This window comes from Puntigrus tetrazona, chromosome 3 (genome assembly GCF_018831695.1).
Source record: "Puntigrus tetrazona isolate hp1 chromosome 3, ASM1883169v1, whole genome shotgun sequence".
NCBI classification, from domain to species: Eukaryota; Metazoa; Chordata; class Actinopteri; order Cypriniformes; family Cyprinidae; genus Puntigrus; species Puntigrus tetrazona.
Window position 1 is genome coordinate 1,711,104 of NC_056701.1, and position 72,089 is coordinate 1,783,192.

At 40.7% G+C, this 72,089-nt stretch overlaps 2 protein-coding genes, 1 long non-coding RNA gene and 3 pseudogenes across 3 annotated transcripts; 2 read left to right on the plus strand and 4 right to left on the minus strand.

Moving 5' to 3' along the window:
* The first annotated feature begins 191 nt into the window (after positions 1–191).
* LOC122329718 lies at positions 192–16,590 on the plus strand. The gene is given in 19 exon segments (XM_043226184.1): positions 192–336; positions 428–507; positions 2,148–2,528; positions 2,531–2,551; positions 3,663–4,049; positions 4,148–4,219; positions 4,381–4,758; positions 11,226–11,612; positions 11,694–11,765; positions 11,914–12,291; positions 12,511–12,897; positions 12,985–13,062; positions 13,789–13,908; positions 13,992–14,176; positions 14,921–15,078; positions 15,211–15,456; positions 15,661–15,823; positions 16,052–16,154; positions 16,233–16,590. Coding segments are annotated over 18 exon segments (3,663 nt in total). The 5' UTR covers positions 192–336; positions 428–464; the 3' UTR covers positions 16,337–16,590.
* Positions 16,591–17,266: 676 nt separating this feature from the next.
* On the plus strand, positions 17,267–18,894 carry LOC122332958. The gene is made up of 5 exons (XM_043230436.1): positions 17,267–17,350; positions 17,500–17,535; positions 17,664–17,726; positions 18,256–18,579; positions 18,638–18,894. Exons 1-5 carry the CDS (start codon positions 17,317–17,319, stop codon positions 18,892–18,894), a joined length of 714 nt encoding a protein of 237 aa, XP_043086371.1. The 5' UTR covers positions 17,267–17,316.
* A 5,442-nt stretch (positions 18,895–24,336) lies between these two features.
* On the minus strand, positions 24,337–28,861 carry LOC122329665 (annotated as a pseudogene).
* Positions 28,862–41,436: 12,575 nt separating this feature from the next.
* On the minus strand, positions 41,437–50,616 carry LOC122330045 (annotated as a pseudogene).
* Positions 50,617–65,787: 15,171 nt separating this feature from the next.
* Positions 65,788–67,199, minus strand: LOC122330697. Its single transcript, XR_006248055.1, has 2 exons — positions 67,135–67,199; positions 65,788–67,052 (listed from the first exon to the last, which is right to left on the minus strand). It is a non-coding gene; the product is annotated as an uncharacterized LOC122330697 (long non-coding RNA).
* Positions 67,200–67,260: 61 nt separating this feature from the next.
* Positions 67,261–72,089, minus strand: part of LOC122332988 — a 6,396-nt pseudogene continuing 1,567 nt past the window's right edge.

Consider the following 72,089-nt stretch of genomic DNA (forward strand, 5'->3'; position numbering starts at 1 on the left):
TATTATGCCAAAATTAAATTTAAAAATTAAATTTAAATTAAATTTAGAGAGCCAGATCAGAAAGAAAATGCACTTTTGTAGTTATGCCCTTGACTGAAGCGCTTTCATTTTGAGTAGAAGCCGCTTGGAAACAGTCTGTATTGTTCCAAAGCATTCATTGTATAAAACTTTCGTTTCATTTATCTTGTTCACAAACTGGTTTAAGATGTTTAGAGACTGCTCCCAGTTCAAATGTCAGTCCACCCACTTCTAATAAAGCTGATGAGAAGTTTCAGTTCAGCATCACTGCATTCAGCTGCTGAAGAGAGAGACCGAATCTGCAGCATCTCAGCTCAGGTACATCTCTTCATTTCATTAATATCACTACATTCATTTTCATATAAATACATGTAAATGTCCTAACTTGTGTTGCTCCTGCAATAAACAGCGTAATACAGCGAGAGACTGAAGAGACTGTGTGCAGGATGAGGTTTCTGATCTCTGTGTCGCTGCTGCTGTTGATTCGTGGTGAGTGTTTCAGATTCGGTCGTTTTCGTCAGAAAGGATCTGCAGGTCATTGAAGCGATGGACAGTATTGCATTATTATTCTTCTGAATTAAAGCCTCTCGGAGAGCAGGCTGATATACATTAAGGGTGCAGACCGAGTTAAAGCAGAAATTCATTTACACTGTAAAGACCGAAACTAAAGTTTGAGCAGATTTTTGTAGGAGGTTTTCGGGTTTTCTTATTTTTTTCGTGTTGCATAAAAGTTGGGAAAAAGTCAAAAATCTCAAACTTTTCAATATGATTTTTTCAGTGCTGTAAAATATCAAAAGTTGATAGAACTGAAATGTTTAAGGCAACCAGCTACAGATTTTTGTTGTTGCTTTTAGTACAAACTTTTCATCATAGTAAGATGAATATATATAAATATATATAAAATGAACTCCTTATATATATATATATATATATATATATATATATATATATATATATATATATATATATATATATATAGTTTTGTATTTTATTTCTCAATCGACAGTTGCTCTTATACATTCTTATTCAGAATTGACAGTGAATACTATTTTTATTACTGTTATTAATTATCATTATTATGTTTGTCATTTATTTCACTTTTACTATCCGGCATACAATTACATGAGATGATAACGATAAACATGACATATGTGGAGTTAAGTCCTGACTGAAACTTGTCTAGAGGTGTGTTTGACTTGAAGCGGTGTGTGACAGCAAAGTCTCGCGAGAGCGTTCGACAGCCGATGCTTTAAATGCTCGTTTTGATCGCTCTCGCGATACTTCGATGATAGCTCGCCGCAGCACCGAACGCACTTGAGGTCTCTGCAGGAGAGTAATGGGAGTTACCAGATGGTTAGGTCAGGGCGATTATTGCGATTGCATGATTTAGAAACACCCAGCAGTATGAAAACACCCCCGAATTCAGAAACGCCCACCTCAGTCTCAGCTAACAGAAGAACAGGAGACCTATCTTCTCCTGGTGGACAGAGGAGGAACAGCAGGCTAACTAGAATGACATCTACAGCAATACTTTTAAAGATAAATATGTAATGCTTTCGAAAGGATTTTATATTCAGTTTATTGTATTAAGCATTTACGTTTTAGGCATTATGCAGATTATTTTATTCAAAGCTGCTTTAGTGCTTTGAGAAACGATCAGATCGACACTTTGTTTTAGTGTAAGCACTATCTAGAAAGGTGTCTGATCAATGCACTTCTTGTCACAAGCTTTTGAATTTATAACACTTTGCTGAAGTTTTTATACCAACAGTATTTCTATCGATATGCGACTTTGTGCAATAAATCTTTTCTGCGCTGGAGAAAACTTCTCAGGTGTGCTTCTCAGAAAACGCTCACTAATTAGGGAGAGAGGAGTGCAGATGATACGTTTGCAGTCAGTTTATCCAGCTTTTCAATATCGATGAACCAATGACCGACTTTCTCACATTTTTCTCCACCTCTTTCCTCCAAGTTAAGCATCCGGCTCAGTTTTAAATGGTAAAATGTTAGGTGGATGTTCATAAATAACACACGATGAGAGACGAACCAATATCGATTCGCCGAGACATGTACAAATGCCAATGTTACAAGAACCTTCTTTCGACAATGTTGTTATCTTTTGGCCTCAGGTCCTACAGCCTCCAGCTCTGATCCCTGCAGTAACTACACCACTCTGGATGAATACTGGAGAGACATGCAGACGAACTACTACATGCCTTCGAGTAACGACGCTCTTGTTGAATGGAGGGGCTGGTATCGGCTGTATCTGAGAGGACTCAGCGCTCAGGTGTCCGAGTGGGTGTGTGAGTAACACTCAGTGCACCGTGAAACCGGACTGTTTCTCAATGGTTCTCATCCCGGACCGGCCGATGGAGTGGTGACCCGTGAAGTGCTGGGAACCTGGCAGGGCTCGTCTTCCTCTTGTGGCAGCTACAAATCCAACTCCATTCGAGTCAAAGCTTGTCCCGGAGATTACTACGTCTATGAACTTGTCAAACCCAGCGCGCCGATCCTAGGCCTGTGTACTGCGCAGGTGAACTAAAGTCAATACGAAAAATCAATGCTCTATCAATTAGATCGTTTTATATCTTTAAACAGTCAAGAGCTCACATTTATAACAACTTTATAACAACCTGTGAACAACCTTCTTGGCATTATATTTTTAACAAGGCTACACTGCATAACATCACTGAACTAAATTATACACACAGGCTTATTAATGTTTATTAATATACATCTATTACCAAAAAAAGATACAAAGATGCGTGTCACAAATACTTGAGAAACTGGAGTCGTGCAGCAGTAATAATGTAACAGCAAAATGATCACATTCATTTATCATATTTATATCATATTTACATCACTAATGTTATTGTAACATTTTTAAGTTTAAAACAATAGAACCCCGCCCAAAACACAATACAAATGTAATTGATTTAATAGATATAATGGTAATTTTATTGGAATACTATAATTAAACTAGAAAAAAAATAAAGGTTAAGTCCTATTGGAAAAACGCCCAAAATACGCTACAAAAAGTGGTTTTAATGGAAAAAGCTAAAATTGTTCGTAGCAGTATTTTAATGAGAACTATTAGAATTTCTGCAAAGGTTTATATTGGGATTCTATTCTATTGAGCTGCATAAATTGAACAAGGCCCTTGTCTACAGGGCAGTAAAGTATGGTTGATACTGTGTAAAACTCCCCATGAGTAGTGCTATACTGCCACCTACTGGTGCAGCTGTGTAACTGAGAGAACAACTCATTTGTTAAACTCAGATTAAAAAAAAAGGTTAAAACAAATACATGGCCGCTTAGAATTTCCTTTTGATAGAGAGCATAACCTGCCTGAAGATCTTTACTGTTCGCACTGACTGAGATACATAAGCAAACAAACAGCGGAGAGTACCCTGACAGCACCCTGACTGCACTTCCTTTTCAAAATAGTTAGGAATATTCTTCCATTAACAGACACAGATGACACATAGCAGCATGTGACCAGGGCGCATCCTCAATATATACTCGAGTCGTTTTGGTCAGACCACACACTGCTAAATTACCTTGATTATTTTGTGTTTTTACAATACTCTAAATTTTCTTCATTGTAATTGTATTTAACATTACTTTTGCAAACTCCATGACAGTTGCTTTCCAAACCATCAGCAGTGATCCCTGCTACAACTACAAGTCTCTAGATCGTCCCTGGAGAGCCAACAATGAAAGTGGAGATTACATTTGTGATCTTTATTTCTCCTGGAACGGCTGGTACCGGCTTTTCTACCATGGAATGGACATCCAGCTGTCAGAGACCTGTGTTAGCTCATACAGATGTAACTCTCAGATTACTCTGTGGCTCAACGGTTCTCATCCTCGTATTCAGGATGGAGTGGTGGTCAGACAGGTCTGTGGGACTTCTGGAAGTCAATGCTGTGATTACAAAACAGGACCAATCAGAGTTAAAGCATGTCCAGGAAATTACTATGTCTATGAACTTGTGAGGCCAAACAGTTGGTGTGCGGGATACTGTACAAGTACGTTTTTATTTATTTTTTTATTTTTTTACCGTTTTTGAAGTCATTGCAACTACTTAAAGTGATGTCAGTCAAATCATGAATTATCCTTTTTTCAGATATTAGCACCATTTCTCAGCCAATTTCCACTGTAAGTCCAGCTATAACCACTAGAATTGACAACTCTCTGAGTAAGTTTGTCATTTAACATGTAGCATTTCTAATACACAGTCAAGTATGAATGGTCTAGGAATCTCATGATATTTATGTTTGAGCTGTTCAGGTTTGCACTCAAGAACGTTCTCGTTAAAAATGTCTTGTTTGTTTTGATCTTGTCATCTCTCACTTTTAGATTTTGACCCATGCATGAATTACAGCAGGCTCAATGACTACTGGAGAAACGTCAGGGATGGATATGGATACAATTACGATGACACAGATGTAAACTGGGATGGCTGGTATCGACTCTTTATTAATGGACTCAGTGCGCAGATGAATGAATGGTGTGTGTCTTATGCGACATGTGGAGGTTATAGTGCTCTGTGGCTTGCTGGATCTCATCCTCGAGTAGAAGATGGAGTTGTTACTCGTGACGTTTATGGCTCTCGTAATGAGAAGTGCAGTTATTACAGATCCAGCCCAATCCAAGTCAAAGCTTGTCCTGGGAACTATTTTGTATACAAACTTACCAGACCTTCTCTTTCAATCCCAGCTCCTACATATTGTGCAGGTACAATCATTTTTCCATATTCTATAACTTGTATTTATATGCTTATTGTGCATTCACACCAAGGATGATAACGATAAATTTAAAAATTGTTCTCAGTATTGAACAATAGCAGAGTCCACACTGCAACTGTGCTGATGAAGGCACAGGGAAACGTCTTGGTTATTTATGTCACCCTCGTTCCCTGATGGAGGGGACGGAGACGTTATGTTGTGACGACAGACTGGGGTCTTGTTTGGAGCCCTTATTAGCTCTGATAAGAGAAAACGCAAGTGGTTAACTAATCCTCAAATTCAAATTCAAAATTCAAATTTTATTTGTCACATACACATACATACATGGTACGACATGCAGTGAAATGTTGTTTACAACCGTCCAGCATCAAAAAAGAAAACAGAATTTAAATATATATAAATATAAAATATAAAAGAATATGTATAAAAATATGTATAAAAAGAAGTGTGCAAAGTATAAAGAATAAAGTGTAAATAAAGTGTAGAATATAAAATATAAAGTGTAAAATGTAAAAGTGGCTGTGCAATGTCCAGTGCAAAGTGGCTAGTGCAATTGTCCAAAGTAAGTGGCGAGTATCTGGGAAAGAGGGGTGAACATGGGAATCCCGGTAATTAGGTGCTGGGTGTTCTCTGGTTCAGACTCGAATGGCCGGCGGGAAGAAGCTCCTCCTCATTCTCTCTGTGTTTGCCTTCAGGGAACGAAAGCGCTTTCCTGAACGCAGCAGAGAAAAGAGTCCATTGTTGGGATGGCTGAGGTCTTCCACGATCTTCCTGGCCCTGGTACAGCACCGCTTGTTGTAGATGTGCTGCAGCACAGGGAGCTCAGCTGACCGCACCACCTTCTGAAGGGCTCGCCTGTCCTGCATGGTGCTGTTTCCAAACCAGGAGGTGATGTTTCCTGTCAGGACACTCTTGATGGTGCAGGTGTAAAAGTTCCTGAGCACCTGAGATGGGAGTCTGAAGTCCCTTAAAGCGCCTCAGATGGTATAGACGCTGCCGGGCCTTCTTCACCAGGGTGTTGATGTGACAGGACCAAGACAGGTCCTGCGTGATGTGAACACCCAGGTACCGGTAACTGTCCACTCTCTCCACTGGGGTCCCGTCGATCTTGATGGGATGGTAAGAGCGCACCTGCTTCATGCTGAAGTCCACTATTAACTCCTTTGTTTTGCTGACGTTCAGGAGCAGATTGTTCTCCTGACACCATCTCTCCAGGTTGTTGATCTCCTGAAGGTAGGCCATCTCATCGTTGTTGGAGATCAGGCCCACCACGACAGTGTCGTCAGCAAATTTAATGATGGTGGTGGAGTTTGTAGTGGCCACACAGTCATGTGTGTACAGCGAGTACAGCAGGGGGCTCAGAACACAACCCTGAGGGGCTCCAGTGCTGAGAGTGAGGGAGGATGAGGTGTGTTTTCCCATCCGTGCGGCTTGTGGTCTGTCGGTCAGGAAGTTGGTGATCCAGTGACGCAGGGATGGGCTGAGTCCCAGGACCTCCAACCGAGGTGAGCGTGGAGGGAACTATGGTGTTAAACGCTGAACTATAGTCCACGAACAGCATTTTCACATAGTTCCCTTTCCTAAAATCCAGGTGGCTTGTGGTTGTGTGGAGGAGGTGTGTGATGGCATCCTCCGTAGACCGGTTTTGGCGGTAAGCAAACTGTAGTGGGTCCAGTGTGTCCGGTAGTGATGAGGTGATGAAGTCTCTGACGAGTCTCTCAAGCACTTCATCACTACAGACGTCAGAGCTACAGGGCGGTAATCATTTAGGCAAGATGGTTGAGGTTTCTTCGGCACAGGAACAATGATGGACTCTTTGAAACACGAGGGGACTACAGACTGTTTCAGGGAGAGCTTAAATATCTCAGTGAACACCGGTGCTAGCTGGTCAGCACAGGCTCTCAGAACCCGACCTGTGATGCCGTCAGGTCCTGCGGCCTTCCTGGTGTTCACTCTCCTGAATGCCCTCCTTACGTCGTGCTCTGAAATGGTGAACGCGATTTCCTCTCCGGCTCTCTCGGCGTGCATGCTGTTCATCATGCCGCTAGCGGGATTAGCTGCAGCCTCGAAACGAGCATAAAAGGTGTTTAGCTCGTCTGCCAGAGAAGCATCCGCGCTCTCCACTCTGGAGGTTGGCGTTTTATAGTCCGTGATGTTTCTCAGTCCCTGCCAAAGGCTCCTAGAGTCAGTGTGTTGAAACTGTGACTCAAGTTTCCTCCCGTAGCGCCCCTTTGCCTCCTTTACCGCTCTGCGCACGCTGTACGACGCAGCCTTGTATTCAGACATATCCCCGGTGACAATCCCCGTATTATAGGCTGCGGAGCGGGATCTCAGAGAGTCGCGGATAGTTTTGTCTACCCACGGCTTCTGGTTGGGAAACGTCCTGATGACGGTTTTCTCTACCGTGTCATCCGCTAGTTTCCCGATGAATCCCACCACCGTTTCCGTGAACACGTTGACGTCCTCGGAGCTACACATGAACATGGCCCAGTCTGCGTCATCCAAAGCGTCCTGCAGAGCGGCCACCGAATGGTCAGTCCAGCGTGACACCTCCCTCTGTACCGGGGCTTCCTGTTTCAGCCTCTGTTTGTAAACAGGTACGAGGAAAATGGCGGCATGGTCCGATTTACCAAACGGCGGGCATGATTTTGCCTTGTAGCTGTCTCTGAAGGGTGTGTAGCAGTGATCCAGTGTCCTTTTGCCCCTGGTGGGGCAGGTGATGTGCTGGTGAAAGTTCGGCAGAGCGCGCTTGAGGTTTGCACTGTTAAAATCCCCCAGCACAATGAGTGCGGCGTCCCGGTGCTGTGACTGGTGTGTTGTGAGGTGGTCGTGTAAATCCCATATTGCAGCGTCCGTGTCCGCTTGAGGTGGAATATAAACGGCGCTGACTATGACCGAGCTGAATTCCCGTGGAAGATAGAAAGGGCGACATTTGATGGTCAGAAGTTCCAGGTTTGGTGTGCAGGAGCGTGAGAGAGGAACAACGGACCATCAGACACACTCCACCTCCCCGTGTCTTCCCCGACTCCATTGTTCTGTCCATGCGGTAAACAGAGAAAAACTCAGCCGGTTGTATGGCGTGGTCCGGTACCGCTGGGTTCAGCCATGTCTCGGTGAAGCAGAGGAGGTTGCAGTCCCGAATGTCTCTCTGGAACTTGATCCTTGCCCTGAGGTCATCGAGCTTGTTTTCCAGAGACTGGACGTTGGCTAACAGGACACTAGGTAGGGGAGCGCGGTGTGAGCGTGCCCTCAACCTGTTCCTGACGCCGGCTCGTTTCCCTCGTGGACGCCGGTGCGGGTCGCGTCCTTTTGTCTTCGTCAGGATCTCGCTCGGCCAACATGGGTCCGGGTTTAAAAACGGCGAAAGTTGGGTGCATTGTACACCAATAGATATAAGAGTGGCTCGATCATATTTAGTGATAGCCATCTTATATAAAGAAAACCGCGCAGACTATCCAAAATACTAATAATTAACAGAAAAACAAAAAGTTTTGCCGAAGCGGTCGTGACGGCAGCCGAACTCAACGGCGCCATCTTGATACTGAGCCCCTCCCCATCACACAGGTATAAATAGGCTACAGGTGTAACCAATCATTAGATTTGCTGAGGAGCCGAAACCAAGTCTCAGCTCTCAGCGATGGTTCGAGGTTGTGGGAAGGGGACATAACATCTCCATTCCCTCCATTAGGGAACGAGGGTTACATACGTAAACGAGACGTTACCTGTCTGTCAGTCACTACGAGTTATGTTGTGACGACAGACTGGGGTCTACTGGAAAACTCCACAACCTGAACTAGTTACTACCTGATCACACTGCCACAGTTGGCAAGCAGCGTGTGCCAGACTAAGCCATGCAAAGGTTCTAACCTTCTTATCGCCCCAGAGGGGCAGCACCTGAGCAATACGCTGACCTAGGTGCTCAATGGGGACCAGAGGTGAGTCCAAGACTACTGGAGTAGCCAACCCGCTGTTCCTGAATTTAGAAATTCTAACAGAAGGGATTTCGACCTTCAAAGAGGGTGCTAATCTCTTCTATTTGTTGGCACAAAAATAGGGAGGAACTTCCTGGAAGAACGCTACAGAGACCACATCCTGACACAGGGTGGGTGACTGACCCCAGAGGAGGGCAGTAAGCATACAACTTATCTCTGTGGCAGGTCCTGTCCGAGGCTGGAGAGGAACAACTGACAGCAGAGACAGACAGAGGGAAAAAACCACTCTGCCAAGGGAAGACACGGGTTCACAAGAGGAAACCTTGCCGTGGAAAATACACATATAAGATCTCTCTGGAGAATATATATGGAGCACCTAGCTCAGTACAGGGGATGAGCAGAATTGGGGGAAGCGGTGCCAATACTGGGCCTGGCATCAGACTGCTCCGCCCAGTCTGACTGCCCTACCAGGGTTTGCCATCCGGAGAACTTACTGAAGGAAAAAAAGGCTCAGTGCTCGCCTCCCAGGGTGAGGGGAGAATGGTGCAGCAATTGTGATACCGGCCAGTTCTTCTCATTGATTACCTATTACCCAACAACAAGAAGAAACTGGCTCTACACAAAGACTGTAGTACCTAGTGAAGGTGTTTGGTTTCGCCCCGGCACACAGCTATGCAAATGTCTGCCAGGGAGGAACCATGCACCAACACAAAGGAGGAGGCGAGGGGCCATCCCCGAGGCCGACACTCCGAGTAGAATGCAATCTCACTCCTAGGGGGCGCAGTTCACCTAGTGCCTGGTATACCAGGGTGATGGCATCCACTATCCAGTGGGCCAACTTCTGTTTGGAGACAGCCTTCCCTTTCTGCTAACCCCCATGGCAGACAAAAAGCTGCTTGTAGCTTTTAAAGCTCCGGTTGTGGTCCCCATATATGCGTAGAGCTCTGATGGGACACAGCAACGCCAAGGCTGGATCTGCTTCCTCCGTGGGCAGTTCTTGCAGGATCTTCAATCGAGGACCTGGAACAGTTGTATGACATGTCTGATCACCACCTGATCGCGAAAGGAATGGTAGGAACCATAGGCACATATCCAGGGACAGACAAGAACTTCAGCTTGACTAACTAAAAGAGCTCAAAGGGACCTCTCTGAAGGCCTGAAGGACAACCGAGAGATCCCATGAGGGCACAAGGGGTGTCCTAGGAGGATCCTAAAAGTAAAGACCCTGCAGAGACAGGGAGTCAGAGCCCCAGAAGGGGAGGACTTTTTTACTGCCAGGCTCGACCTTTGAACGTGAACCATAGAAACAGTTTGTGGCAAGGAAGGATGGAGACATGAAAATATGTGTCCTTCAGGTATATTGCTGCAAACCAATCCTGGTGTTGTACGCACGATGCGCTTCTGCGTGAGCATTCTCAACGGAAGCATGTGCTGGACCTTGAGTCATTTCTGAAAGAGTCCTCGCTCTCAGCACGGACTGAGACACAAACAAGACTTTAAATACACCACAATATAACAAGGGGGGCAGGAGTTAATAAGGGAACGGAAAGAGATTGACAGGGCGGATCGGGTGCAGAAGAGTGGAGGACTGAGGCAGAGATTGACGAAATACTGTTCGGATCGCTGACGCCGCCCCTAAGGAGAAGCAATGGGAGACGCACACATTTCAAAATAAGACTTTTTCAGTCCAAACATAGAAACAGTTTGGTACAGTCTGTCGTGAAGTGCTCACTGATGAAGTTTGTGGTCACTCCTGCTTGCGAACGTAATAGACTGCCCAGTGTTACAAGTTTTAGACATTATACTAAATAATGTGAATTTTAGCATTTTAGTGCAATATTTTGTTTCACTATATTTTTATACTCCTGCTTTGTTTTGAATGTTTGTATATGAATTAGCATATGAACAATTGCATATGAATATATTCTATATGCCGCAATACAGAGATAACAGTTTGGAGAATGGATCAGATTTTATAATGGTAAATGTTTAACCATGTCACTACTGATTTTTTAACTAATCCATCATGTTAACAAATTAATAGCACATGTTGTGTATTTCTGTCATGGGTGTGATAAGCAGGAGAGCACACGACTAATATAAATGAAAATAAAGCGTTTTAATCCACATTTAGAGATGAAAATAAACAATATAATTACAGACAGGCAGGCAGGCAGAAAGACAGGACTTAAGTACACAGGGTAAATCACTAAATTAATCACACACAGCTGAAGACGATAGACAATTAACTAAAGGTAGGTTACACTGAACACATGGCACGAGACAGAAACAATAACAAAAGTCCAAAGATGTGACAATTTCACTGAAACTGTAATAGAGTCACTTTAGGAACACATCTAAATGGTTAATTGTAGAGACAGAAACAAAAGATATCATTGATGGTTTGGACACATCATTATCTTTATAGTTTTTGGTGTGAACAGGGCTTTATTGTAAATTATTTGTAAATTGTCTTCAATGTACTGACAATGTTTTAACATTACTTTTGCAAACTCCATGACAGTTGCTTTCCAAAGCATCAGCAGTGATCCCTGCTACAACTACAAGTCTCTGGATCGTCCCTGGAGAGCCAACAATGAAAGTGGAGATAACATTTGTGATATTTATTTCTCCTGGAACGGCTGGTACCGGCTTTTCTACTATGGAATGGACATCCAGCTGTCAGAGACCTGTGTTAGCTCATACAGATGTAACTCTCAGATGAGCCTGTGGCTCAACGGTTCTCATCCTCGGATTCAGGATGGAGTGGTGGTCAGAGAGATCTGTGGGAATTATGGGAGTCAGTGCTGCGAATACAAAACAGGACCAATCAGAGTTAAAGCATGTCCAGGAAATTACTATGTCTATGAACTTGTGAGGCCAAACAATTGGTGTGCGGGATACTGTACAAGTACGGTGCTTTTACCATTTTTGAAGTCATTGCAACTACTTAAAGTGGTTTCAGTCAAATCATGAATTATCCTTTTTTCAGATATTAGCACCATTTCGCAGCCAATTTCCACTGTAAGTCCAGCTATAACCACTAGAATCAACAACACTCTGAGTAAGTTGTTTATAAGTATTTGTAAATGAAAATATTGTTTCAACAAAATTCTCATGATATTTATGCTTGAGCTGTTCAGGTTTGCATTCAAGAATATCCTCATTAAAAATGCCCTGTTTGTTTTGATCTTGTCATCTCTCACTTTTAGATTTTGACCCATGCATGAATTACACCACACTCAATGACTACTGGAGAAACATCAGGTATCGATATGGATACAGTTACGATGACACAGATGTAAACTGGGATGGCTGGTATCGACTCTTTATTAATGGACTCAGTGCGCAGATGCCTGAATGGTGTGTATCTTACTCAACATGTGGAGGTTATAGTGCTCTGTGGCTTGCTGGATCTCATCCTCGACTAGAAGATGGAGTTGTTACTCGTGACGTTAACGGCTCTCATAATGAGCAGTGCAGTTATTACAGATCCAGCCCAATCCAAGTCAAAGCTTGTCCTGGGAACTATTTTGTATACAAACTTACCAGACCTTCTCTTTCAATCCCAGCTCCTACATATTGTGCAGGTACAATCATTTTTCTATTACTTAAATTTAGAATTGAAATTAGAATTTAAAGCAGAAATATAAACAGAAATATAATTTAATAGTGTGGACACTAATATCGCTATCTTTATAGTTTCAGTGAACATGGCTTTATTGTTTTTCACATTATTATTATCTTGAAAAAATTAATCAGTTGTATGTAATATTTTCTTTCTATGTTCTCTATTTTTTTCATTAAAGTACGTTTCACCCCCCCAAGTGTTGACCCATGCTACAACTATAACAGTCTGAATGAGGCTTGGAGAGCAACAAACAATTCTTACAGTGGTAACAATCTTAAGTGTGACAGCTTCCAGGAGGGCTGGTACAGGCTGTTCTACAATGATCAGAGTGCCCAGATGCCAGAATCATGCGTTAATCAATACATGTGTGGCACTTACATGTCAATGTGGCTCAACGGCTCTCATCCGCGGCTGGAAGATGGAGTGGTGACCCGTCAGGTCTGTGGCTCCGGATGGACTGGCTGCTGTACTTACAGATCTCTCCCTATACAAGTCAAAGCCTGTCCAGGAAATTACTATGTTTATGAGTTTGTCAACCCAATATTCTGTGGAGCTTACTGCACAGGTGAGCATTTACTAATGTGTATTTCAGTTATTTACCTTCATTTTATTTAAACATTTTATTGATAAAAATGATTGTTCCTGATATCAGATGTCACAAGGCTTAATGCAGCCTCTTCAACAACAACATCAACACCAGCAACAACAGCATTCATTACTCCAACCACTAGTAAAGTATTCTCTTACTTCATCAACTCTCATGACCATCTTTTTGGACATGCATTATAATTACACAAACTCTCAATATTATTCTGTACATCAATTCATATCACTCGTAATTTCTGTGAAAACCACTGATGTAAAAGATGAATGCCAAGTAGCATACAGTTTAACTTGCTATATTTAGGTTTTGGGTAATGTAGCTAGTTCGACCTAGAATGGATAAGAGCAGCGATAACTAGCAAGCTGCTTATAATACTAAAGCCTTAATGCATTCTTCTTTGTCAAAATACATATGCGTTAGTATAAAAATAAACAATCACCTTAAAATCGTTTAGGTGTTCTGTATTTCAATAGAAGACATATTATTACTCAAACTTGAAAAACCTTTGCAAATAATCAAAAACAAAGATGTATTGATGTACAAAGATGTACAAAGACAGTGGCTGAAGGAGAACACCTTGAAACGATGACACTATAAACAATATTTTAGCAATGGTACCATAGCTGCTTCCTAGTAATAAGTACTGTACGAGTTGCACTAGAGTAATTCTATTGGTCAGGTGGATGGATAATCATTTGAACAACATTGAAATCCAAGAAACAATGTCTAATTCACTAGGGAATAAAATACATTAAGGGATCTAGAGCAATGATCTACAATGACCTCAGAATATTTAACTATGTCTCTCTTTCTTTTTTCTTACATTTAATTTATCTGTACTTCTCCTGCTAGGTGAAATGGATCACTGTTCTGAACTCAGCTGCTCTGAGGATGAACACTGTGGGAAAAAAAATGGTGTTTATGGCTGTTTGTGTAACACGAACCATTACGGACAGCAATCTGAATTTTTTGGTTAGTATTTTGTAACATTTTAATTACTTTTTGTTTTTTTACAATTATTTTATATTGTAATGCAATGTAATGCTTTCTTTCAGATTCCTCAGAAACCTGTGAAAGCAGCTCTGGCTCCATGTCTGTGTCTCGCTGTCAGCTCTTTGAGGCTGGTTATTCGGCTGATATCTTACATCTCAATGATCCCAGCTGCAGAGGAACAGTGAGGAATGGCAGAGTGGAATTTCATTTTGACAACGACGAGCACATCTGTGGAACAAACCTTGTGGTAAGATTAATTTATGTGTAATTCAATTAAACCATTTAAATTGTGGATCAAACTCTCACTGATGAATCAAGGCCTCAGGGATATCAGTGTTTTATTTTTTTTGTTTCCTTTGCAAAAACAAATCATTGCAAAAACAAAGCATTAAAGCCAGTCAGTGTGGAGCTTGATGTCCAGATTCCCCTCATTTAATATGATCTCATTTGGGATCTCCAACCCTCATCTCCAATCCTGTAGAGTTCAGTTCTAACCCTGCTCCATCACACCTGCCTGCAATCATCAAGAAGCCCTGAACTTTATTATTTGGTTTAGGTTGATTTGGTTGAGATTGGAGCTGAGGCCTGAAGGATGGTGGCTCTCTAGGGGTTGGAGACCCTTGCCCATGGCTATGCTACACTTGAATTATTGGGCTCTGCTGTGAGCACCACTTATACAAATATACCAGCCCACTTTGTATGTGTGTAAATAACCTGTTGCTCATGATAAAAAAACACATGCCCACATTCTCCACCACATGCCCGCATTCTCCACCACATGCCCGCATTCTCCACCATTTATTGCTGACTCAAAATTACTTGACTGATGCAACTGATTGGGTTATGTAGTGGTTTCACCTTAATTTGATCATTCCTTTATCATATTCTACTAATACACTTAATAGGGACCATAAAAATAAAGTGGTACCTATGTCGTTACTACATATATAACAAAATTGTAATTATTCATTTATTTATTTACGGTCCACAGGCCAATGGCACCCACTTCATCTATGATAACTTCATTTTGGGAACACCGAGGTCAGAAGGCCTCATCAGCAGAGTGAAGGTTTTGAAGCTTTCTTTCAGCTGTGCTTATCCTCAAACACAAACACTTTCCATGAATGTGGAAATCAACCCACTAGAGAGGTGAGAGTCAATAGGCATTTCAAATGTACTATTATAAACAAGCCAAAATTTTCAGTGAATAAAGATTTGTGTGTGAGAGCTAATTAATAAAACAGGGTAATGCTAACATAGAGCTAACCGTCATTTTAACAGCATTGTGCACAAGAGCCTTCCAGCGGGTGAAGGCACGTATCGGGTTCGGATGATTCCATTTCAGGATGATAAGTTTACCCGGCCCTTCACTGGTGGTGTAGATGCAGAGCTCAACCAGGAGATGCACGTGGAAGTTCGTGCCGAGGGGGTTGACAGCCGGCAGTTTGCTCTGGTGATAGACACTTGCTGGGCTACACCGGTGAATGATCCTGATTACAGTCTCCGTTGGGATCTCATCGTCACAGAGTAAAGAAATGCTCCTTTTCCAAAAAGTGTTAAGTCACTGTAAAACAATATTAAAAAAAATACCTTTTGAACTGATTAAAAATTAAACATATCCCTATTAGGGATACTTTGCTTTTCAGTATTTCTGTACTAAAGCACAGGGCGACTTTGGTGTAGAATGTCTTGCATGAAATAATTAGATTCATTGATTTATCATATTCTCAGGTGTCCCAATCCAAATGACGACACGGTGGAGCTGCTCCAGAACGGCGTCTCAACCTCCAGCCGTTTCTCCTTCAAGATGTTCATCTTCACTGCAAACTCCACTAAGCTTTACCTGCACTGTGCTGTCCACCTTTGCCTTCTGTCAAGCAATCACTGCTCAGTGGTGAGATGCGATGATTACAATATTGATGTAAATGTAAAGGTTTCAGATTCTGCCACGGACAACCTCCTGTTGAGTGATCGATAATATAAATACTGGTAGGGATATATCATCATCACTATAGCCCACAGTGATAAGGTTTAATGTTGGGAATGCTTGTTTTTAATGTCCTCTTCTGGAGACAAAAATTTTGGTTAAGTTATATTGAACAGGGACTTCTTTCTTCTCCAGAACTGTAGCTCTGGGCAGCACTGGAGAAAGCGCAGGTCTCTGGACTTTCATGACAGTTCTTCCATATCCATGGGTCCTTTAATGTTGTCAGAAGGAAACACAGGTAAACATTTCATTTAATTTTAAGTTAATATTTCTGTCATGAATGCATTACATACTTCATTATATTCCCTGTTCACAGATACGTGGGTCAAAGACAAAGTGAAGGTCTCCAAGGCATCTTCTCTGAGTGCTTCTCTGATGGTGTTGTTTGTCTTTATGATGAGTGTCTTGATTCTTTTTTAAAACATCTTTGAATAAAAATCTGAATCATTTAACATACATATAATCTAATGCCATTGCAATTAAGTTGTCACTGATGTCAATCTGGTTGTGGGTTTATAAATGTTTCTTTTATACAGTTATAAAGGTGGCATTATAAGTGAATTGTTGTTTAATCAGTTTTATTAATCATTGCATACTACTGTATCTGAATTTACTTGAGATGAACTGGAATGTTGGAATGGACTTCATGTTAATTAAAGTAATGCATTAAAAGACTTGTTATTATTCAGTTCAATAAGCTTTAAAAATTAATATGTTTATGTAGCATTTCAAGGAAGTGTAGACTAACAGTGGGTATTTAAATAATGGTGGGTACCCGTCTTGATAATTATTTTATGTACAGCAATTTATTGTCACAGACACAATCGCCCATCCCTGTAAACATATAAAGCATATTATTACTTGTGGAGTTCCTCAAAGGAGCATTTTAGATCCTAGTACTTTTTACCTTAAGTTTGCATATTTGGAGGAACTATTTTCATTATCCTGATGGTGCAGAAATTTAATGTCTCCTCAAAACATAAAGGAGGAAATAGCCCCTCGGTTACAAGAGGATATGTTTACACCTTGTCACTTCAGACCTTTTTACCGATCACACCAATCAACCGATTTCCACTATCAGTGCTGATCCTCGCTATACGCAAAGTGGACGCAACTGACTAGAGCTGTTTTGTTTTAACTCATTTCACAGACAATAGTGACAATAAGCTTGAAAAGGCTGCTGGTCCAGATCATATTCTGGGTTATAAACATCTGTATATCGTATATAAACAAAAACTGTCAACAGATTACATCACCCTTTGGAAAGTCCCTTTTAGAAAAAAAGGATATGTGGTTTAGGTGTGTCTTGAAGTTATGCTGCTGGTTTAAGCTGCTCCTTCCCTGTTTTATGCTTGTCATAGCTACAAAGACCTGGTTTTTCAGACTTGCAACACACAAAAATGTTTCACGAATCAAGACTCATTGATCCTGAAGGTAAGTGCATTAGTTGGAGTATATTTACTATCATTAAACATTTTTGCATTTGTTAATATATGTATTTTGTTTATAATATTTTAATATCAAAATATAAAGTTTTTTCATTTTGGTGTCTCATGTATATAAATTATGTGGCTTCTCCAAAGACCTGCGGAGAGAATTGACCCACTATGATCCTGAAGGTAAGTGCATTTAGTTGGCCTATATTTACAAAAAAATTGCACGTATGTTTTATTTGATAATGTTATAAAATGTTTCCTTTTCCAACTTTGGTATGTTTATGTTTATAAATTATGTGGCTCCACCAAAGAACTAAGAGCAACTGTAGGCTCTGAGACTGAAAACCAAGAATCAAGGCGACATGAACATGAAAGTAAGTGAAGTTTAATAGTTGCCTATATTTAATAACAATGCCAAAACTCTATATTGTAATTGTGTTTGTAAATGTATGTATTTAGTGTATTTATTTACAAAAAAAAATGATGTGTATAAATTATATAAAGTATAATGTATATATATATATATATATATATATATATATATATATATATATATATATATATATATATATATATATATATATATCTTTCATTTTGATATTTGGTAATATGGTGATATTTGTAACATTTGTGGGTTTTTCGTTTGTTTGTTTGTTTGTATTTACAATTATCTTCAACTATTTTTGTAAGTACTGAAATTGTGGTCCTGGTCTTCTAATAATAATTCTGCTTTGCTAGAAATATAGAATTGCTTTAGATCCTGGCAAAACTAATTCTAGCCAACAGTCTAAATCACACCAAATAGTATACGTACAGCTTACAGGCTGTGCAAATATATCTTTTCTTCTTCACGATACACTCAAATGGCTAAAGCTAATAATTTCTGTTGCTGTTGTTTTTTAGGTAACCCTGAAATAATTTATAGCACGCAGGTGCTTAAAAGACCATTTGAAGCAGATTTGACCGTTAAAAGTGACGTGTTTAGGAGCGCTCAAAGAGAGAAATTATACAAACCGGAAACATGGGAAATCCAAAAGGACATTGTAAAAAAGCCAAGCATGGAACTTGCATCAGCTAAATTTAGCACATGCCACATTACAAACACCATAAACGTGATTGACAACATTGACAGGCCAGCAGAAGCCTTTACAAAAGCCGTTTATGCTCAAAGTGAAGCATATGCGGATAAACCAAAAACGCACCGGAAAGAGGATCCCCAAAGCTGGAGTATGTGCGGAAGCAGGAGTTGGGCTAGCTCGTGCTGAATTCAGTTTATTTGAGGCAGAAGCCAGAGGCCCCAACGCCAGAGCTAGTGCTGAAGCTAATATCATTTCAGCCGCAGCAATGGCTCGAGCCGAAATTGCTAGTGCATCAGCTCAAGCGGGTCCAGTTGGTGTAAAAGTGGGACTGGGGGTTGACACGGGAGCATCTCTCAGTCTGATAGACGGGCTGGAGTTAAAGGTCCTGGGAACTGGATTCACATTTGGTCCGAGAACCAGCGTGTCTTTTCTGGGTTCGGAGCTGTCATGTTCAGTCATGTAGTCATACAGATGTTGTCCTTGAATAATATGGATATGTAACGCCTTCTAAAATCATGAAAGACAAAAACACAAAGAAATGCAATCCAACATTTTAAATTGATTAAAGAGTTGTTTACTTCATTTTGCGAGAGATGTGAGGCATTTTGCGTTTCGCGTATGCGATTATTGGATTTGTGTGTAAGGTTTTGAAAAGAGGCAAAGTTTTCACAATGTGTGTAATCGGTTGAACTAAACGCTGTAAACATCACCTGATATCTGTGTGTTTGTGTCTCTGTGTGCATTTTGTGGCATATTTTGGGCAATGTTAGAAGGTTTATCAACATTAACAAACTCAAGTCTGATTTTTAAGAGAAGAAATGCTTAAACGTGTTTATTGCAGATAGCAAACATAGATTGATTTTATACGGTCTGTGTGTGTTTCAGCTTCTTTTTAAGTAAGCGATAATCCACATACTGATGTTTAGTGGAGCAAGCGGAGAGGAAAAGTCAGGTAGAGAGTCAAAACCAGGATAGCAGTCTGATCAATCAGTGAATACAGGGATAATCCAAACAATCAATCAATCAATCATTTTTAATTATGTTGCGCTTTTAACAAAACAGGTTGTATCAAAGCACTGAACAGTATAAAGCAGAAGAATACAATGACAGGGATGTATAATGAAGAGAGAGAACAGTTTCTTATTAAATGAAGAGACGGTCTCTGTAATCAATTCACTGATAGTCACTAGAAGTTAAGTGTCCCCAACAAAGCAAGCCAGAGGAACCAAAACCCCATCCATACAGAATGGAGAAAAAAAAACAGACTCAGTTGGGGTCAGTTCTCCTCTGACCGGACGCCCAGAACTTAACTTCCAGTTCACTTTTAAACGCAGCTGTGTCAGGTAGTGTAAATGACTTAGATTGTGTGTGTGTGTGTGTGCATGCATCTGGTGATCTGTACACTAAGCACATCTAGGTGTTCTGGTCTCTGATGAACATAATCTCTGGGTGCTGATCCACCATCTAGTCTGGATACAAACTGTGAAACAGATTAAGAAAGAAACAAGACTAGTATTAGCGTAGATTCTTCTAAACCTGTCCTAACAGGCTATTACAAGTGATGTGACTGAAACACTATCTAAAGCTTTCAAAGTTAATAAAGTTCAAAACCATCAGTTTCAACTGTGAGATTGTGTTTTCTTCTTTCTGGGCCTTTATTGTAGTAGCTCGATCTGTTGCTGTCTGGACGATCAGAAAGCTCTTGGATTTCATCAAAGTGTTGTGTTCTGAAGATGATCAAATATCTTACTAATATATTAATTTTAGTCTATCATTAAGTGAATGTAAACGGTTGGGAGAAAATCTCATGTGCCCAATTTTAATTTCGGAGAGAGAGTCCATTTAATTATTTTTCACTTTTACTTTACTAATTTGATTACATGTTAAGTTTTTTAAATATTTTTATGTTTTGGGGTCTTTTATGCTTTCTGTTTATTTTTCTCTCTTGTTTTCAATTTCTTGATTTTCTAGTTTGTTTCAATAGTCACTCATTTGTAATTCTGTTTCATTTTTGCCTGTATTGTGAAAAGGTTCAATATTGAAGACAACTGGTGCCACACTCTAATCAGCTAATTAACTCAAAACACCTGCAAAGGCCTTTAAATGGTTTCTCAGTCTAGTTCTGTAGGCTACACAATCATGGGGAAGACCGCTGACTTGACAGTTCTCCAAAAGACAACCATTGACACCTTGCGCAAGGAGGGAAAGACACAAAAGGTCATTGCAATAGAGAGGCGAAGGGAAGGAAAAGAAGTGGTAGAAAAAAGTGTACAAGCAATAGGGATAACTGCACCCTGGAGAGGATTGTGAAACAAAACACATTAAAAAATGTGGGGGAGATTCAGAAAGAGAGGACTGCAGCTGGAATCGGTGCTTCAAGAAGCACTACACATTGACGTGCACAAGACATGGGTTTCAGCTGTCGCTTTCCTTGTGTCGAGCCACTCTTCAACAACCTTAAACTTTGCTTGAGGTCCAGTGTAAAGTTTCTACAGTCAGTGATGCTTTGGGGTGCCAAGCACTTCATGCTTCCTGCTGCTGACCAACTTTATAGAGATGATTTTCACCTGTTTTTAAAAAACGTTTACTAATTTAACAGGATCCAGTGTTGTGCTGAAACGATAAAAACAGTGGAGCCACAGAAAGTACATGAACGTTTTCTTGCTGAAAATACTGGAAACATCAAAAACAGGAACACAGTTCACAAACATCTCATCATCAAATTGCTGAAACCAAATCTGGCCATCTGCTTGAATCTTGGATCAAACGCTGCATAAAGAGTTTTGAGGACTAAAAAGTTTCATTACTTCAGTAGGCATTTAAACAAGAACTGTCTGTCAGCAACCCTGTCACCAGACTAAATTCACACAGCACAGATTATAAGTGATTATATAATTTAATTTGATGTTAGCGATCTGTGTAAATTTGATAGCTAGCAACTTAGTTCTAAAAAAAGAAAATAAACCTCAAGTGCCCTCAACGGGCACATGGCTCGCTGAAATGACCTCTACATATACTTTGAGTCTAGCTGGCGTTACCCTCACCTTAAAGCGGTTTTGAAGAAAAACCAGCACTGAGAGTGAACTGGATCCACATCATGGCCAAGACATCATGTGAGAAATAGTTTCCAGGAGAGAAGTGATTTCTTGTTTCGATGTCAAGGTGTTCCCAGGCACCGCCACTAAGGGTACCAGTCCGACTGTTCTCGGTAACTCCAGTTGTGCACGAACTGCTGGTTGCGGAAAACTCACAGTGTTGAAATGAAAGAAGAAAATGTTAGGAGAAATCATACACCAGTGATGTAGTATACGGTAAAGAGGAGAGGTCCAAGAACATATCCCTGAGGGTCCCTATAATCAATTGAATTGATGAGTCTGCATACCTTTCCATCTAGACAATCATTAAAAAAGAGATTCAAATGAGTGAAGTAGAGTTTCTGTGATGCCCAGTGATAAGAGAGTGGTGAGAACAATCTGATCATTCACAGCGTTACACAAATGCATTAGATCTGATGATCTGAAATAAGCTTTTGCAATCCAGAAAGCTTTAGTGACCAACAGTAATATATGCTCAGTTGAACGGCCACTTCTGAAACCTGACTGGTTCATGTCTAGTTAGGTATTCTGTGAACCAAATAATTATATCTTGTTGAAAAAAAACTTTGTCAAGTGTTTTTACTATGAATGGAAAGAGAGAAAGGTCTGTAACTATTTATTTTGAGCATTGGGGCTACCTAAGCATACTTGTGTGTTGAGGGGAAAAAGCCTGTGAGGAGAGATGCGTTCATGACGTGTGAGTGCTGGTAAAAGGGAAAAACAGTTGGATAGATTGCTTGGAGAATGTGTGAGGGGACTGGCTCTAGAAGCAGGGACAGGTTATACTATGGCCATTATGGTCCAGGGGCATAATTGCATAATGAGTTTTGAGCACTTGGTGTTCAGCATCTTGATAAAAAAAAATTCTAAATTGAATGCATTTGTATTTACAACATTAGCCTCCTCTGGTTCCTGGTTAGCTTGCTTGTCATCATCTTTAACTACTTTTCACCCTCATTCTCCTCATGGCCCCGTTCGAAAAACATTTCAATAGATAGCACATGCCTCCATCTCTTAAAAAATATTATTATAAAAAAGTCTATGGAATATGTGACCTGCATAGATTAACAGCATGAGGTCTTCCTTCGTTCAACTGTCGTTGACCTGACAACAAGTCTTGCAAACTGATTAATTGACTTGTAACAGTAAAGGAGCATCTTTTTGGTAGTGTCTACTTCAGGTTGGATATTAAAATATAAAATATGTTTTGGTTTGACATTATGTTTATATGTGAACACTGGATGAGGACTAAACCAAACTAGATGATGACTACTGTTTTCTACACAACTGCTATGTAGATACATTGGAGTTATTTTATATTTAATGTTATTTTTATTAACTGAGTCAACACTAATTTAAACTGATATGTTCTAATAAGAACTGTATATGCTGTACTTTCTTATAATCTTTTATTTTGATTGGAATTGTGTTGGACATAATTATTTAAATTGCATTTCAAAATAGGCAAAATTATTAGACCCATTGCTTTTTGTTTTCCCATTGCATCCCATCCCCTCTTCTCAATAACATATGTAAACATAATAACCAAAATATACAAATGAGTTAAAGTAAAAACCAAACAGAATAGTTACAAAAATATTTAAACAATTTTTTATTGAATTTTATGATAATTGCTGGTAAGTGCATTACATATGTAAGTAGAAGTATATAAACTAATTAAAAATACACCTTTTAATTTTCACCTGTAGAAATATGGAATAAACCTTGGTAACATCTTACTTAAAAACTTTATCTATAATGCATTATAAAACTATAGTTTTAATTCATTATGCCTTTGTAATGCACCTAATAATGCATTGCAGAGTATGTGAGCGGGGTGGAGTGGAGCCAGGAGCAGATTTCTTAAAGTAGTGTCCATACATTTTCTTAAAGTAACTATCCACACAAAGGGCAGAAGCTATTTACACTAACCCCGCCGATCAACATGTTATTGGGCTAGACAACAGTACAAACAACATCTTTCAGCCAGCTCCAGTGCCACAAATGGTTAAGTGTGTATCATACTCCGGTTGATGCAATTGAGTTTGAATACAGAAAAACATTTTTCTTCCTCTTCAAATTTCAAATCATATCAGAAAAGTATACAAATTTTTTGGAAAATGAAGAAAAAAAATGTAAAAGCCAGGCGGGGTTGGCATAGGGATGAATTTTGTCCTAATAAAGCATCCATTTAATGATTTGAATTAAAATTTTAAAGTTTCATAATGTGTTACAATGCTGAGGTGCAGATTATTGCCATTATTTGCATTTATAAATAGCATTATAAATAGCATATTTTAACAGTGTGAATAGAAAAGATAGCTATTTGCAATTAGTGTAAATAGCATATCACTAAAAGTACTATTTTGATGTAATGTAATTAGCATCTATCGCTATTTACACTTTGGGTCTTCATTGGGTCTTTGTTTTCACTGCTCCATCACGAGTACAATTCCTGCCAACGACCTACAATATAACTGTATATTTAACGAGAATTGACCTGTTCAATATATTTAGCTAGCATGATGAAGAAGGATTACTGAAATCAGACGAATGTGAAGGCTATGATGATGGCAGTGGCAATTCTCAAATCGATTTGATCCTTCTAGATAATGAATTTTATTCATGCATAATCACTCTCTCGAAAATGTCTTTCAATATTTACTGATATTTTCATAACAAGCAAAATTTGCACTGAAAAAAAACAGCAAAACACATCAGGCTTTCTTAAGCCAATTTAAAGTTTGTCTGCAAATCAAATACCTAGAAAAAAAAGTTCTACATTTATTTTGCTCAGGTAATCTGTTCAGTTACATGTATTTATCCAAATATTCAATGGCTTGCCGTTTTGAATATTTTCTCCATTCATCTGGTATTTTACCACTCTCCTCAAATGTTTTTTTGTGGTATTTTTCCAGATCTTTCTGAAATCTGCACACAAACCACTTCCAGTAGGGCAGTTCAGAGGTGTCAGGGGTAATGTTCCACTTAGCAAAATCACCTCCTGTGCTTCTGTATTTATTCCATGGGACTGGATCATCTGAGGGTTTGGGATGAAAATATTTTTTTTTATTTGCTACTGATGATGTGCAGATGCTAATAGACAAGTTTGTTGTATTCCTGTATATTATCCCATTTGCTCCATCCACTCTGTGGAAAGGAACACTGTGATCTCCATCATGTTTTTCTATGGTGTTGGTGCAGATGGCTCCACAGAACGGACACTGAACCCAACAGCACTGACACAAGTGAATTATCAGAAGCTCATCTGGTCTGTATTTACAGTCAAGATCGAATGGAAATGTTTCTGTGTTGAAACTACTGCTGATCTCAGACATTATAGCAGCAAATTCTTTTCTTATCACATCTTCTAGGAGGTTGAAATCATCAGCATCATTATGTTTGACTCCACTGAGGTCCACTTTGACTCCACTTTTTCAGAGAAGATCAGCTCGTCTGAGAGCTGCTGTGTGAAACTCTTCAACCACAAACCAACTTGTCGACACTGTTGACTTGAACATGTTCAGTAGCTTCATGAGCTGCTTTAATGATCTTCTGCTGCAGAAGTTTAATGTTCTCCTTCATTTTTGGAAAAACACAGACATTGAATTTATCATTGATGTAGCGACTGACTTCATCTCTGATCAATTTCTTGAAGTAATCTCTGGGTGTATTAATGTAGTTCATGTATTTGTCAAAGTTCTCCTCTTCTGCCAGTGTCTTTAGGATGTGTTTCTCTAGATTTGATCTGTTTCCATTCAATGATGGACAGTTTGATCTTATTTCATTTGTCAGATTTCGGGCAGTCTTCTTGTAGATACTCTGCTGAATTGGCTCTTTGAGTTTCTGACAAATGATTTCTCCAAAAATAGCAGTTGATGTTGCTCCAAGACAGTATTTCTGAAAAATACTATAGTATTCTTCTCTCTTTTTTTGGCATATACGACAGGATCGTTGGCTTCTCTAAACATCCTTTGTTGGTTAATAATCATCTTGTTTGCGTTCTCGAAGATGGAATAAATCAAATCAATGAGGAATTTTTTTTTTTGAACATATATTTCACAGGACCTTCTTGATGTTTTGTTACACTTGTGCTGATGTAATCTGTTAGTTGTTTAATGTAGCTTTTGTTGTAGCCCATCTTTGAAATATTAAATGACTGAATCATTCTGTCTGTTTCCTGATCAGCATCTGTGAGTAATGATCTGATCTGGGCTTCATCCTCTATAGACAAAGTTTGAGTGTATCCAAGTGTTTCTGTATCTGTTTGGTAAACCTCCTTAATCCGACTTTTTGTTGTCTTTCTGAAAATAACATATTCAGAATAATGCTGCACAACAAAAATGTCCCTGCTGTCACTCCATTGACCCAGAGGAGCACTTTTATAGATGTCACTGAGGAGGACTTTGACGTCGTTGATTGGAGATGTTTCTGTAATAATCTTCTTCACACTTTGTTCCCAAAACAAATCAAACTCTATCTTCAGTGTTTTTTCATCCTTTGTTCTCTCTCTGAGTTTTAGAGCAAGTTCTTTGCTTTTTTCATAAAGAGTGTTTTCATGATGTGTCCTTTGAGCATCTATCTTTTTTTTCAGATCTCGATTTTGAAGAATCCCACTTAATTTTCTCTTTGTTTCTCTCACGATGTTTTCCTGAAGCTCTTTGATTTTGATTTTAAATGACGTTTTCCACTGAATTAATAAAGCAGCATCTTTGTCTTTCTCAAAAAATTCTGACATTGATTTTTTCACTTTCTCACTTGTCTTCTCCAGTTCTTTTCGAAGGTCAGTTTCCTCAATTTCATGAACTGCTTCATTTTCAATTTTGTTGTGTAGTTTGTTTTCTGTTTCCAGCATGGTACAACGAAGACTCCAGGACCACTTGCTGTACTCGGTCTCCAACTTCCTGTAGACCGAAATCTCCAGAGAATTTCTGAAGCTGAACACAAATCCTTCATTCAGCAAAGCCTCCCAGAGATCTTCAATATGAACTTTTATGTCTTTCAGCATTATTCCACGTGTTTTTGAGGTATGAGATATAATAGTTTTCCTTAATTGTTGAATATTCTCACAATATTTTGGGTTTGGTGGTGCCATGGGTGGACTGCCCTCCCAGAGCTGAGCAATATACTTAATATCATTATGAACATCAAATTCAATGACTTCACTAAAATATTCAACATCACAGTCTTCCTCTTCAGCAGCAAGTTTTGTTATCTCATTCAGTTTCATTCAGAATGTCCTGCATCTCAGATGGGTTTTCACCAATAATGTTGATTAATGTCAAATTTGCAAGGCCAACAACAAATGTGGCCAGTTCATTGTCATGATCCGTTGTTGATCTTCCAGCTAGTTCTAGAGCACGAACACCCTCAGTATCAACAACCAGAATATAGTCAACATTCATCTGTGTTTTCATCTCGTCTGAGACTCTGACCAGCTGCATGAAAGCTCCTCTGGTGCATCTGCCTGCACTGACAGCAAACTGGAGTCCAAACATGGCATTCAACATGGTGGATTTCCCAGAGCTCTGGATCCCTAAAACTGACAGCACAAAGACTCTCTGGTCTCCCAGCTTCTGGACTAGTTCATCTAGAACAGCAGAGACCCAGATCACAGGAACATGAGCAGCATCTCCATCCATCAACTCCAGTGGAGATCCAGAGATCATCATCTCTGCTGCAAGACCCGGGAGAGAAGAGAAGTGAACCTGCAGGTCTTTCTTGTTCTCCTTCACAGATGAACATGATTCATAGATCTGACCGATCTCCCTCATGATGTGCTCCAAACCAAAGGCTGCAGCTTGAAGTTCCTCAGATATTCTCTCCAGTTCTAAGTGTTTAGTTCTGATGTGCTCTGGTTTTTCTTTGTTCTCTTTCAGTTTTAAAACTGTTGACCACTTTTCATCGTATTTGTAATGTAGTTTAGAAAGATCACCTGAGATATATTCATCCAGGAAGATTCTGAGCCATTTGAGGAAAAACATCTTGTTTGCATCTGAGTTCATTTCTTTAATAAATAACTTCATAAATTCACTGATATTAGATTCAAACTGCTGTTTACGGATTGTCTTCATCTCTGTTTGTTTTCTACTTATTTCCATTTCTGTCTCATCTGCTCAAGGTCGATGTAGATCTTTATTCTTCTGACTCCACTGATGCCACAAAATCCCTTGACAGGGTAGAAATGAGTCTTTGATTTCTGCCAGATTTTTTTTCTCCAGTAAACTAATCATCTGCTGTGCTGCTCCTCTTCCTCACCTGCAGTTATCATCATCTTCCTCATCTACTCTTATGTTTGAGTGTTTGGAGACATCTTCAAGTCTGAAAATGACATATGAATCTGACAGACAATTATTTATAGCTCTTTTAGACCAATTTTGAATTTCCCTTTTTTCATTTTAGTTACTACAGATTCATCCTCAGTAAAAAGACAAATAAGTGGCCTTTTATTCTTGTACAGGTTTTGCATTATTGCTGCACTTCTGTCATTTTTGTCTAGTTGTGGTAGAAGAACAACATTAACTGAGCTCATTTCAGTGAGGATCTGCAGCTGTTTCTCATGGTCTCCTGCATCACCATGTAGATTACAGAAGGCTACACAGTCATTGAATTTATCATCATTTGATCCTGAAGGGCAGAACCAGGTGATCTCCACCACTCCATCCATCAGGACTCTGGTTTTACTGCTACCTATACAGTTCCTGTGGAAGAATGTGTTGTGTTTCTCATTGATCAGACTGTTCATCAGCTGAGACTTGGATGAAGACACAGAGCCAAACCTGAAGAAAAACACCATGGGAGTTTCCGCCTTGTATATCGGCTGGATTTGACTGAATTCACTGTTGAGTATTTTCATCTTCCAGCTCTTGTTGGTTTGTCTAAATGTCCAGAGAGGAAACTCAATCTGTTGTGTAAATGGATCAGGAACAAGCAGAGGCAGGGCGTACTGACACTGAGACAGTTTTGTCACCATCATCTGCTTCAGGAAGCTATCAGCACAATGAAACACTGCCATCTGAACATCCATTGGATGAATTCCAGTAGATTGGCTAATTTTTTTGTTACAGAAAGCCATTTCATAGAAAATATCATTCTCAGTTTCAGATGAGTCATTGTCTTCTTGTTGCATATGCTCTTGTTTATTAATTTAATCTCCTCAACATTAATTTCTCTTGCTTTGTAATTCATCATCATTAGTTTTTGGAGGAAATTCTGAATCAGTTTCTCTTCAGAATAAGACTGTAATGAATGTTCACTTATTTGAAGAACATCTGCAGCTCCTAGTTTATTAATGTGTCTGCCTTCAAGATGGAGTTTGTGAAATAGGTCATTCATTTTTTCAGTCTTTTACTGTTGTAAAAGTTCATTTAAAAAAGCCTTTCTAGTCCAGTCCTCGTTTTTTTTTCTATTGAAGAGATAAAGATTGATTGAATGATTACTTTTTTTTAAATTTAAAACAAATAAATGATACAATTTCTATAACAATAACAATGAATCATTTTATGTAACAAAAGACAACACAATTGATATAATATATATAATAATACACACAGACACAGCAAATATTTTGAAAAACAAAATACGTGTATATATTTATGTCATAATATATAAATATAACATATTTGTCTTAAATATAAACATGCTATCACACCGTGGACTTTTCTGTGTGTTTTTGTTTATTTTCTTACGTGTCTATGTTACAGAAGCAGACCGAGCAGTGAGGTGAGTGAAATAACAAGATGTTTATATACACACAGCAGAGATTGTCATAGTAGAGTAGTAGGTAAGTAAGCAGTCCGTAAAGTAATTTCACTTTGACTGGCTTGAACTTGAGTTCTGCACATACTCGGCCCAGATCAGGAACTGGTTCCAAGAGTCCTGGTGGCCATGGCACAAAGTATGCAGGAACCACCCAATCTCTTGGATTTTCCTCTCAGACTGTCCTTAGAGACTGGGGATGGTAGTCTGAGGAGTCTTACGGTCACACATAGAAGTGAGAAAAGGATCATGAGATGAACTGCGGGATTCCATAATATCTGAACACTTGGTTGAACAAGAGTTTAGAAGTTTCCATCGCCATGGGGAGTCCCTTCAAAGGAAGCAGAACTTGGAGAATCTATCCACAATAACAAGAACACAGGTACTACCGTAAAATGGGGGCAGATCGGTCATGAAATGTGGTATGACCATGGTTGGTTGGGAATGGGTAACAGGCAGAGATTTCTAGCAGGTAGATGATGGCGCATTCCTTTCGTCCCTGGACATACCTTCTCACATCCCTAGCCATATTAGGCCACCAGAAGTGATCAAATAGCAGCGAGAGGCTTCCAAACCTTACTTTGGAAGAGCACACATATAGGATTACCTAGTCACCTAGCCAAGTACATTGGCCCCGCAAAATCTGACTGCCGAGAGTGCTGGAGGATACTCAACCAGTGTTCGATGAACTTACTGGAAGAGGGGATAGGAAGAATCTCACAAAGGTATTCAGTGTCGCCCAGCCTGCAGCTCTACAAATATTCGCCATAGAGAATCAGACATCTCTCAAGTCCAGCCAGGATGACAGATAGGTCCCAGGAGGGCACTAGAGGTGACCTAGAAGAATTTAACCTCCTGGCACCCCACAGAAAACTCACAATGAGATCATGCTTGCCCAAGGACAGACCATCCACTGCATCATGATGAGCTGCAATCACAGCCACAAGGTGGAGGGTGGCAGCCTGTGCTCCAACCTTTCTTTCAGGAAAGAAAGCACTACTCCATTCGCACACCTTTGGGGTCTTCTCAGCAAGAAGAACACCAGTTTGCGAACAGACTCCACTTCAGTGTATAGGCCTGCCTCGTAGAAGGGGCTCTAGCCTGAGTGATTGTGTCCACCACAGTCTGTAGGAGACCACTCAATTCTGCCGCTTCTCATCCAGAAGCCACACATAGAGGTTCCAGATATCCGGACGTGTGTGCCAAATGGTGCCTAACCCCTGAGTAAGGAGGTCCTTCCTCAGACATATTCGCCAGAGAGGGGCTGTTTTCTATGAAGAGCATGAGTTTGGGATAAGCAGGTCCAGGTGGGCCAGTATGGCACAACTAGCAAGACCTGCAACTCATCCTCCCAGATCTTGCACAGGGTCTGCACGACGGGCAGTGGTTATCATCATCATCATCATCATCCGTGATATTCACAGGTCACCGGAGATTTGACAGCAGCACCCACTCGATGAAGGCAGCTCAAAGGACTATCCCTGGACAGCTGCGCTTGTGTTGGAGGTGTTTAGTCCAGTTTGATAAAATGTGCAGCGGCAGCTGTCTAGGTAGTGCATGACGTCATTTGTGTGGTCCTCGAAAGAGTGGTCCCCCAGAGCCAACTGGAGGACCTTGACAACAGGTTCATTCATGACAAAAAAAACAAAAATAAAAACTGATCAAAAAAGCAAAATAAAAAGCGTATATACACGCTGCTTACTTCATTTTAATCTACTGTCTTCTTTTTAATAAATTCACAATAATGGAATTCCAGACAGAAGGGTAACAACCACACGTATACATAGACGAGACCAGACAAACTTACACTAAACAGAGGCAAAGTTATAAAGGGGTCGACAATGACTTTACTGAAAGGACAGAAACTAGGACACACAGAGCACATAGGGAATGAAAACACAGACAAAACAGTCCAGCCTGCGGGTTTTAGCACGAGCTCAGACTGGCCTGAGATTTCCCCTGCAAACATTTCAACAGTAAATTATAGTCCTGTGTGCACCGTATTTCTACTGACAGAACCAGCCATGCTATGAATTTATTAGTTAGAATTTTGAAATTTATTACTATGCACATTTTCTAGAGGCAGGATTAAACTATAACAATTAATCTGTTCAATTTGATCAATTCATTAATTTCTTTTTAAAGTAGTAGCCTACATTTAAAGCTTCCTTAAATATATTTATCATACTGAGTCAATAGCGTTCCGGTTCATGTGAAGTTCTGTTTTCCTAGTTATTTTATAAAAGCACAATATTTTGTTGATATTTTGACCATTTACATTTCCGAATAATGTATTACCAAGTACTGAGCCTCAGGGCTCAGTACTTGGGCCACTGCTTTTTTCCATCTACATGACATCACTGGGTTCTGTTATTCTGAAGCATGGCTTCTCTTATCACTGCTACGCTGACGACACTCAACTCCATCTCTCCTTTCAACCAGACAATCCCACTGTTTCTGCACGTTTTTCTGCGTGCCTAAACGACATCTCAGTCTGGATGAAGGATCATCACCTGCAGTTAAACCTCACAAAAACAGAGCTCCTCGTTTTTTCCGCCAATCCCAACATACAGCACAAACTATCGTTTCAGCTAGGCTCGGCTACTGTATCCTCGTCTAGGTCAGCTAGGAACCTTGGAGTGATCATTGATAACCAGCTAACTTTCACTGAGCACATTTCAAAAACTGCTCGATCTTGTAGGTTTGTGCTGTACAACATCAGGAAAATCAGACCGTTCTTATCAGAACACGCTACACAGATCCTCGTCCAGGCACTAGTCCTGAGTAGACTGGATTACTGCAACGCCCTCCTTGCTGGCCTCCCAGCCTCTACAACCAGACCTCTTCAGATGGTCCAGAATGCAGCGGCAAGGGTGGTCTTCAACGAACCAAGGAGGGCCCACGTCACACCCCTCTTCATTAGTTTACACTGGCTTCCTATAGATGCCCGCATCAAATTCAAATCCCTGATGCTGGCCTACAGGACAATCACAGGCTCCGCTCCCTTGTACTTACACTCACTAATTGAATCATATGTTCCCTCCAGGTGCCTATGCTCTGCAAACGAAAGGCGTCTTGCAGTGCCTTCACAAAAGTGCAAAATCACTCTTGCGCACCTTCACCTGGTCTGTTCCTCGCTGGTGGAACGATCTGCCCGTTACCACTAGGGCAGCAGAGTCACTAGCAGTCTTCAAAAACCAACTCAAAACTCATCTTTTTCGTTTGCACTTGACCCAACATTGATAGCACTCTCTTCTTCTCCTGCTCCTTCCTACCCTTTTCTTGTTTAAAAAAAAAAAAAAAAAAAAAAAAAAGCCTTGTGTCTGCGCTTTGGTAAGACAGTGTAATGATCTGCCTGAGATTCCCTGGGTTCACCACTGGATGGCGCACTTTCTGCTCCAGATCACCACCCTGTTAGAGACTTGTAGCACACCTGTTTTTGATCACTCCTAATGACCAGTCTTATTTAAATGTCTCCCTGCCTATTGTTCTTGTTCAGTCCTCATGTCTTTCTCAGAGTCATGCTGCCGAGTTTTTTGTTGTAAGAGACTTTCTTGTTTTCTGTGTTCTCTGTGATTTTTCTCCTGCCTGAGGTCTAAGGACAGCTTTCTGTTTGGATTACCTTTTTTTGTATTTTGTACCAAGGAATGTTTTGAGTTCCTCAGTAGCTATTTTTGTTGTAAGTCTCGAAGACTTTTTCTTGGTTCTTGGGATTCATTCTTCTTTATATTTTTGCATGAGTAAAGAACCTCAGAAGTCTCTCTAAGCCTTCTCATTATTTCCTCTGCAACTGGGTTTCACCTGCTCCAGTGGAGTAGGAGTAAGTGCCACACTAATACATCCCGGAGACCTGAGTTCGATCCCCACCTGGATCGTAACAGTAGGACTGAACCATGGATACGAACCCAGCAGAGGAGACTCAACCTTTATCGAATGCAGAACGCATCCTAGCAGCTGTCTCAAGTCAGGCAGCCACCATGGAACGACATGAACAAGTCCTTGCACAACAAGAGGCGGCTGTTTCAAAACTGGGTCAGGCAGTCACTGAAATTCTGCATCACCTTCAGTCTATTTCAAGCCCACAGCAGGGAGCACAGGGAGCTCAGTCTCAACCTCAGGCTCCATTGCCACCTCCTAGCGTAGCAGTGCAAGGCTCTGATATCCACCTGCCTCATCCTGAGAGGTATGATGGAAGCCCTGGCAGATGTAAGGGATTCCTCACCCAGTGTTCACTGAACTTTGAACTGCAGCCGAACAAATTCCTAACTGCCCGTAGCAAGGTGGCTTACGTGAATTACTCTTTATCTGGGAAAGCCCTTGCCTGGGCAACTGCCTTGTGGGAGCAGTCCCCTCAACCAAGGGTTTGTTCAGATTATAACAGTTTTATTGAGGAGATGAGACGAGTTTTTGATCATCCAGTGAGCGGGCGTGAGGCAGCCAGCCGCTTACTTCAGTTAACTCAAGGGTCTCAAAGTGTAGCGGAATTAGCGGTGGAATTTCGAACACTTGCTATGGAGAGTGGCTGGAATCAGGAGGCATTAACTGTTGCTTTCAATCGGGCACTGTCTGATGAGATCAAGGATGAGTTAGCAGCCAGGGACCCTGCAATAGACCTAGAATCCTTGATTGCTATGGCCATTCGATTAGACAATCGCCTTGAGAGAGACGAGAGCGTGCGAGACTTCTAGATATGTACACAGTCAGTATCCTCTGCACTTCCCCGTCTCCTGATCTCCCTGCCTCATATGTAGCAGGATCTGAGGAACCCATGCAGCTGGGTCGTTCACGGCTTTCCCGGTCTGAGCGAGACCGCAGGATGAAAGAAAGACGCTGTCTGTACTGCGGAGAATCTGGCCACTTTCGTGCCTCCTGCCCTATTCTTTCGGGAAAAGCCAACTCGTCCAGGGAAGGGAGGACTGTGACGAGAGAAGCAACCACTCCCCACTCAGCATCTTCTGGGGCTCTTTTGGATACTTATCTTCTATGGAATGATCAGTCACATCCCTGAAGGCCTTCATAGACTCTGGGGCAGCTGGCAACTTTATGGATTTGGAAGTCGCTAGGCATCTTGGTGTGCCACTCACTAACCTTGATGAACCCCTGACTATTACTGCACTAGATGGGAGGCCTCTAGGGTCTGGGCAGGTGAGTCTGCGCACTATTCCCTTATATCTCCGGGTTGGGGTCACCTAGAAACTATACAGTTTTATGTAATCAAGTCACCAGAATTCCCTTTAATCCTGGGTTTCCCTTGGTTAGTCCATCATAATCCCCAGATAGACTGGTCCTCTAGTAACATTCTCAGATGGGGGCCTGACTGTAATAAGGGTCACTGTGCTTTATCTCTTGAACCTTCTGTTTCTCCTAAGTTACTTCAGGCCACCCCAGGGCTATTAATGACTGCTCTACAGTTACCCAGGACTTCTTCAGAGCTATCACATGTTCCTCTAGACTATGCAGACCTGTTAGAGGTGTTCAGTAAGAAGAAGGCCTTATCTTTACCACCACACAGACCTTATGATTGTGCCATTGACTTGCTGCCTGGAATGTGCCCTCCAAGAGGGAGGTTGTTCTCTCTTTCAGCACCTGAGAGGAGGGCCATGGAGGATTATATACAGGAGTCCCTGGCATCTGGCTTTATACGCCCTTCAACGTCACCAGCGGGAGCTGGCTTCTTCTTTGTTGCTAAGAAAGATGGTGGGCTCCGACCTTGTATAGATTACAGGGGACTCAATAAGATAACTATTAAGAATCGTTATCCTCTTCCACTAATGTCTGCTGCTTTTGAGTTGCTTCAGGGGGCCACTATTTTTACTAAATTGGACCTTCGCAATGCATATCATCTGGTCCGCATTCGTGCTGGTGATGAATGGAAGACTGCTTTTAATACACCCACTGGCCATTATGAGTATCAAGTCATGCCTTTTGGTTTGGTAAATGCCCCTGCAGTATTTCAGGCTTTGATTAATGACGTGTTAAGAGACATGCTGAACAGATTTGTGTTTGTATACTTGGATGATATTCTTATTTTTTCCAAAGACCTGAAGGAACACGTGCAGCATGTTCGCCTGGTCCTCCAGCAGCTTCTAAAGAACCATCTATTCGTCAAGTTGGAGAAGAGTGAATTTCATGTGGAGGAGGTTTCCTTTTTGGCTTTCATTGTTTCTAAAGGTCAGATCCAGATGGATCCTGCAAAGACTCGAGCAGTTAGAGATTGGCCTCGGCCAACTTCTGTCAAGCAGGTACAACGTTTTCTTGGTTTTTCGAATTTCTATCGGCGATTCATTCGAAATTTCAGTGCAATTGCTGCTCCACTAACTGCTCTCACTAGGAAGAATGTTAAGGGTTTCCGGTGGACAGAGGAGGCTGAAGAGGCTTTCGGAGACTGAAATATCTATTTACCTCAGCACCCATACTAACTATTCCAGATCCTGAGCTGCCCTTCATAGTGGAGGTGGATGCTTCTGAGGTAGGAGTGGAGCTGTTCTCTCCCAGCGTACCATAAGAGATAACAAATTGCATCCATGTGCTTTTTTTCACACAAGCTCTCGCCTGCGATGAAAGGAACTATGATATTGGGAACAGGGAGCTATTAGCGGTCAAACTAGCATTGGAGGAATGGAGGCACTGGTTGGAGGGCCAAGCACTCTTTTATTGTATGGACTGATCACAAGAATTTAGCCTATATCCAGGAGGCTAAGAGGCTAAACTCTCGTCAGGCCCGGTGGGCTTTATTCTTTAATCGCTTTGATTTTGTTCTCTCGTACCGACCAGGGTCAAAGAATCAGAAGCCTGATGCGCTCTCCAGGCAGTTTGATCTAACTAATAAGGTTTCAACTCCAGTGAGGATCATTCACCCCTCCAGGATTGTGGCACCAGTCAGATGGGGTGTAGAGACTACGGTTAGAAAGGCACAGGAGCAGGAGGCTGACCAGGTAATGGGCCCCCAGGCCGTCTCTTTGTACCTAAAGCTGTGCGCTCTGACGTTTTGCAGTGGGGACATTCCTCATCATTTGCATGCCACCCTGGAGCTAGTAGGACCCTAGAGTTCATTGGCAGACGTTTCTGGTGGCCAAAGATGGCGGATGACATCAGAGCCTATATTGCTGCCTGCTCCATTTGTGCTCAGAATAAGGATTCCAGATCCCGCCCTCAAGGTCTCCTGCTACCCCTCCTGTTCCTGCTCGCCCGTGGTCACATATTTCTATGGACTTTGTAACTGGCCTACCACCTTCCCAAGGTAACACGGTCATTTTTGTAGTGGTTGACAGATTTTCAAAGGCTTGCCATCTTATACCACTGCCAAAACTCCTTCAGCTCCACAGACTGCTGAGATTGTTTTGCAGCATGTCTTTAGGTTGCATGGCTTTCCCGAGATGTTGTGTCAGATCGTGGTCCTCAGTTTGCATCCAGGTTCTGGAGGTCATTCTGCCAGCTGATTGGAGCTACAGCCAGTCTATCGTCGGGTTTCATCCCCAGTCTAATGGACAGACAGAACGTACCAACCAAGAGATTGAAACAACCTTGAGGTGTCTGGTGTCATCCAATCCTCGTCCTGGAGTAAACATCTGATTTGGGCAGAATTTGCACACAATACTCTTCGCCATTCCTCAACAGGTATGTCACCTTTCGAGTGCCAATATGGTTTTCAACCTCCTATGTTTTCTGAGCAGGAGTCCGGCGGGGTTCCAGCTGCTCAGCAACTGGTTCAACGGTGTCGCAGGATATGGAGAAAGGCCGGGCTGCTCTTCTTAAGTCTTCACAGCTACAACAGCAACGGGCTAACCGTAGACGCAGACCAGCGCCAATTCTACGCCCAGGGCAGAAAGTCTGGCTTTCAAGCAGGGACATTCCTCTCAAGGTTGAGTCACGCAAATTAGCTCCCAGGTTCATAGGACCATTCAAAGTTTTAAGGAGAGTAAATCCTGTTTCCTACCGTCTCTTGCTACCCAAGTCTTTGCGCATTCACCCCACCTTTCATATCTCACGCTTAAAGCCTGTCAAATACAGCCCTCTGTCTCCTGTCACCAGGCCACCCCCAGCACCACGAATAATTGGGGGTCAGCCAGTATACACAGTTCGGCGGCTACTGGACACTCGACTGGTTCGGGGAAGACGACAGTTTCTTGTGGACTGGGAGGGATTTGGCCCGGAGGAGCGAACCTGGGTCCCTGCTCGCCACATCCTGGACAAGGCTCTTATTAGGGACTTTTACCGTCTTCATGGGAACAAGGCCATTGGGAACGTCAGGAGCCGTTCCTAAAGGAGGGGTCCTGTAATGATCTGCCTGAGATTCCTGGGTTCACCACTGGATGGCGCACTTTCTGCTCCAGATCACCACCCTGTTAGAGACTTGTAGCACACCTGTTTTGATCACTCCTAATGACCAGTCTTATTTAAATGTCTCCTGCCTATTGTTCTTGTTCAGTCCTCATGTCTTTCTCAGCGTCATGCTGCCGAGTTTTTGTTGTAAGAGACTTTCTTGTTTTCTGTGTTCTCTGTGATTTTTCTCCTGCCTGAGGTCTAAGGACAGCTTTCTGTTTGGATTACCTTTTTTTGTATTTTGTACCAAGGAATGTTTTGAGTTCCTCAGTAGCTATTTTTGTTGTAAGTCTCGAAGACTTTTTCTTGGTTCTTGGATTCATTCTTCTTTATATTTTTGCATGAGTAAAGAACCTCAGAAGTCTCTCTAAGCCTTCTCATTATTTCCTCTGCAACTGGGTTTCACCTGCTCCAGTGGAGTAGGAGTAAGTGCCACACTAATACATCCCGGAGACCTGAGTTCGATCCCCACCTGGATCGTAACAGACAGGACCCCACTCAAGAGCACTTATGCACTACTGCCCTTTTGCTGATATTAATTTGCTTCTATTGCCTACCTCATTTGTACATCGCTTTGGATAAAGGCGTCTGCTAAATGACTAAATGTAAATGTAATGTAAATGTATTACTTTTCCATTTATGAAGGCTAAATTATTGGAACATTGTCTATGATCAACTCGCTGTCCCTGGCCACAAAAAAGATATCGTGCAGACGCTCCTGACTTTTATAGGTGGTGTTGATGAAGTCTCAAATTGCTAAAGATGATTTATATGTAGCCCATACCTGAACAGTTGTTAGTGTGCAGTAAATAACCTTTACTTGTTAACTTGTTTAAGTAAATATGATTGAATGACAACGCAAAAAGTATATTATACTTATAAATAAAGGTGACTTGACTTGAGTTCATTTGGTATATTTGATATCGTAATAAAAGGAAATGCTAATTTGTCACAAATTTACAAAAATTACCACGACAAAATCAGTCATTTTGATCTAAAAAAATCTGAATTTTAATTAAAGCTTACTTTAGTTTTATTTATCTAAAATGTGGCATATTCTTTGATATTCCACATTATATGATTACAGTTACATTTATTTTGTAATTAAATTATGTAACGCTGCTACATAGAACCAGTTCCTCCCAACATTGATTATTTATATTAAAAATAAAATAATAACGTGTTCATATTTACTGTAATTGCCTGGTTCCCCTGTCAAAGATCTAGCAATCACACAGATTAAAAGAGCTTCTGAAAACTTAAATACAAAGTTTTTACAATATTTTACAAACTTAAATATATTTTTACAGCTTTTAATTTAAACCACCTACAAATTTTACATATTCAAATGAAATGTTAAGGTCACCACTGCATCTGCCTGAAAAGTAGTAGTAGTAGTAATAATAACAATAAAAACAAATATTATTTAATCTATTATGTATTTAATTCTAATAAATCCAACACACACATATAAAATACATTAATAAGTCAAAGCTGAGTATGGTATTGTTTCTCTCAGTAACATCAAGTGAAATAAACTCTTTCTTCTGTGCATTTATACCATGTGATGTGGGAATGTTTTGAATTCTTGACCTCGCCTGTAGTAAGAAAATGAAAGTGTTTAAGTGTGCTATTTCTGGCTTTATACAAAGACGATCATTTTCTTTGGTTATAAACACACACACATTTATATGATCATTTTTTTCGCCTGTCTACCAGTACTCTGTAATATGCTTTTTCCACACCTTTTAACCTGGTCGGATTTTAGTGTGAGGTGAGCATCAAATTCAAACTAGTACTAATTTTAGAAATTCAGTTTAGTTGGTGCATACACAGACTTTTATTTAACAATACTTTTTCTCACAAGAACTAAAATAAAGTTTGACTGCAATGCAATGTAGAGGAACCGGTACATTCTTTACGTTCAACAAAACCATTTTGCTATTGGCAATGTTTGTGAGTCAATTGAATTGTAATAAAATATGTACTGATTATAAATAGTACAGGGAAAAGACTGAAGCTGGTTTATCTGCATTGAAGACATGATGGTGCTGCGAATGGCAGCCACAGTGCTTAGCTCCTGTGCTTGTATTGTTCTTGTTAGTTTTATGTATGACATATATATGAGTGATTTTCGTTTACTCCCGGAACTCAGTAGCTGGGAGTGTCTAAAACTGACCAAAAAAAGGCAATAAAACTTAAAAAGAAAAAAATGAAATATGTAAAACCCACAGCCTCTAGCATGCATCCATTAGCTGCTGCTACTGCTGAATTATTAAGCTTTAAAGTTTTATCACGTCGTAACACCAGTCAACATTAGCGAATTGGACAAGATAAATTACATTTTAAAAAGAAAATTGAAAATACAGTTTCGGGGTTATGGGACGTTGTCATGGGGTCCTACTTGGGAACCCAATCACTCGCCAATCATCAAGAACGGGCTTTATGGTAAAGAAAGTGTTATACTTTATATGAAGTAAACCTGGCAGCAGTGGGAGGTTAGGTATACTGTTAATTTTAGCAGGCATTTTTGATTTAGTCTTACTCCTAAGACGAAAATGCGAAAATGCTTGAAAAGTCTTAGTTGCATTTTAGTCATTTGCCTCGTTTTGACAGAAAAATCGACAAACAGTCCTTGCATTTTTGTCAATATTTAGTATATATGTTTAGCCATTTTTATGTAGTCTTCAAAAAAAGTTATTGGTTTACTTAACATGTATACCTTTATGTACTTTTGTTGGATGACACAGATAGCCTAAGTATGTAATAGGACTGCTGTCCTAAGACGAAAGACACCTGTTTAAGTTCATTTAAGTTCATGTTTACTGAAGTATTAAGGCTTCTGGAGTCTTTTGTTTCTGTTTAGTTTTTTTATTTTAGGTGAACACCGCTCTCCGAGTTTAAAACACAGAATAATGTTCTGATAATGCTTTCTTAATGTTATGATAATCTTTTTTAACATTATTTTGATCTCATTCTTGTTTTTGTTAGTTGGTTTTTTTCCCAGAACATTTTGGGAACTCAAAACTTCTTGATTGAAAATACAGACGAAAATGAAGGAACAGGTGATTTGAAGTATAATGAGTAGGTACATGCACATAACTTAAAATCTACAGGCAAAAAAATATTTAAAATAAACCACAAGTACACAAAAAATGTAACAATAAAAACGAGATTAAACGCTTTGCAAGAGTTGAGTCATACATACATTTTCAGTAACTGCTATACAATAAGAAGTAAGTGTTAACAGAACATAACACTCCTCAAGCTGTAGGAACGAGGATGAGGACAGCGGGGTTTAAGAGCCAATGAGAAGCACTAGATTGATAAACAGTATTGTAAGACTAGGAATACTGTTAAAACATTAACAAAACCCATCCCTGTTGTGAATCAGGAGAGATATATTTCATTAGATATCACTTTTGCTTCACTAATTTGATAAAATGCTACATTTTTATTAAAAATATGAACAACTTTTATTGGCGGGTGATTATACATCGTTTTATATTTTTATATATCTGAAAAGTCATGATAGTCAGTTTGTTTTGATAGTTCCTCCTTAGTTAGTTCCTCAAGGGTTCATAGTTATGTTTGACATTTGCCTGCTTAATAAAACCCATTTAAATGAAATGTGATATAAATCTTGTGCTGGCAGCGGGGTTGATGTGATGGCCTGCAGCTGCTCTGAAATACAGAAAGTGAACAGAAAAGTCGGCTTCATGCCAAATAGAATGATGTGAACTTGCCACAGGGATAACAGGATATTCACAAAGAATGATCTGCATTTACATTTATTTAACAGCTTTTTCCAAAGCAATTTGCAAATGAGAAAAACCACAAGCAATTTGTCGCAAGAAGATGTGAAGTACAACATGCCAAGTTTTCAGTGCAGCGTGCGGATAGGTCCACGAGCTAGAAGTGAAATACAGAAATGATATAGAAATATTAGAAATATATGAATAGAAATATTTCCTGACAACAGTACTTTCTGTTGCTGAAAATAGGCCCTTTTTGACTTTTTATGGAGCATCCTCTACATTTATTCTGACCAAGTCTGTCATTTCTGTGATGGAAACTCTTTCCTTTATTCCAGATCGTTGCTTATTGGTGAGAGGAAGGTTTGTGTCTGGGTTACACAGGTGAAGCCAACGCTGTCAAGACAAACACAGTTTAGTAGTACTGACGTGGTTTATATAGACTGAATTGGTTAGTTGTGCAGATTTGCTTTGTTTAAATAGTTAAAGAGTTTTAATGAAAGCTCAGTCACCTGTTTCAGGCTTTCTTTCCCAGCTAACAGTCGTCCAATCGCCAATCCAGGAACCAGCAGAACGGAGGACAGGGCCAGCAACCAGCCTACAGCATACGCCCAGTCCGGGTACACGTACCAACGGTTAAAAGTCAAGGGCTGATACTGCACCACAGAACAGATAAAAGACACCTGAGAATGTGGAAGAGAAAGAGACGTTAAAGAAACATGAAGAACTGATCTTATGTGCTTTAGGTAAAGAAATGCCTCATTTAGGAATATAAAAACCAACAATATCCATTAAAATAGTGATCAAAGCATCGGTGAAACTCAAACAGATGAAAGAAATCCAAAAACACTCACCGTGGCCACAAGAGGAGTCAGGTATTTCCAGCACAGAATGAATAAGTAGTTGGGTCGTGAGTTTGTCATGTCTTCAATGACGTCAAACATTCTCTCAGCTCCTGTGATCAAAGAGCAAAAGTACAAATCACTAGCTTTCCAATGCTGCCATTGCTTTTAATGTTGTGTGCATGACTCACCAAATATCCAACCCATGGCCAGAGACTCAAACGCAGACAGGAACAGAACATTGGCTCCATTGCAGGCATAGTAGTCGAATAACTGGAAAACATACATCCCGCCCTGCAGGTGCAAGACTCACAATGCATTTAAGCAGGACTGATGAGAGGTAAAACACAGCTATACCAAAAACGCTTGCTGCATGGCATGCATATGATTTGCCACAATTTCAGTTATTACGAAGAAATTTGTTATCTGCAGATCCATTTTCATATTCGAACCACAACCATAAAATCTTCTGAACTGTTATCTATAACAAAATTCCTTACATTTAGTGTTCATCAAGTGTTTGTGTAATTATTCATTTTGTTCATTGTACTCACCCATATACTTTAACAAAAGGTCTGATCTTTAAATAATTTTCAACAATTACTGTTATCCTGTGTTAGAGCATTTAGATCCTTTTAAATCCTTTTCCTCTTAATGCACTCATCGGACACATCATTCATGTTTTTATTGTACTCTCTCTCACACAAACATGGTGTTCTCTGACCTCTGTAACCATGAAGAGTTCCCCAAGAAGCAAATAAGACAGAAGAACAGGAGGAAGATTTCTCGCCGCCCCGTTCTGCGCAGCAATCATGAGGGAACAGGTCCATCACTGATGTGACCACAGCTTCCACTGCAACAAACTTTAAAAAGAACATCAGGAGCACCTGAGAACTGTGAAGACACTCAAGATAGAAAAATTTCCATGTAATTCGTCATGTGCCATGTTCTGTAAAATATGTTGGTTTTCAGAAGCAAGAAATGCACACAGGTTTGAAATGACATGAAGGTGAATAAACAATTTGTAAACAGAAATAAAAAGAAAAGAAAATAGATAAATAAAATGATTTTTTCCCTTTTTAGCACTCTATTCATTTACTGCTTTTTAAACTAGCATTAGCTTTTCTAATCGTTTTATATTCTGTTTTTGTTTTTATATCTGTTTTTGTTTTGGCCTCCAGTAAAGTTGGTGAAATGTCACTTGTGCCTTTCTGGTTCTCACCATTTTGTACCTTTAAAGTTACAGCTCAAATCACTGACTTTCAGCAAGGGCAGTATGTGTGTTTGTGAGAAACATGAGTTCCCTGTTTGTCAGTCACTACGTGTTATGTTGTGATGACAGACTGGGGACTTGCTTGGAGCCCTTATTAGCTCTGAAAAAGAAAGCGTCAATGAAATTTGCCAAGCTGTTAACTAATCCTGAGCCCCTCCCGTCACGTGGGCATAAATAGAAGACAGGTGTAACCACTCATCAGATTTTGCTTTGAGCTGACAGTCTCATGACTTCTGGCTCTGAAGTGCTAGAGGAGAAGCTGAAAACAAAAGCTGTTCTGGGTGGCGTTGACGACATAATCAGTTGTATTCCTGTGTTCCAGCAATTACGCTGCGTGTCTCTCCTAAAAGAGTGATTTCTTAGCATAGTTGTTTTGCATCTTTTTCAAGATGCCGTTTCAGCTGTGCCCTCTTGGGTGTGGTCGCTATCTGTCCGCTAATGACGGCCACAAATGCTGTCTTCAATGTGTGGGGGTCTGGAGTTCCCTGACAGTGCTGCGATTCCGCCTCTTTATCCTTCGGGACGGACCGGCACCTTCTGTTGTCACTCAACCTGGCTTATCTGAGGGCTGTGGTAAGAGCCACTCTGCCGGTTCTGCCAATTCAGGAGGGCTGTCTCACAGTAGTCCTCTTGTTTTGTTTGGTACACAAAGAGAGGACCAGATGTTGACTGAGGAGAATGAAGTGGAGGAACTGCGGCCTTCTGGTGTCGTCCTATGCTCCTTCCAAAGCCTGTAGGACCACGGCGGTTCTCGCTGCTAAGACCTACAGCACTGTGGTCCAAACCGCCTCTACCCTATATGCCATGGCGATCCTGCTGGTCCTCCAAGCCAAGGCATTGAAAGAGCTGCACAAGGGTGACTCTGACCCAGGGTTGATGCAGGATCTGCGTACAGTGACCGACTTCGCTCTACAGGCATCAATAGTTCAACCCAAGCCGAGATGCATGATGCTGACAAGATTCGCTTCTTGGACACTCCCATTTCCCAGACTAGGCTATTTGGCGACACTGTTGAGGACTTTGCTAAGCAGTTTTCGGCAGTACAGAAGCAGACCAAGGTGGTTCAGCACATCCTCCTGGTGTGATCCTCCAGCTCCCACTGCTTTGTAGCGGTTTCGTCTTGGCCTGGTCGTCGCCAAGGAGCCCCCTGTGGCAACAACATCCAATTCAGACCCCGTCAAGGCTGTTGCATCAAGCATCACTGCAGGAAGCCCCTAGACAACAAAGAGACCCTAAGACTTGCTTGATATGTGACCACTTTAGCACTGGATACACTCCCGAGTCCCGAGATGGGATGGCGCAGTGGGACAGGACAATCCCACCGACTTCTCGTCACACTTTCAGCCAATGGACAGACCTTGCATTTCTATGGGCCGGGGTGCCCTTAGAACAAGTGTCACAGCATGTGGTCATAACCACAGACAGTCTGGGGCACTACATGCAATACAGGCAGTCTCAGGGCTCTGGACAGGGTCTTGTCTGCTTTGACACATCAACTGCCTAGAGCTACTGGCAGTGCATCTAGCTCTGCAGCACTTTAGGCAACTGCTGGAAAACAGGGCACATATTAGTCCATACGGACAATATTGCGACTGTTTCATACATCAACCATTAGGGGGGTTTATGGTCAGATTGCATGTCACAGCTTGCCTGTCATTCCTCTTCTGGAATCATTCACATTTCAGATCACTGCATGCTGTACATATTCTGGGGGAGCTCAATCGTGCAGTCAACGTGCTTTCACAACAACTCACCTTCCCCAGAGAATGGCGACTCCACCTTGGAGTGTAGACTGTCACCCTCCACCTTGAAAGTGTATGTGGCTGCCATTGCAGCCCATCATAATGCAGTAGACAAGTCTTTGAGAAAGCACAATTTGTTGTAAAGTTCCTGAGGGTGCCAGAAGGATAAATCATCCTGAGGTCAGTATATATTCCACATGTCACCCCCCCTTTTGGGAAGTCTATATTGTTCTGCCACCTGTACAACAAATAGAAGAGGTTAGCACCCTCTTGGAAGGTTGGAAGCCCTTCTTGTAGATGTTTTTTCTTAACTCAGGAACAGCCAGTTGGCTTCTCCAGTAATCATAGTTGTAGTGTTCAGGTTGTGGCGTTTTACATTGGACCCAGTTTGTCATCACAACTTGTAGTGACTGACAGACAGGTAACGCTGTAGTTATTTACGTAACCCTCATTCTCTGATGGAGGGAACAGAGACATTATGTCCCCTTGCCACAACCTTAAGCCATTGCTGAGAGCTGAGACTCCTGAGACACTTGACGCCCATTTAGGGGCAAGGGGCTCAGAAATAGTTAAACACTAATCAAGGTTTGGGGGTGAGTAAAGTATGGGGTAATTTACATTCTTGGGTGAACTACTGCTGAAATGCAGTACACATAAAAACTGTTTATTTTAATTGAAGTTAACCTATTTCTTAAAACTAACTGAGACTTGTTATAGCACTTGCATATCATTAATCTTTTGCTGATTTTATTTGCTTTCATTGTCCTCTTTTTGCAGATCGCTGTTAAAGAAAACATTTGTTGTAATTTCATAATTTTTGGTTCAAGCTAACACAATTTATGTGTAAGTGTGTGTTTAAGCTCACATGGGTGTCTAGTCCCAGCAAAATAATCATGATGAAGAAACAAACAGCCCACAAATGAGGGAAAGGCATCATGGCTACAGCCTGTGGATAAGCTATGAACGCTAGTCCTGGACCTGAAACAGAGAAATCTCATGCTGAGCACATTCTCTGATAAAAAGCCCTTTACCTTGTCCACCCAAAGTTGTGAATCTAATCTAATGTATGCATTAAGTTGAAATATTGCATAAAGCATTTGCAAATGAGCACAGTTTCCAATCAAAATGGCAAAGAGAACAAAATTGTCACTTCCTGAAAAGTGGCACAAAATATCAATAAGAAGAACTAGGAGAAGCCACTAAATATATACCCTAATAATATTAATATAAGATAAATTGCACCTCAGAACAAACATGCAAAATGCAGTTATTGCTTACTGGGAGGTGTAGGAGGCAGTTATACATATTTTGATGACAGATTTTGCTCAGGAAATTCGGAATGACCATAACAACATTCTGGGGCCTCCTTTACAAAATGTTGTGCAGAAACAATCCTAAATTTGATCTTACCATCATTTCTCCAATATGTGTACATGTGATTCATAGAATGAACACAAAAAGTTTTTTGCTGTGAATGGAAGATTCTTTTCAAGAAATCTGTTTGATCTCCCGTTATTCACATTAACACTTTGTCACACAAGTTTAAAAAAAACACTTTAAGTGAGCGTTAAAACATCAAATTCACATTAAAACAGGTTGATGGAAACATAGTTAATGTTGCAGTACCTGATTCTGCCACCTCCTTGATGGGGACGCCTGTTCATGGGCCATAAAACCCAGCACAGAGAACACAGCAAAACCAGCCATCAAACTGGTGCCACTGTTCAGAAGACAAAGCCAAAAGCAGTCCCTGATAGACAGAGATATGCATTTAATACATATTCATAGTATATTTATAGTCCATTTGTAATTGTTGACTCATTTATTTCACCTATATCACTGTTTTTAAGTATACTAACTTGTAGCAATTGTTGTTGTATTTATTGTAACTACCCAATACAGTGAGAGTGCCAACAGATATACTGTAGGAGAAAACAATCTGAGCCCCGGCCTCCATCCAAACCTACGTACATAGACAGATTTGTCATTTCAATATAACAATGTTAGCTTACATTTTTAAAAACTGTATATTACTACTTAAGATAATAATAAATAAAAAAATATTTTGTTTCTGAAAACTGAAAATGTATTACTTTATTTGAAAAAGTCACATCACATCAGCTGTCACATCAGCTACATCAGTGTGTCACGGTGTGGTTCAGCAAGGATTGCTCAACAGGAATATAACTTTTAAAAAGTTTTAATCTTCCACAAAGATTGAGACGAGAAACGAACAACCTGACATGGCACCACTGTATCTATTTTACAACCCGCCCTACCCCCATACCCACAACGATTATACAGGTGCATCTAAATAAATTACAATGTTGTGAAAAAGTTCTAATTGTCAGCGACAAGAGTTCCCAGCACCCAGCCCTGAGTCAAGCACAAGGTTATCTCCACATGTCTAAGGCATGAAAGGTGTGAACCTGACCATACAGAGTGGATATCACCCCAGGAGAATCCTTTGGTCTTGAGTAACCACTGTAGGGGTCATGAGGTGCCATCAGACTCAGCAGTCTTTGAAACTGCTTGACAGTGAGTGACTGGCCTTCACACCACACCAAAATAAGTGATTCTCTGTACTGGAAAAAACACACAATTCTTGCTGTCCAGTCTTAACCCAGGGGGAGAGTGCAAGGCCAAATGGAAGAACCTGATATTGGTAAGCTAAGCCCCCAAAAGCAAACATCAGGAACTTCCTGTAAGAGGGAAGGATAGAGATGTGGATGAATGCATCTATAGTGACAAACCAGTCCTCGGACTGATTTGAGACTCCAACCTGTTTGAGGATCCTGAGCTTCAGCCTCATGACTGAGCGGTTCAGCTGCCTGAGATCTAAAATGTCCTCATCCCTCCTCAGAACTATGAAGTACTGGCTGTAGAACCAGAATTCTCTTGGATGAGGAGGGACCACCTCGATGGCCTCCTCCTTCAAAAGAGTGTCTACTTCCTGTTCCATAACCAGAGCCTGTCCAGCACACACCAAGGTGGGGAATGTGCAGAACCTACTAAGACACATTTCTCTCTCAAGAATGACCTCTGCTGTTCCCTGTGCTCTGGAATGGCACACGGAATGGAAACAACCAATCTAGCTGCTTTAGGGTGCCTGTCAGCTCTGATACATTCCCAGGTGGAAGAGACTAAGAGTTGTGCTCGCTGGAGACTGCTGCACCCTGGAACTGGGGTTGGCAGACCAATCTCTTGAGGGCACTGTGTAATGCAATGTATAACACTCTTTCGCCAGAGGGGTCTGTCCTCCAATGTCCTGAGCCAAGAGCACCAGGGCTGCTGATGTCTCCTAGTGACATGATAGTACCCAGACCCACGTCATCTCCTAGGAGGTAAAACCAGAGCCTGCTAGACAGGACTTATTGAGACACACTTGGCAGGGGCTCCCAACTCCAGATGTCCCACTAAAGGTGACCAGTCTCTTTAGACTGGCATCCGGTATTCATTCTGGGATTCTTCTCTGCTCCGCTACATCTCTGGGTGGAAGAGACAGAGAGCAGTGCTTGCTGCACCTTGGAACTCTGGCAGGGCTGACAGACCCCTATTAAGGGCACTACAGAGAGACAGGCACAGAATAATGCAGAGTACACAGCTCTTCCCCAGGCCCTCAGGACATTTTAACTGAAGACTGTTCAGCGAGAATAACGATCCACTGATCCGTCTCCTGCTAAAAGCCTCCAGCCCAGGAGTGTCACTCAGACTCCAAAATTCTGGGAAGTGAGAGAAGTGGCTCCCCGAATGAGGAGCTGGAACACAGTTTGTTGCGCTGTTTGGGCAGCGAGGTCAGAAATGTGGCTTATAATGGATTCATGTATAATGCGCTTGATATAATATGCTTGTGCAAACAATCTAGATCTTGTAAGAAGATCCCTGTTTTTACACTATGTTGTCTTCACTAGCTTATGAAATAAAGAGTGATATGAACATGACAGAAATGCTGAATGACAGAAAGCTTCAAGTTTGAAGGCTGCATTCCACATGCTTTTATGCTTCCCGGCCAATGACTTTAATCTCCTATGACATCCTGCCCTTCCATTGAACTAATTATATATGTGATTCAGAGCATGTGCATCAATGCAGCTTGAGTTCCTGATAAGGAACGCAGATATTCATTATAAATGTATAAAGGTAATGCATTACTTTACTTTACTAGTCACTTAAACTTGAGTTACAAGTAAGGTGTTTCCCCCGACACTGGTTACCTGTGAGTCAGCGAGAAGAGACGGTTCAGGGTACAGGTAAAATACAACCCCCTGCAGAGCTCCCAGGAAGAGTCAACCCACGAATCAACAAGACCAGCAACATCACATAAGGAAAAGTAGCTGTGAAGTACACCACCTACAGGTGCAGTACAAGACGAGAAAGGATCATAATAACTTAATGTGAACAAACAATTTCTTTTATTACAAATTAAGAAATATTTTTACCTTCTGACAAACAAATCATTGTTTACTTTCCAAAAAAAACTTACAAAAAAACCCACTTTGTAATTTGGTACACTTACACACCTTGCCTGTAGATTTGACTCCTTTCCAGATGCAGAAATAACTTACAATCCACACTGCAATGAGACACAGAAGAATCTCCCAGTTTATCTTACCGACCTCCTCGATACCCCCAGAGAGAGCCAGCACTCTGCGTCTGTAGAAGTTGACAGGGATAAATTGTATGCTTTTTATACAAACATTTATTAAATTATTATTTATTTTATTGCTATAAAATTTGTTCATGTAGAATATTCAGGTAAGACTCATTAGGTTGCTTGTGCACACATTTTCAAAATTTTCTATTCACATAAGAACACTTGTATGTAGTTATTCTAGTTGTGCAAAGGATGATATAATTTGTGTTTACTCCCAGAACTCAGTAGCTGCAGATGTTGAGTTGATCAGTGTTGTCCAACTGAGGCTCATATTCTTTGCAGCAAGATTGACACAGCTGTCTACAACAGAGAGGAAAAACAACCTTTTGTTTTGTTTTTATTTAAACATTTGCTCATTTGCTTGATTTATATAAGGGTGTCATTATCACCCGTGTTCCACAGGTTATCACAGCTGGCCCATGGAAGCTGGGAGCTGAACGAGAAGATGAGGAAGAAAAGTGCCCAGGCCAGAATGATGATGTAATACATGCAGTTATACACCTGAATGACCTGCCCTGCATAGCCGACACCTGACATACAGTAAAGCATAGATTAATAAATGTAGTAAAATGCCTTTAGCTCATTGAAGAATCGTACATTTTTGCTGCTTTGTGACTCTCACCCTCAGCCAGTGGACAGAGACGAGTCCAGCATGTAATGCCTCCTTCCTGTGTGTACTGTCCCATCGCTGTGTCTAGCAGGAACAGAGGCACCCCGCAAGTCACCACAAACACCAGGTAGGGAATCAGAAATGCACCTGTGCAATAATTGATCATTAACATACCACAGAATGCCGAGAAAGAGTGTGCAGTTAAATACGTTCAACAACAGTTTTGGTTTCCGATATATGAAGAAATCTGAAAAACAAAATGAAAACCCAACACTTTGTGTATTTGTTCAGCCTCCTACCTCCTCCGTGCACTTGTAGCACAGGTAAGAAACCTCCAGACGTGTTGGAGTGATGTATGTATCCATCGGGTGTCAGGCTTTGTCAGCCTGGTGAGAACGGAATGTTGGAGTTAAATGTTGTGATTATGCACCTGTGGCCTTTTAGTTTCAGTTTGATTCTTGGTCATAACATGGCCTCCGTAGAATACTGATAGGGCCACCGAAGAATCTGAAGGAGTGAAGATTCTGACGCACAAGAAATGTGGCCAATTGTTTTCATTTACTGTATCTTGTCCTTTCCTCTATAAATAAAGTGACTTGCGATCTGAGCGTCGGAGGAGGCAAAGCAGGAGGAGGCAAAGCCGGAGGAGGCAAAGCAGGAGGAGGCAAAGCAGGAGGAGCAAAGCAGGAGGAGGCAAAGCAGGAGGAGGCAAAGCAGGGAAGGAGGCAGAAGGCGGCGGGGGCCTGCCCGGCCCCGGCCTCAGGCGGACTGAGATCCGTCTGGAGGCAAAGGAGGTTAAGGAGAAACCTGCTTCTCTCCGCTTGCAATCGACAGCAAATCTTTGCAAGCCTTAAAATCCATAAGAATTTGACTTGTGTTTTATTTCGCTTTGAGTTGATCCTTCCTGGTAAAGAGCCGTTTGAGTGAAATAGTCTCAACATTTACTTGGTCCTTCGAGCGGATCCCAGCACGACAGAGCGGAGGAGGAGAGGGGTGAAGAGGAGCGAGAGACAGTCTCTGCAGAGCCAGGCAATAGCTGCCTGAAGAAAATCCACCCGCGTGAATTCGAGGTCGGTGATTCTTCGTCTGGAAAAATCAACTTCTCGGGCTGTCTGGCGGGAGCCGTTGGAAGGACAACTCAACGCACTGATCAGGTGATATACCGGTATTGTTTTTATGGGTGAAGCAAAGATTACTAGCTGCTTTGGAAGCACAGTAATCTCGACAGGCCAATTCTGTCGACCAATAGTCTGGGACATTGGTTTGTGTGTGGATGAGACTGCAGTATAATAGGTACCGGCTCGAGTTCGTAGCCAGTGATTTGTCTGTTGAGGTGAAGGATCTGTATCGACAGTGAAGCCAAGATTACTAGCTGCTTTGGAAGCACAGTAATCTCGACAGGCCGAATTCTGTCGACCAATAGTCTGGGACATTGGTTTGTCGACAAAAATTGTTCTAAGCGCGCAGGGTATGAATGGTATGAATGTGTTGTATGAGCGTCATTGTGAATCACTAGGATTTGCGGTGAATAAGGTGGTTGTTGTGGTTTAGGAATAACACAAACTGATATTTTCCCCACTAGAAGGGAGTTGTGTTGTTCAAATATAAAATTTATATTGGGTTTGAGTCAAAATTGAAAAGTTGGTTTGTTCAGGCGGCTGTATCCGCAGACAAATTAGTGTCTGTAGAAGCTTGGTGCAGTGGGCGATCTGATCAGGCGTGATGTGACTAATCGTTGACTCTTACCAAAAAGCAAATATGGCGCAGGAAAAGTAAATTTGATGGGAGATCCAAAGTTTATGCATGCAGATTCGGCAGACAGTGTGCTGAAGTATCTCAATGAGTGGAATAAAAATATGATTTCAGTGGTAAATTAGTCAAAAGGGACTGCGCTCTCTTAATAAACAAAATAAAGGTTGATTTATCCTTATCCAAGGGAAAAAAGGGTGATCTGTTGAAACTTCAATTGATTGAAGCAACGAGATGGCAAGAGCAGGTAGATAGAAGGTATGCGGAAGTCGAAGAGAAAGGAACAAGAAAGATTGATTGCAGTGCAGAAAGAAGAAGACCCAGCAGATTATGTTGGGAGACCAGAGGCATTGTATCGGCAAGAAAAGTTAAGTAGGGAAAGCAGCACGTGGTCGAGGTAGAGAGTTGTTAAGACAGAGAAACGATGACAGAGAATGTGATAGGTGTTTTAATTGCCACAAGGAAGGCCATTATATCCGAGAATGCCCAGAACCGCTAAAGCCCAGAACATAGGGTAGAAGCCCCGAAGAAAGCCACAGACCAGCCCCATTTAATGATCAATTATGACTAGGCGAGCCCAATAATGACCCCATAGATGACTCAGAAAATGACTCCGATCTAGGCAAGGCTGATAATGACCCCAAAACTGACCCAGACTCACAGAAGTAGTGTTATGTCCAGGTTGTCCAGTAAACCTCCTGGGTAGGGATCTCATGTCCCCACTTCAAATTTCTATACACCCACTGAAAAGAATCTACTAAATTTGTTACCAGAACCAACACCCCCAAAGACAGAAGTTAAAACTGAAAGTGACCTGCATGTGACTATGTATTACAAGCGAGACCCAGGGCCCGACCCAGACTACTACTCAGAAAGATTTTCGAGGCTAGGGCCTCAACACGTGACATTGAGCACACTATACACAGACAGAAAAGGAAATGCTGTTTGCTCTGTGAAACTTCACAGCGGGGCACAGCGACATTTTGAAGGTCAAGACAGACCGCCACATTTATCTTTGTCTAAGGCAGATAAGATGGGTGGGAAAGTGAATGAGAGCGCTCTCTATTCCAAAACAGTGAACTGGATGTGTACACTTACCCCCAGAGCCCATCTGACTAAAAAAAAATAGTATGAAATGCTTTAGCTGCTGTTGAGATAGATCCTTTCTCAATGTGAGTGCCAGGAAAATTTTGGTCAAAAGGGAAGACAGACGTAGGGTTAATGACAATCTTTTCATCAGAACTAATGAGCTGTCTGTCACCACTCATAGTTCCAACCTACAGTCAGGTTTTAGTTTATGTCGATGACATATTGATTGCCTCAGACACACAAGAGCACAACAAAGAAGCTGCTGTAAAAGTGTTTCAGCATTTAGCAGCGACAGGGAACAAAGCTTCTTTAGCCAAACTGCAATGGGCGAAACAGGAAGTGGTATTTTTAGGTCACAGAATAACCCCTGCTAGGTAAAAGCCCTAACGGACAGCAGAAAAGAGGTTATACAGCTAGCACCAAAACCCGAGACAAAAGCAACAGATGTTGCAATTTTTGGTTTGTGTAACTACTGCAGACAATGGATTGCAGACTACGCCATACTAACACAGCCCTTGTTAGACATGATTTATGGCACTCCACAGCCATGAAAGATAAGATTAGCTGGACCCTGAAGGGAAAAAGCTTTCACACAGCTAAAGGAGGGATTGATTCAATCCACAGTGTTGAGTTTACCTGATTATTCCAAACCATTTAATCAGACAGTAGACTGCAAGGACAAATTTATGACGCCAGTGCTGGACACAGGAGTCAGGTGGCAAGAACAAACCAGTAGCTTGCTACTCCAAGAGGTTAGATCCAGTGGCTTGTGCACTTCCGCCTTGTGGTGAGAGCTGTATGTGCAGCAGCCCTGGCCGTCCCAGGCATCAGCTGAAGTAGTGTTGTTTCATAAACTCACACTATTGGTCCCACACTCAGTCGACGCGACTATTAACTGAAACAAAAATGTCATTTTTATCACCAGCAAGACATTTAGCTGTCATGTCCATTTTAATGTCACAGCCACATCTCACCATCAAAAGATGTACGACATTAAACCCATCTTCTCTGTTGCCAACCTGTAATGACGGCACACCACACTGTTGTTTGACCAGCACAGAACAGAATTGCAAGCCTAGGCCCGACTTGAGATGTTCCATTAACTGAGGGAGAGACACTGTTTGTAGATGGCTCATGCTCTAAAAATAGTCAAGGTGAAAATCAATGTGGTTATGCTGTTGTGTCAGAAAGAGATAGTGACTGCAGGGAAACTGCCCTCTCATTACTCAGCCCAGGCAGCCGAAGTTATAGCGTTAACAAAAGCGTGCCAAGTATCGCGAGAAAAGACGCCACAATCTACACAGATAGCCAATATGCATTTTCTACTTTACACCATTTATGCGGCACAATGGGAGCGAAGGGCATGAAAACTGCTAATGGTCAAAGCGTGAAACACGCCGCCCTCCTTACAGACTTATTAAAAAGCCATTCAACTCCCTCGTAAAATTGCAGTGTGTAAATGCGCTTTACACACAAAGGGTACTGACCTAGTTTCACTTGGCAATGCAAAGGCAGATGAAGCAGCTAAGCAAGCTGCACAAGGGAAGCTAGAGATATGTGAAATACATAAAGTAACATCAGTAGAAACTCCATTAGACATGTCAGTAATATCAGACATGCAAAAAACAAGCACCAGCGTCTGAGAAACAAATGTGGTTAACAAAGGAGCACAATTGTCAGATGACACATACAGACGTGAAGGCAAACTGTGCCTTCCACGAAGTTTGTACAAAACAGCAGCAATCTTGACACATGGGGCAAAGCACATATGTCAACAGGAGGGATGGTGCATAGGGTAGAACAGTACTTTTATGCACCAGGCTTTAATAACTACTCAAAAAATTTTTGTAAATCTTGTTTGATCTGCTGTAAGCATAACTCACAGGGAAACTGCAGGCCTAAGAGAGGTCAATTTCCAAAGCCAGACTACCCTTTTCAGTTTATCCACATGGATTTTATTGAACTGACACCTTGCCAACAGTACAAATACTGTTTGGTGCTGGTAGATCCATTTTCCAAATGGGATTTGAAATAGTGCCCAGTAAACATGCTGATGCACTAACGGTGGCTAAAGCTTTGTGTAAGACAATCATCCCAGAACATGGAGTACCTCAGAGACTGTACAGTGATAATGGGACCACATTTTGTGAATGATGTAGTCTCTCAGATGTCCATTAATTTAGGCATAGAGCTCAAAAACCATTGTTCTTATCACCCACAGAGTGCAGGATTGGTTGAGAGAACTAATGGCACCGTTAAACTCAGATTGAGGAAAACAATGGAGCAGACAGGCAGAAATTGGGTTGAATGTTTGACGTTGGTCAAAATGTATATGAGAATCACGCCCACTACTGACAAAGGACTAACACCTTTTGAAATACTGTATGGTAGACCGTTCAGTTTTACACGCTGTGTGATGATGTGTGTGAGAACCACAGAGCAGCATACACTAGCAGAATGGATGAACAAAATATTGAAATTTTAAAAGATGTTGTGAGTGCAAATGACCTGCCAGCCGTTCCTCTGTCTACACAGGAAACCCGGTGAAACCTGGAGATACCATCCTGATCAAAGCTGTAAGAGGAAAACTGGACCTCGCCCAAGTGGGAAGGACCTCACCGTGGTGCTGACTACCCCAACTGCCTTAAAGATCGCTGAGAGGTCTACGTGGATTCATCAGAGCCACTGTAAAGGTCACAGGTTTCCTGCCTAAAACGGACGAGTATGGTGTGAAGTCCGGTTACAAAGGGTGGTGAAGGCATTAGCCAGGCCTCGCTGGTCTCAACCTCGTGAAGAAACCAACAGAGCCTCACTCTTATTTTTAGCATGGCGTGGAGTCCTGCTGTGGATGGATGCGGAGGAGAGAGAGACGATTAAAGGGAAACTGAAACTAAGTGAATTTGACTGGTTCATAGAACAACATGAACTAAAGACTCATTTTGATTTGAACATGTTTATGCATGATCTGTGTTTTACCATGTTTAAGGGCAATGATTACTAAAATGATTAGCCAGACTTTTCCAGTTTTACCATACTTCTCCACCAAGAGAGAAATGGGAGAGCTTTTAATATCATGTGTGAAGTCTCAGTTAAAACTACAGCTGTGATATGGCTGGAGTGCTGATGTTATGATACAAAAGGTACACTGATAAGCTACAGTAGCCGTGCTGAGAACAAGAGGCACCGTTTTATTTCATTCTTTCCTTTTCAGTTTATTTTCACATTTTCCTCCTATGTTCAAGCTTTAAATTTTGTATTGTATACATTATGATTAAGATGCAAGCCTTACAGGTGATCGCCCATGTAACATCTTGGGGTCGTGTTGGGAATTTTTCCTCAGATACTGGGGTTTTGCCCAACCTTGCTGTTTAAAGTAAGTATCACTATGTAATCCAGTAATCAGTAGAGATGTAGTTCAATATGCATATGCCTTATTATGTTATTTTCAGGTGCTAAACGTCAAACAGGAGGGATATATTGGAGTGATGTATGTATCCATCGGGTGTCAGGCTTTTATCAGCCTGGTGGGAGAACGGAATGTTGGAGTTAAATGTTGACGGTTATGCACCTGTGGCCTTTTAGTTTCAGTTTGATTCTTGGTCATACATGGCCTCCGTGAGAATACTGATAGGGCCACCGGAAGAATCTGAAGGAGTGAAGATTCTGACGCGACAAGAAATGTGGCCAATTGTTTTCATTTACTGTATCTTGTCCTTTCTCTATAAATAAAGTGACTTGCGATCTGAGCGTCGGAGGAGGCAAAGCAGGAGGAGGCAAGCAGGAGGAGGCAAAGGGGAGGAGGCAAAGCAGGAGGAGGCAAAGCAGGAGGAGGCAAAGCAGGAGGAGGCAAAGCAGGGAAGGAGGCAGAAGGCGGGGCCTGCCCGGCCCGGCCTCAGGCGGACTGAGATCCGTCTGGAGGCAAAGGGAGGTTAAGGAGAAACCTGCTTCTCTCCCGCTTGCAATCGACAGCGCAATCTTTGCAAGCCTTAAAATCCATAAGAATTGACTTGTGTTTTATTTCGCTTTGAGTTGATCCTTCCTGGTAAAGAGCCGTTTGAGTGAAATAGTCTCAACAGTTGCCCAGACTGACCACATTTCCTGCCACAGCTAAAATATACTCTGCTTTACTCCCCCAGTAGCCTCTCTCTCTATCTGTCCCTGGCTTGTCTTCATACGACACGCCACTCTGACCAAGTTATTTGTTCCCGCCATCCAGACAGCTGTGATTCTGCATTAGTGCTCACTCTAACAAAAGCTTTAATATGAGAAATAAGTTAGTGGGAGGGGACACGTTTTTCAGCACTGCCTTTTTTTTTTTACTGACAAAATTTATTGTGTGATGGTTGGGCAGGCTTTAGGCAAAATATGTAATTTAAAAGAAATTCAATCAAAACAGGCAAAAATATTTAGGATATGTAAAACCTACAGCCTCAGTGCAAGGGCAGTGAGCTGCTGAGTTATAAAAACGTTAAAGTTTGTGTCTTGTCTTAATATCAGTCAAAGCTGTGCAAATTGGTGGAACAATAAATTACATTTTAAAAAAGCCTCAATTTACAGCGTCCTTTTATTAAATAATAAGAGATCAGAGACCATTCCTTCATCCAGAATCAGTCCAGTTTCCCAGCTTCTTCTCTCAAAGAGGTCAAAGAACTGGAATGGCCAGGAGAAGCTTTGGTTTGTGCACAGCGACTCATTTTGTGTTGTTTTTGAGGTTTGCGCATTTGGATTATTGTCCTATTGGAAGATTCAAACGCTGCCCATTATTACATTTCCCAACAGAGCTAGTCACTTTTTTATTTTTACTCCATGCCATGTGTCTAAACAAGATGTCCAGGACCACCAGCAGAAATATAGGCCCACAGCATTAAAAAAATACAGCATTAGGTTTCTTTGTGCACATTGATTCATGTGTTCACCAAACCCACTCTTTGAGTGTTTGTGTCCACGTGTTTGGACTGTTGTTGTTGTTTTCATGTCCCATGTGCTCCGTGGTGACCTACTCTCTCTGTCTTCAGTTAATGGTCCTATTGTGTTCAGGTGTGTTCAGTTAATTATGTCAATTACTTTCTGCTATATAAGTTCCTGTTATAACGTCTGGTCTTGCTCTGTGTATGCGTGTGGTTCCAGTCTGTCTGTCTGTCTTGATATTTACTCTTTCATAGAAGATTAAAGATGTTAAAAGTTATATTCCCGTTGGGAGTGCTCCTTCCTTCTACCACGCCGTGACAGTTTGATGCTAAAAAGCTATTTATTTTAGATTCATCTGACCATAGAAGAAGCATTTGTGGTGATATTCTTGCTTTATTGTTTTTCGTAGATCAGCTGACTTACGAAAAATGTAAATATTATGCACAAAAATAACTTATTCAGAGGCAAGGTAACACAACTTCCAGCGTATACACTTTTAAAAAAAACAGATTATGTCAAAGCACTGAACAGCGCCAAATTGGGTGAATAGAGTGATAGTAACAAGATTAAACTACTCATTTCCATCCAAAGGCATTTCATTAATAAAAGAAGAGACGTCATTGTCTAGATCAGCTCATTTTAAATAGTATCTTAGTGGTGATCAAATAGGCGATAATCGCTAGAAATAAGTGCCCCCAACTAAGCAAGCCAATGGCTTCAAACATCTCTTCCCAATCCAAACTCTACACTACCATTTCTGAATAAGTAACTGATATTGTTGAATATAAAAACAGATCAAGTCTTACATCGCTCCCCATTTTCCCCTCTCTTCGTCTCTCTGTCCTACATTTAAAGGCTTGAAAAGTCTCGCACCTCAGTTTTGTTCTTCTGCCAACAACATAAGCGTTTAACTGCTTTAAACCAGTTCAATCACTTATTTTTGAGTTGGGCATGACAGCGACAATGCTGACTTTTGACTGCCTTGTTTAATTTGTTCATTTTTAACCAGTTTGTTTCAGTAACCAGCGTAGTAACGTGTTAGTCACAGAACCGTCCAATTGTATGCTGCCATTGATGAACTGCTTTAATTTACATTGATTTCTTTAAATGTCAATCAAGACACTTGAAATGGATAAAAACGTGCAACTGAAAAATATGTTAGTAATAAAATGTTTTAGTAACATGACAAAATGTACAGAAACAAAAAAAATTTTTTTGGGGGTTATTCTGTTTTATTCATTAACACCGCTTTACATTTAGATAATTGATTTTAATTTTGGTACCATAGAAAAATTATAGGGTGGTGCAGGGATGATGTCAAAATCTGAAAGATTAATTCACAGTGAGTTCCTAGAGTTTTTTCTATGGGTTTTAAACTGAGTTTTTAATTGCATTGTGAATTTCACTTGAATGGGAAAACAAGCATTTGAAAAATGTCAAATTATTTCATTTATTTTGTATACATACATACATACATACATACATACATATAACAGCATGTAGCCTTCAAATATTTTTAAGTTAAGTAAACATTCCTCTTAAGAAATCCAGTGTAAAGCAAGTGTCATAAAACAGTTACGCTGAAGATGACAAAATAAAGGGTCACTTAATTTTTTGTACTACGTATTCAGTCTCACAATAAAATATGATTATCACTCCTGAAACTGTGCAGTGTGTGTGCTCAAGAAGCATGAAATGCATATTTTATTTAAACTGTGAATAGATTATAAAGAGAGCACTCCCTTGATAATCACTGGAAGATGTTAATGGAGTTCTGCACTCTTGTGAAAAGTTGCCTTCACTGGGAAGGTATTCTCTCAATTTTATTGTGTTTATACTTTAATTAAATAATGACCGGATACACCAATGTGCAGAACAAAACCATTGTCAGTGTTTAAAAATACTGAATGCACAGCAGTGTTTTATAGAATCTGCCTACTGGTGGGTACTAAACTGATTCTGTACACTGATTCAGTACCAATACTATTGACTAAGGGCAATATCGCAGTAATAATCGTAATGTGATTCATCTCACGATTATGAATGCACTATTGCATAACTTATCAGTGAACTACAGCTCTGTGTGACGGACATTTACTACTAATCACAAAAACTGTTTTACTGAAGAATGCATGAAACTTGCATGGGGATAAGCAACTACTTTCTCACTACATACTGGCTCAAAATAACTTCTTTTTTTAAGAATCGTACATCACTAGCATCTGGTGTTAGATTTCCCCAATAGAGTCATCGCATGAAACTTTTTGACCAACACCAAAAAGAGAATGAAAGCTGACAATTATCCATAGAGATCAGATTTCTGAAACCAGCTCATGCATCTCCTTTGAAGTTTTCTATCTTTGGTGTGTTATGCTGTTTGTGCATAGACTAAAGTCTCAAACCCAAAGAGATACTTTTTAAAAGCAAGACTCTACCATGCCTTCCAAAACACCTCCTAAAACTCACCACCATCACTGTGTGGGAAGATTTTACGCCACAATGTTTTATGCAAAGAAAGAAGAGCAGAGCTACTATTTTTGATGTAGCGTTGCTGCCGGCGCCATGTTCTGGAGATGCTATGTTTCGTTGAAAGTTCCAGAACACTGTCTCCAAAACAGTTTGACACAAATATAAGAAAGTATACAGTGATTTTTTTTACGGAAGAATGATTCTTAAAACCTGCAGAGAGACCCATGAAGTCTGTTTCTAAAAAGTGGGGCAATACTAACTTTGCAAAGGACAGTCTGGCTCTTCTGACTCACAGCCTATAAGTATGTTTTATTATTTAAAGAACCAATTGAGCGGTGTAGAGTAGAGGTTGGATTTTGTATCATATTTTGACATGGTGTTGTGTTTACATAGATGTCATTATAATCAGTAATTATGTCCTAACTGGATGCAACAAATGACTTGTTTCAAAATGTCATTTATTGTTTTTTCACCATGACAGGTCATTGCATTATAGTTATATATATTTTCATCACGTCGCTTGAGGTATTTAATACAATCACAACGACTGGATAACTGGCCAATCAGCTGGCTTCTGAAAAACAATAAGCTTTATGTAAACACTAGAAAGGCAGGGCATAGGGCAAAGCAACAATAATTTACAGTATGTGGAAAATACAGTTTTTTAACTTTAAACCGCATAAATATTCTGCATTACACCAAATACACATAATAATGTTCTCTTTAGCGAGGTCATATGACCCCATTAATGTTACAGTTTGGTCCTTTTAGAGGAATGACCACTTTTCTGACATTTGTCAGACTACAGTATTCATTTAACTGGTACAATTTTCAAATCATTACACCAGAAAAATGGAAAGACAGTGTCGGTGAAGGTGGTTGTGGATGTGTGTAGATGTGTGTTAGTTACAGGATCAGAGAAGGACAGTGTTCCTCTGTCATAGTCCAGATACACCCTCACCCTCTCCAGCCTCTGATTAACAGGAAACCAAACCGCTCATCCAGTCCATACTGCACCCACTCAGACCTCACTGTTAAAGAAAAGACAGGTCCTTCCTCTGGTTTGATGCTGTAGTTGCTCCAAGACTCCAGTATAAACTATCTTTAACTTCCACGTCCCAGCAGTGTGTCCCAGAGTTAAAACCTCTGAACCCAGAACACAGGTATGCCAGCAAATCTCCTCTGGATTATCAGAAATAGTTGACTGCTCAAACTCCTAACATCTCAGATCAGTCAGATCATCAGGCTGACAGGACAAGAGATGGATGAGCAGTGTTTGGATCTGAGTATCACAGGAGCTGATGAGACACAATCAGCAGATGCTTTTATTCTAAGTTCATATAATGATCAAGAGTGAACCCTATTTGGATTCCGTAAAATAAAAATGATCTCTGCTGTATATGTGCTAACTGTATCTATGTTCTCTTTTTCATGGCTCATTTTGGTGTAATAGCTCCATTAATTATCTCACACATAATGCTACATTCTATAAAACTTCCCCCATGCATCATGTCCAGTGTATGTACAAGAGCACAGATCTTCTGAGACTCACTGTTCTGATGATGTCCTGCATCTTCTTCCAGACTCCTGAAGGACAGGTTGCCCAAGTATCGTGGCACATGAATCAAAAGCTCCAGAAGGTGTCTGTGATCCGGGATGTGATGAGATCTGGACTCTGGAAGAAGATTCGGGATCAGGACTAAAGTGGATTTGACTTCAGAAGCAGAGAGACCAGAAACACCAGCAGATCACTCACCTTTCCTTTGAGACTAGAAACTTCTGCAGAAACAAACACACCATTTATCATCAACAACTCAATCAATCAATCAATCAACTAATGATCTGAAATCAGACCTCTAAAAAGCAGACGTCATTGTCTTTCATCATCTCTCCGTGTCTTTAATTGTGTCTGGAAAGAGCTGAGATGTGTTTGTTGATCTCCTCCATCTTCTCCTTCATCATCTTCTTCTTCTGCTCCTCTTCCTCCTCAGTGCAGTGATCGTAGCTTTCCTTCATCTCTGAGAAACTGATGAAGCTTCTCAAACTGCTGTTTAATCTGACTCTCTGTGTGATCAGCTTGAGACTGAAATCAAAACCACATTCACTTCAGTCAGTCTTAAAGATGCAAATTATTCTGGAGCAAATATGAAGTGGAGTGAATAAATGTATTAGTTAAAGGTTTAGTTACTCTAAAATTTAAAAGTAGCCCATTTTTACTGACACACAAGCTCAGGGAGATGAAGGAAAGTTTTCTTACTTTTAGCAAAGGAAACCAGTCTCCTCATGGTCTTCTATCGTAAATCCTCCAACATTTTCTTTATAAATCCTCATATTTATGCTTCTAATTCATGACTACCACTATGTGTTTTCTTCTCTCCAAATTCATCAATAATACGCTAATGTCATACGTCATCCAGAGGAACTGTTTCCGCATATAAACAATAGTGATAGAGAAGTGTTTATTTCATTTGAAATATGGATTGTTTTGCATATTATAATCAACAGAAGTGAAAGAAAAGCATTTGTTGTTACATTAGAAATTTATTACAAAAACGCATGCATCATTTTATTATGGATACAGGCTTTATTTAATGTGTTTTTCGACTATTAAAGGAAAACACCCACCCACTGCAATGACAGGGGCTTAGAAGTACCAGTATTTTTTAATATAACTCTGACTGGATTTGTCTGAAAGAAGAAAGTCATATGCACCTAGGATTGCTTGAGGGTGAGAAAACATAGGCTAATTTTCATTTTTGGTAAACTAACCCTTTAACTACAATTCAAACTTTCTGAACTACAGTAGCACTAGTACTCTAGTAGCAGATGTTCTGTCACTGTAGGTTAAAGTATGCAAATCAGTCTTTTTTCACAAAACACAAGTGTTAAATGGCTCAAAGGCTGGAATACACTGTTACATTGTGTAACTCTTGCCCTGGTTTCCTCCAATTTAACTTCTGGAGAAGCTGACGATAGTTACAAGCTAGAAGCCAACCAATTCAGTTGTGATTCAACAGAAAACATAGCGTGAATGAAAGTGCTGATAGAAAGATAGCATAATGTGATGTGAAATGTTACAGAACTTGCACTGCACTGAACCCATCTAACACACACACACACACACACACACACACACACACTGCAAGGAATAAGACTTTGTTGTGTATTCCAGCCTTAATAACACTTGAACTTATGGAGTTAATAAAGCATTTCTATTTTTTCTATTATGCATGAAAATGCAGATTTTCAAATTAAACGAATTACTGGGTTGCTATGCTTTCGCACTGGTCTTTCCGTGTCTCTGTGAAAAAGACCAACGATAATAATGAAGATAAAAATAAAGATCTATTTTTTCTATTAGATTACACCAATCTTACAACAATATTAAATATTAAATCATGATTAAAACGATTCTGCTGAAAATGAGCACTAGCCAATGGTATTGCCGCATGCACGTTGGCTTCGCCCACTCCAGCGAGTTTCAGTTTCTGTTACATTTTTTTAAAATGCGCAATAGTTAAAATGGTTTGAGAAATAAAAATATGCACCTAATCCGTTCTGAAAATACAAGCAATACATCTTCTCAAACTTCAAAAGAATCCGTCCTCACCCCGATGTGTTGAACGGTTCTCTCAAACTCTCCCTTTGATGTTTTCTTTGTGTTGAAGTTTCTCGCAAGGGCTTCAGCGCCGCGTCGAGCTCGTCCTGCAGGATGGTCATGAAACGGGCTTCATTAGCGAAAGCGCACAGAGGCATACGTGGTTTATAAGACCTCGCTTATAAGCGTGTTTCATCTCCCACCTTGTACGACGAGCCACTTCCCCGATGGGTCTGAACGCGTGACTGTCGTGCGTCCGTGAAGTCAAGCAGATCAAACACGCAGGCTGCTTGTCCTCCAGACAGAAGAGTTTGAGTTTCTCGCCGTGCAATCCGCAGATCTCCTCGGACGCCGGGGAAGCGCTCTCGTTCCTCTCCTTCAGGAAAGACTCGCACAGGTTTTTCAGCGCGAGGTTGCACGTAGGGTCGTGTCTCGAGGACCTCCTGCAGACGGGACACTCGCGGGTTTCCTGATCTTCCAGAACCTCTGAAGGCACTCTTTACAGAAGCTGTGACTGCACTCTCAGAATAACAGGAGCGCTGAAGACTTCGCGACACACCGGGCAGCTGTAATCGTATTCGGCTGGAGAATCCATCTTACCTAACGAGCAGCAGAAATCTAAAACATCGCTTTCACTTTCAGAATGACTTCAAATATCCCCAGAAAGAACCCAAGCAACCAGAAACTTCTCTTTGTGTTATGTTTTGTTTAGTTTTTTTTTACCTGGCCACCAAATTCGTCTTCTAAGATGAGTTGAAACATGCCAGATCTTGAAAGGCCGCAGCAATGCAGTGAACATCATCAATGCATGTTTAAAAAGACACATTTCTGGACTTTTTTAAAGGAAACAGAGAAGCAAACAAAATTAATTAAATGTGCTATGTGTTTGTTTTTTTTTTTTAATGATTCCCAATTCCATTCGCGATTTCTAGTATTTTTAAAGGCTTTACGAGTATTTCAATATTGTAATTAGAAATTAATTCAATATTAGAAGCAGATTTGTTAGTTTATTAATTGTCAAGGTCATGTTATCCGCATCTCCTGAGCTCCATCACGTCACTCCCATAACATCCGTCACCACTCATCTTCATAAATATTTCATCAAATATAACTTTAGGAACTTGACCGAGGGATCTTTTGAAGCTCGGTCGTTGGTGTAGAGGGAGAAGAGCACTGGGGAGAGGACACGGCCCTGAGGGAACACAAACTGATAGAAGATGAGCTGAGCTCGTCCAGATAGTCTGCAACAGCTTCAAAACTACTCCATGTTTGGTGTGATTCAGACAGTTTTCGGTGAAACAGCAGCGGTTTGAAAATCCCGCCGATAAAGTAGATCCTTTAGTAAGTAAAGTAGATTTGTTTTGCCATCACCACGTGATCTGTGACAGCCCAAACTCCATTTTTGCACACAACCACCTGCTTCATATTGATTTAAAAACCATTGCAAAGGCTTCTAGTATCAATTACGCCAATGAACCATTCCACAATAATCTTTTATTGACTCATTTATTCACACAAAAATGAGAATTGTAGAACAAATTGATTTGAAACAGTAAATAAAAAAAATTGCTGATGCAAAGGCTTTTTCCACAAGATGTCACTAGCGTGAACCCTCTCCAAAGGCTTTGAGGGGAAAGTCTAGAAACTACCATGAATATAATGCATGCAAATCATTAACCATGTAAGGACAGACGAGCAGACCCAATTGCAGAAAAAAAACAGTTTATTTAACAATCAAGGGTTTTGTTGTAATAGTCCAAAAGACGGGTGAAACCGCTGGCAGTGACTCCAGCCCCAATTCCAGAGGCAATTCAAATGGACGCATTCAGGTGGGACGAAGGGTGAACCAGACCCTACCGGTGGGGCGGGAAAAGGTGTGACCGGGATGCCTCACACAGTAGCCATGTCCAGCATCAACAAAACAACAAAACACAAGACCAACACAACAGGCCGCTGCCAACCCCTGACAAACCAGGTGAGATTGCTTAATGCATTTCTAGCTACAAGAACATGACTTTCGAGTATGGACTGGGAAATTACAATATATTAAAACGTAATTGCAATGATTGTTATAAAGGGTAACTTTTCAAAAGTTGTAATAACACAATGTTCATTTTAAGATATTAAGATATTATAACACTCTGCAACACTGACTTTTTGTGCACAAAACAAACTTGAAAATGGAAGAAACACAATGCCATTTTTAATAAAGACCCATTCCCGCTGCCTCATATCAATTAAAGGTGGACCATGAAAGAGGGTTGAGAAAAAGGTTATAGCTCTAGTTGCGTAAAAATACAAATAGAAACATAATTACACAAAAGTAATGTTTACTGCATTATACTGTGATCGATGTGTAATTTTAATTTTCTTTTATAACATGAATTATAAGTCTTGGACAAATACTGCAGAGATCACATCAACAGCCCAAAGACAGTATGCTCTGATTGCCGTCTAACAGATGAAAGCTTTATTAAGTGTATAAACAGGATTTATTCTCTATTTAAGCAACATGAAGTAAAATATCCGTTCATCAAACATGACAGAATCGTGTTCTGGTTGACGCAGTTTTTTCTTTAATCCTGAAATATGAAGGTCAAGATGCCGAAGTCGTTGTCAGTTGGGGAGAGCAGGTTTTCGGCTCTGGCTCTGTGTAACGTCCTGCGCAGGAAATCCCTTCGTTCGCGCCACTCCTGAAGCTCCTCCTCGCTGTGAGCGAAGTCACAACTCGCACCATCGGCACAGCCCTCCTCCGACCTGTCAATCAAACACACAGCCAATCAGGACAAAGACAACCCCTTCGCGACCGATGACGCTCACTGATTTGACGATGGTGAACCTGGGACAGATGGAGAAGCGGGGTCCGGGGAAGCGGTGGGACCAGGCCAGGCTCTCGTCCTCTCCTCTCCTGCTGAACACTCTCTGCTTGTGCTTCTCTGTGGAGATGTGCTGCTGCCACTGGCGATTACTGCTGCTGTGTTTCCAACACAGAGAACAGTAGAACCCGTTCAGCTGTAGAAATAAAACACGTAAGCAGCTAAGTCTTCATGTTTTACACAACTTTGGGCTTAGCCTAGCCTAAAAAATTAAAATATCGGTGATTGGTTGCCGTTATTTGGGCTATATATATGGTTGCTTGTTAGCTAATCCTGACTTTGTTTCTTTTGCAATCAAACAAACAATATATTCCCAATATGTAATAATTAGTACTGTAGGGTTATTCATGCAGCCTTTTACACCCCATCTCCTTTATTGAAGTAAAATCCTATTGTGACGTTGGGAGAAGGTGAGCGATGCTATATATAGATCTATATTAACTTGTCAAATATTTTTATAATGCATTCTTTATTAGCAGCCATACTATTAGTAGATCTATAGTTCTAGTTTATTTTATTATACAGTAAATATGTTAAAGCTCACTCTTGCTCTGGTCTCAAATCCTCTTTAAATGGCCAAGACCAGCCCAAGAGGCCATTTGACTGACAGGTAAACCAACCAATCATGTTTGAATCGTGGCTCGTCACGTTTATTTTTATAACACGCCAGTGTTTAAAACTCTTGGACCCCTTAAGCCGCAGAATGTACATACTTTTGAAAACCGGCGTTTAGCCGATGCTGATAAGAAACAGGAGAAACGGAGAAATGAGCCAGCTGGAGCGTACACGCCGGTTCAGCAAAGTCTGTCGGCATGGTGATCTGCTTCTTTTCCATTGGCTGAGATGCTGAGGGTGATGTCAGAGGCTCTGTTCTGTTTGGAGGTTGAGAGCCAATCGTCAAACACCAGCTGGATGTCCTTGACTGTAGCGGAGAACCACGAGACCTCAATCATTAATTCAGACCATATCTAGGCTTTGATGTAACAACTTCACACCGGTTTACACACATACAATGTACATGAGAAAGTACACTTTGTCATTAACCCAAGTATCATTTATATTTATTTTAGCGGTGCTGAGATAAGAAGCAGCTGAGCACATAGCGCTCCCGTTCTCCCTCGTGTTTGCGCCGTCATTCAGTTCTGTCTAATACTGATAATCAGAACAGTTAAACAAATGAATTGAAATGAATACTAAAAAGTATTATAACGATTGCTTTAAAAGAAGCGCTTTTGCATAAGTTTTGAATCCATTCAGCGATCTCAGGTCTGGCGAGAGCACTTTTAGCATAGCTTAGCATAGATCACTGAATCCGATTAGACCAGTAGCATAGCGTACAAAAAATGACCAAAGGGTTTTGACGTTTTCTTAAACTTGGACCCTTCTGTAGTTATGTCATGTACTAAGACCGACAGGAAAATGAAAAGTTGTGGTTTTCTAGACTGATATGACTAGGAACTATACTCTCAAGGACGTCTGGTGATCTACCATGGCCGCAGTAGGAGCTGTGATTTCACTGCAACTGCTGCGGCCATTGTTTCCTCTGCTCTATATTTCCCAGAGGCAAGTAGAACTAGAACTCTCATTACTGCCTAAATCAATAAAAACTAATTTTTGAAAAAGTATATACTGGTAATTTACAAATGTTGCCATGAACAGCTGTACACAAAATCCTATAAATCCTAAATCAAACCTCAGAACTTCACAAAACCTGGTTGGTATATGCAGTATGTGACTGTGACTGAACATCAGTGTTGATTGTGTTTGTGTTTGATTTAACGCTTACAGCCCGTTGTTCTTCATGTCGTCCACAGATCCTTCTCCTCCTGACTGTGAGCGAAAGTGCAGTTCCCGATGTAATTGCATTTACGTTGCTTCAGCACATGGACGCAGATCTATGAGAAAACGTACAGTGTTTTTAGCAGTGGGGTAAAGTAACAAAATATGAATACTAGCTTAGTATTTTTTGGGAGTATCTGTACTTTACTTGAGTTTTTCGGACAAATTGTACTTTTATTCCACTCGCCTCCTAATTGAAATGTATATTTTTTGGTGCATATTCATTACTTACTGCAAAAAATAAAGTCAGAAGAACACAGGCGACAAGAAACCAGGTTGGACAAATCAAGGATTTGGTGCTTGCAAGCTAGACTCCTAAAAGCACCTTTGCTCATGTTGCAGCCAACACAACTGCAGTCAGTTTCATTTTTAAGTCAAGTCAAAAAACAGAGGTCCAAACAAATAACACAGCACTGTTTTGCCTCTCTGAGCAATGGACAGTGTTTACTTGTTGAACACATCAGCTTTTTAAATGAATCTGTTGAATAAATGATTCACTCATTAGCATCGTCAAATGTTTTGTTCCTGAATGAATCAGTTGTTTGAATCAAGTGATTGAATCTCAGTGACTTGCTGTCACCTACTGACGGTTTTAATTTCGCATTTCAACTTTTTCATGTTTTAATGGTGATGATCTGGTTTAAGTTTAACAAGCCTAACGATTCAATGGACCATTAAGTAAAGAACTTCACTCTTGAATGAATCAGCCATTTGGACAAATCAAAAAAAGAAAAAGCATATATGACTCTGACTTAATCATTACGACATTTACTACCACCTACTGGTAGTTTTATTTTATTATTCAGAGTATCATTTCATTTTAGAAATAGTTAAAATTTCCATAGTAATAATAGTAAAATTACTAAATCAATTATTAAAAGTATAGCTCACCCACAGAATCACTTTTTGTAATGTCTGTTTGATGACTTTGATGGCAATTTCCAGCAATAAACTAGCATAGCTGTTTAACCAACATCCTGTTTAGATGGCGTCCTGTCGATGCATGCTTGCTGTGGTTTGCAGCTTTAATTGGAACCTATACATGTGTTTTGTGTCTCGCTAGTGTTTAAAGATAAAACATGTTGCTATTAGGTAAAGAACAGATTATTCACTACGTGCCAAATAAAGGTCGAGCATCCTGTTTTTATGCTGCAGAAAAAGAAAGAAACCCTCCCCTATTTAGCATGGAAGGAAGAATGTGTGTGCAATAATTCAGCTTGAGCTGATGTAATCAAGAACATAAAGCTTAGGAGTGTCTTCATTTGAACTAAACTATATCCAATAAGATAACATTTTGCTGAAAATCTAGTTGAGGAACTTTGTAACCACCTCCTGAAACCATTTCAATGGTGATGCAATAAAATCTTTTAAACAAGACTCAAGAGTAATTTAGCATTAATGAGCTATTAATAGAACTGAGAATATATTTTCTATCAAGCCATTTCCGACTGCATCTAACATTTTAAGAGGTCAGGAAACATCTTTGAGAGTCTTTTTTAAAGTAGAGATGTGAATCAGGAGTTTCTGGCTTCCACCCCAGGTTTTTACTTACTTCATATTGTTGAGGAAAGGTCTTGGAAAAGGGCAAAGGTCGAACTGCGACCCACGTCTTCTTCTCTTGGGATTTGACCAGTAAAACCCTCCTGTCTTTGGTCCAGCTGAAAAGAGACATGTGAAGAGAGTGAGACAGTTGTGTTGAGGTGTGTGTGTGTGTGTGTGTGTGTGTGTGAGCATCCGTCTGCACCTGTGTCTGGCTTTAGCGGTGCAGTATTTCTGCGCTTCGGTCCGGTTCACTGACCAGCCCGTCTCCAGCACTGACCGCACACAAACTTCATCAGCTCCAGCCTGTGACCTTTGACCTTGGCACTTCCTGTTCCCTGCACAGGACCCACGTTGCCATTACGTCACCTCCGTTCTGATTGGACTCTTCGATTTGGCACCAGTGATTTTGCTCAGTGAGAGGAAGCTACGACCGCAGGCTGATGGAAAGACGACATAAATAGAGCTGAGAAATGATAAAAGTGCTAATTATTTTACTAAACCTCCAACAGTAAGCATTAAAAGATCCTTCCTCCAAAAACAGCAACCAAGATTTTCACTAAATAAAAAACTAGCATTTTGGTTTAATTAGTGCTTAAGCAACTTGACACTTTCACATCCTTTTTTTAAGTTTTCGCATTCCTGCCATTACATGAAGTGTGAGAAAGAACAAAATGACTTGATTTGTGAAAGAAAAAAACAACACCAAGGTAAGAAAATAACGATAAAGCACCATTTAAGAATGACTTTTATTTCTATTAATTGATTTAATATTAAAATATCTACTAAAATAATATAATAATTAAATAGAAACTCACAAGCTGTTTGTTCCAGTGTTTTTTAGACTCCTGTACAATCTCTTCATGAGTGATTCCTAAACACACACAGGTGAAGTCTGTTAGTTTCAGTGTCTCCACCTGCTGCTCATTTTAGTATTGCTGTGTTATTTTCACATCAAACTAATTGAGCGTTTTCAAATCACAATTTTAAGTCGTTGACTTTTTCAGTTTCGTTGCCGAGCCCCTGAACAGTTAAACTGCCCACTGTCTCTTCTTCATAAAAAACCTCCAAGACACCATTCCCGCAGTGAATTTTGAGGTTATGATTTTTCACATTGAAGACAACTGAGGGAGATCTATTACAAAAGCTCTAACATTCACTGATGCTCAAGAACGAATGCTTTAAGTCAACACATCTGAACTTTACGTACACGTTTTTTTCCTGGGGTTTAAATATCACATTTTCATTCAGTGCTACCCTTCGGAAGTCCCATAGGACAAAATAAGCTCAATTTATCATGCCTTTCAAATTCAAAAAGCATATCTGGCACTCATACAGATTATATAAAGTAGTTTTGAAGTCTTTGGTTCTTTTTAATTGTGATGATTTTGGCTCAGAAACAGAAACCCACCAATTCACGATCTCAATAAATTAGGATATGGTGACATCAATGATCAAATCAAAACACCTGCAAAGGTTTCCTGAGCCTTCAAAATGGTCTCTCAGTTTGGATCACTAGGCTACACAATCATGGGGAACA

What these genes read in the sequence shown, in the direction of transcription:
- LOC122332958 (XM_043230436.1), top strand. Translation starts at nt 17,317, where the DNA reads ATGTTTCACGAATCAAGACTCATTGATCCTGAAG. An exon ending in AAGGCGACATGAACATGAAA is followed by an intron (nt 17,727 to 18,255) that starts GTAAGTGAAGTT and finishes GTTGTTTTTTAG; the next exon opens with GTAACCCTGAAATAATTTAT. An exon ending in AGAGGATCCCCAAAGCTGGA is followed by an intron (nt 18,580 to 18,637) that starts GTATGTGCGGAA and finishes TATTTGAGGCAG; the next exon opens with AAGCCAGAGGCCCCAACGCC.